At 45.1% G+C, this 71,835-nt stretch overlaps 2 protein-coding genes and 1 long non-coding RNA gene across 6 annotated transcripts; 1 reads left to right on the top strand and 2 right to left on the bottom strand.

The window, feature by feature from the left end:
- Positions 1-30,766: 30,766 nt before the first annotated feature.
- On the top strand, positions 30,767-44,131 carry LOC109737029 (uncharacterized). The gene is made up of 13 exons (XM_020296257.2): positions 30,767-31,061; positions 31,156-31,266; positions 33,405-33,502; positions 33,936-34,022; positions 34,208-34,338; positions 34,419-34,491; positions 34,593-34,638; positions 34,738-34,847; positions 34,964-35,071; positions 35,153-35,212; positions 42,346-42,407; positions 42,575-42,887; positions 43,456-44,131. Exons 1-13 carry the CDS (start codon positions 30,878-30,880, stop codon positions 43,678-43,680), a joined length of 1,608 nt encoding a protein of 535 aa, XP_020151846.1. The 5' UTR covers positions 30,767-30,877; the 3' UTR covers positions 43,681-44,131.
- Positions 44,132-45,318: 1,187 nt separating this feature from the next.
- On the bottom strand, positions 45,319-48,068 carry LOC109737028 (protein TIFY 9). Its single transcript, XM_020296256.4, has 5 exons — positions 47,704-48,068; positions 47,443-47,603; positions 46,565-46,655; positions 46,385-46,442; positions 45,319-45,738 (listed from the first exon to the last, which is right to left on the bottom strand). Exons 1-5 carry the CDS (start codon positions 47,816-47,818, stop codon positions 45,651-45,653), a joined length of 513 nt encoding a protein of 170 aa, XP_020151845.1. The 5' UTR covers positions 47,819-48,068; the 3' UTR covers positions 45,319-45,650.
- Positions 48,069-51,156: 3,088 nt separating this feature from the next.
- LOC109737027 (uncharacterized) lies at positions 51,157-55,737 on the bottom strand. 4 transcript variants are annotated; one of them, XR_012202744.1, is made up of 5 exons: positions 54,995-55,737; positions 53,833-54,067; positions 53,158-53,260; positions 52,325-52,417; positions 51,157-51,509 (listed from the first exon to the last, which is right to left on the bottom strand). It is a non-coding gene; the product is annotated as an uncharacterized lncRNA (long non-coding RNA). The 4 variants fall into 4 exon arrangements; XR_012202747.1 differs by having other exon boundaries at positions 52,330-52,417; positions 53,862-54,067; positions 54,995-55,698; XR_012202746.1 differs by having other exon boundaries at positions 52,330-52,417; positions 54,995-55,696.
- Positions 55,738-71,835: the final 16,098 nt, after the last annotated feature.

Genomic DNA, 71,835 nt, shown 5'->3' with positions numbered 1-71,835 from the left:
CATTGCTCAAGCTTGGGGGAGGCTTAAGTCAATGTTATATTCATGCCCCAATCATGAGCTCTCAAGAGAAATGATTATTCAAAAAATTTATGCTCGGCTTTCTGACAACAATCGCTCCATGCTCGATACTTCTTGTACTGGTTCCTTTATGATGAAGACTATTGAATTCAAATTGGATTTATTGGAAAGAATTAAACGCAACTCTGAAGATTGGGATCTCGACGAAGGTAAGGAGTCAGGTATAACACCTAAGTTTGATTGTGTTAAATCTTTTATGGATACCGATGTTTTCCATAAATTTAGCACTAAATATGGACTTGACTCTGAGATAGTAGCTTCTTTTTGTGAATCTTTTGATGCTCATGTTGATCTCCCTAAGGAGAAGTGGTTTAAATATCATCCTCCCATAGAAGTAAAAGTAGTTGAACCTATTAAAGTTGAAGAAAAGACTATCACTTATAATGATCCTATTGTTCCTACTGCTTATGTTGAGAAACCACATTTCCCTGTTAGAATAAAGGATCATGCTAAAGCTTCAACTGTAGTCAACAAAAGTAATATTAGGACACACAAACCCCTTGAGCAAGTTAAAGTTGAACCTAATATTGCTATGGTTAAAGATCTCTTGGTTGATAATATCGATGGGCATGTTATTTACTTCTGTGATGAGGCTGCTAGAATTGCTAAACCTAGTGCTAAAGATAAACATAGACCTGTGGTAGGCATGCCTGTTATTTCTGTTAAAATAGGAGATCATTGTTATCATGGCTTGTGTGATATGGGTGCTAGTGCTAGTGCAATAACTATTCCTTATACAAAGAAATTATGCATGACATTGCACCTGCTGAGTTAGAAGAAATTGATGTCACCATTAAGCTTGCCAATAGAGATACAATTTCACCGATTGGGATTGTTAGAGATGTTGAAGTCTTGTGTGGGAAGGTTAAATATCCTGCTAATTTCCTTGTTCTTGGTTCCCCTCAAGATAGCTTTTGTCCCATTATATTTGGTAGACCCTTCTTGAATACTGTTAATGCTAAGATAGATTGCAAGAAGGATGTTGTTACTATTGGTTTGGATGATATGTCTCATGATTTTAATTTTTCTAAATTTCATAGACAACCTCGTGATGAGGAATTGCCTAGTAAAGATGAAATTATTGGTCTTGCTTCTATTGCCATACCTCCTAGTGATCCTTTAGAACAATATTTGCTAGACCATGAAAATGATATGTTTATGAATGAAAGAAGGGAAATAGATGAAGTATTCTTTAAACAAGGACCTATTCTGAAACACAACTTGCCTGTTGAAATCCTAGGGGATCCTCCTCCACCCAAGGGTGATCCCGTGTTTGAGCTTAAACCGTTACCTGATACTCTTAAATATGTTTATCTAGATGAAAAGAAGATATATCCTGTTATTATTAGTGCTAACCTTTCAGAGCATGAAGAAGAGAAATTATTGAAAACTCTAAAGAAGCACCGTGCTGCTATTGGATATACTCTTGATGATCTTAAGGGCATTAGTCCCACTTTATGCCAACACAAAATAAATTTGGAGAAAGATGCCAAACCAGTTATTGATCATCAACGACGGCTGAATCCTAAGATGAAAGAAGTGGTAAGAAAGGAAATACTAAAGCTCCTTGAGGCAGGTATAATTTATCCCGTTGCTAATAGTTAGTGGGTAAGTCCTGTCCATTGTGTCCCTAAGAAGGGAGGTATTACCGTCGTTCCTAATGATAAAGATGAATTGATTCCGCAAAGAATTATTACAGGTTATAGAATGGTAATTGATTTCCGTAAATTAAATAAAGCTACTAAAAAGGATCATTACCCCTTGCCATTCATTTATCAAATGCTAGAAAGATTATCTAAACACACACATTTTTGCTTCTAGATGGTTATTCTGGTTTCTCTCAAATACCTGTGTCAGCTGATGATCAAGCAAAGACCACTTTTACTTGCCCTTTCGGTACTTTTGCTTATAGACGTATGCCTTTCGGTTTATGTAATGCACCTGCTACTTTTCAAAGATGCATGATGGCTATATTCTCTGATTTTTGTGAAAAGATATGTGAGGTTTTCATGGACGATTTCTCCGTTTATGGATCCTCTTTTGATGATTGCTTGAGCAACCTTGATCGAGTTTTGCAGAGATGTGAAGAAACTAATCTTGTCTTGAATTGGGAGAAGTGCCACTTTATGGTTAACGAAGGCATTGTCTTGGGGCATAAAATTTCTGAAAGAGGTATTGAAGTGGATAAAGCTAAAGTTGATGCAATTGAAAAGATGCCATGTCCCAAGGACATCAAAGGTATAAGAAGTTTCCTTGGTCATGCCGGTTTTTATAGGAGGTTCATTAAGGTCTTCTCAAAAATTTCTTGGCCTCTGACTAATCTCTTACAAAAAGATATATCATTTGTCTTTGATGATTATTGCGTAGAAGCATTTGAAATACTTAAGAAAGCATTAATCTCTGCACCTATTGCTCAACCACCTGATTGGAATTTACCTTTTGAAATTATGTGTGATGCTAGCGATTATGCTGTAGGTGCTGTTCTAGGGCAAAGAGTTGATAAGAAATTAATGTTATTCAATATGCTAGCAAAACTCTAGACAATGCCCAGAGAAATTATGCCACTACTGAAAAAGAATTCTTAGCAGTTGTATTTGCTTGTGATAAGTTCAGACCTTATATTGTTGATTCTAAAGTAACTATTCACACTGATCATGCTGCTATTAAATATCTTATGGAAAAGAAAGATGCCAAACCTAGACTTATTAGATGGGTTCTCTTGCTACAAGAATTTGATTTACATATTATTGGTAGAAAGGGAGCTAAGAACCCCGTTGCAGATAACTTGTCTAGGTTAGAAAATGTTCTTGATGACCCACTACCTATTGATGATAGCTTTCCTGATGAACAATTAAATGTCATAAATGCTTCTCGTACTGCTCCATGGTATGCTGATTATGCTAATTACATTGTTGCTAAATTTATACCACCTAGTTTCACATACCAGCAAAAGAAAAAGGTTTTCTATGATTTAAGACATTACTTCTGGGATGACCCACATCTTTATAAAGAAGGAGTAGATGGTTTTATTATACGTTGTGTACCTGAGCATGAACAGGAACAGATCCTACGCAAGTGTCACTCCGAGGCTTATGGAGGACACCACTCTGGAGATAGGACTGCACATAAGGTATTGCAATCCGGTTTTTATTGGCCTACTCTCTTCAAGGATGCCCGTAAGTTTGTCTTATCTTGTGATGAATGTCAAAGAATTGGTAATATTAGTAGACTTCAAGAAATGCCTATGAATTATTCACTTGTTATTGAACCATTTGATGTTTGGGGCTTTGATTATATGGGACCGTTTCCTGCCTCTAATGGATATACACATATTTTAGTTGTTGTTGATTACGTTACTAAGTGGGTAGAAGCTATTCCAACTAGTAGTGCTGATCATAACACCTCTATTAAGATGCTTAAAGAAGTTATTTACGAGGTTTGGAGTCCCTAGATATTTAATGACTGATGGTGGTTCGCATTTTATTCATGGTGCTTTTCGCAAAATGCTTGCTAAGTATGATGTTAATCATAGAATTGCATCTCCTTATCACCCACAGTCTAGCTAGTGGTCAAGTAGAATTGAGTAATAGAGAGCTCAAATTAATTTTGCAAAAGACTGTTAATAGATCTAGAAAGAATTGGTCCAAGAAACTTGATGATGAATTATGGGCCTATAGAACTGCATATAAAAATCCTATGGGTATGTCTCCGTATAAAATGGTTTACGGGAAAGCATGTCACTTACCTCTCGAATTAGAACATAAGGCATATTGGGCTATTAAAGAGCTCAACTATGATTTCAAACCTGCCGGTGAGAAGAGGCTATTTCACATTATCTCACTTGATGAATGGAGAACCCAAGCCTATGAGAATGCCAAGTTGTTTAAAGAAAAAGTTAAAAGATGGCATGACAAAAGGATACAAAAGCGTGAGTTTAATGTAGGTGATTATGTGTTGCTATTCAACTCTCGTTTAAGATTTTTGCAGGAAAACTTCTCTCTAAATGGGAAGGTCCTTACGTTATGGAGGAGGTCTATCGTTCCGGTGCCATAAAAATCAACAACTTCGAAGGCACAAATCCAAAGGTGGTGAATGGTCAAAGAATCAAACATTATATCTCAGGTAATCCTATAAATGTTGAAACTAATGTTATTGAAACCGTAACACCGGAGGAATACATAAGGGACACTTTCCAGAACGTTTCAGACTCCGAAAAGGAATAGGTATGTGGTATGGTAAGTAAACCGACTCCAAAACAGTTCTAATGGCAAATTTTCTCCGTTTTGGAATATTTAGAAAAATAGGAAAATAAGAAGCAGTCCGGGAAGGACACGAGGCTTCCACGAGGGTGGGAGGCGCGCCCTCCCCCCTGGGCGCGCCCCCTGCCTCGTGGGCACCTCGTGCGCTCTCCAGACTCTATTTTCTTACACGATACTTCTTTCGGTCGGTAAAAATTCATTATATAATCTCCCGAAGGTTTTGACCACCGTATCACGCAAATATCCTCTGTTTTTGTTTCGAGTTGTTTCTGTAGCAGATTTGGAGCAAGATGTCATCTCAGGATTCCGACGGAGAGAGCTATGTCTCACACCTCATTGCTGACCCAAAGACCTATGGGGATCTATATCCTTGTGGTCGAACTACGGATGAGGAGGATGATGCTCATTTGATGAGGATCAATGATTCAAGTTCGGAGGAGGAGGATGTCCCTCTACCTCAACCTGGGGATATGCACGTGAAGTTCAAGAAATCTAGTCTCCCTAAGAGGGCTAAACTATCTAACAACCGATCTATTCCTTCTCGTTTTCGGCAGAAAAGCAAAGGAGATTTATGTGACAAGATCTTGAAGCTGGAATCGGAGGTCGATGATTTAAAGCAGGAAATTGCTCTTCTCAACTACAGTATGAAGAAGCTAAAGGCACAACTGTCATCATCAACAACTCCACCATCTTCTCCATCAGCAAAGGAGATATAATCACATGGGTATGGGCACTCCCCTTGGCAACTACCAAGCTTGGGGGAGGTGCCCCGGTATCGTATCACCATCACATCTCTATCTTTACCGTTTTCTTAGTTCGATCCTTTTAGTAATATCTTGATCTAGTAGAATAAAGTTTTAATATGATCTAGTTTTGAGTTTTGCTTTATGATCCCTCTATGTAATCGAGTCCGTGAGCTATATATAATAAAGATTAGTGTTGAGTCAAGGGCTTGATTATTTTGCCATGATCTTGAGGGAATAAAAGAAAAAGAAAGAATAAAAAGAAACAAAGAGATCATATTGATCTTATGGAGAGTAATGACTTCACATAGAAAGAGTATGATGATTAAAAGTTGTTGAGAGTTGGCAAACATAGTTTTGGTCATCGTTGCAATTGATATGAAGTAATAAAGAAAGAGAGGTTTCACATATAAATATACTATCTTGGACATCTTTTACGATTGTGAGCACTCATTAAAATATGACATGCTAAAGAGTTGATGTTGGACAAGGAAGACAACGTAATGGGTTATGTTTTCTTATATCTGAGATAAAGTATATTGTCATGGATCATCCAACATGTTGAGTTTGCCTTTCTCCCTCATGCTAGCCAATTCTTTGCACCAAGTAGAAATACTACTTGTGCTTCCAAATACCCTTAAAACCAGTTTTGCCATGAGAGTCCACCATATCTACCTATGGATTGAGTAAGATCCTTGAAGTAAGTTGTCATCGGTGCAAGCAATAAAAATTGCTCTCTAAATATGTATGACTTATTAGTGTGGGAGAAAATAAGCTTTATACGATCTTGTGATGTGGAAGAAATAAAAGCGACGGACTGCATAATAAAGGTCCATATCACAAGTGGCAATATAAAGTGACGTGCTTTCACATTAAGATTGTGTGCATCCAACCCTGAAAGCGCATGACAACCTCTGCTTCCCTCTGCGACAGGCCTATCTTTTACTTTTATCTTCTACCTTATGCAAGAGTCATGGTGATCTTCACCTTTCCTTTTTACATTTTATCCTTTGGCAAGCACATTGTGTTGGAAAGATCCTGATATATATATATATATATATATATATAATTGGATGTAAGTTAGCATGAACTATTATTGTTGACATTACCCTTGAGGTAAAAGGTTGGGAGGCGAAACTATGAGCCCCTATCTTTCTCTGTGTCCGATTAAAACTCCATAACCACAAGTATTCCGTGAGTGTTAGCAATTGTGAAAGACTAAATGATAGTTGAGTATGTGGACTTGTTGAAAAGCTCTTATATTGACTCTTTCTAATGTTATGATAAATTGCAATTGCTTCAATGACTGAGATTATAGTTTGTTAGTTCTCAATGAAGTTTCTGATTCATACTTGACATTGTGAATAGATTGTTACTTTATCATAAGAAATAATATGAGAATATCCATATATGTTGCTGTTATAAGAATGATCATGATGCCCTCATGTCCGTATTTATTTTATCGACACCTCTATCTCTAAACATGTGGACATATTTATCGTTATCGGCCTCCGCTTGAGGACAAGCGAGGTCTAAGCTTGGGAGAGTTGATACGTCCATTTTGCATCATGCTTTTATATCGATATTTATTGCATTATGGGCTGTTATTACACATTATGTCACAATACTTATGCCTATTCTCTCTTATTTTATAAGGTTTACATAAAGAGGGAGAATGCCGGCAGCTGGAACTCTGGGCTGGAAAAGGAGCAAATATTAGAGACCTATTCTGCACAACTCCAAAAGTCCTGAAACTCCATGGAAGTTATTTTTGGAAATAATAAAAAATACTGAGCGAAGAAAATACCAGAGGGGGACCACACCCTGGCCACGAGGGTGGGGGCACGCCCTACCCCCCTGGGCGCGCCCCCTGCCTCATGGGCCCCCTGGTGGCCCTCCGGTGCCCATCTTCTGCTATATGAAGTCTTTCGTCCGAGAAAAATCATAAGCAAGCTTTCGGGATGAGACTCCGCCGCCACGAGGCGGAGCCTTGGCGGAACCAATCTAGGGCTCTGGCGGAGCTGTTCTGCCGGGGACACTTCCCTCCGGGAGGGGGAAATCATCGCCATCGTCATCACCAACGCTCCTCTCATCGGGAGGGGGCCAATCTCCATCAACCTCTTCACCAGCACCATCTCCTCTAAAACCCTAGTTCATCTCTTGTATCCAATCCTTGCCTCTAAGTCTGAGATTGGTACCTATAGGTTGCTAGTAGTGTTGATTACTCCTTGTAGTTGATGCTAGTTGGTTTACTTGGTGGAAGATCATATGTTCAGATCCATTATGCATATTAATACCCCTCTGATTATGAACATGAATATGCTTTGTGAGTAGTTACGTTTGTTCCTGAGGTCATGGAAGAAGTCTTGCTATTAGTAGTCATGTGAATTTGGTATTCGTTCGATATTTTGATGAGATGTATGTTGTCTCTCCTCTAGTGGTGTTATGTGAACGTCGACTACATGACACTTCACCATTGTTTGGGCCTAGAGGAAGGCATTGGGAAGTAATAAGTAGATGATGGGTTGCTAGAGTGAAAGAAGCTTAAACCCTAGTTTATGCGTTGCTTCGTAAGGGGCTGATTTGGATGCCTATGTTTCATGCTATGGTTAGGTTTACCTTAATACTTCTTTTGTAGTTGTGGATGCTTGCAATAGGAGTTAATCATAAGTGGGATGTTTATCCAAGTAAGGACAGCACCCAAGCACCGGTCCACCCACATATCAAATTATCAAACTACCGAACGTGAATCATATGAACGTGATGAAAACTAGCTTGACGATAATTCCCATGTGTCCTCGGGAGCGCTTTTCTCTATATAAGAGTTTGTCCAGGCTTGTCCTTTGCTACAAAAAGGATTGGGCCACCTTGCTGCACCTTATTTACTTTCATTACTTGTTACCCGTTACAAATTATCTTATCACAAAACTATCTGTTACCCATAATTTCAGTGCTTGCAGAGAATACCTAGCTGAAAACCGCTTATCATTTCCTTCTGCCCCTCGTTGGGTTCGACACTCTTACTTATCGAAAGGACTACGATAGATCCCCTACACTTGTGGGTCATCAAACGACAGTAATGCCTCCCTTCTTAGGGACACAATGGACAGGACTTACCCACTGACTATCAGCAACGGGATAAATTATACCTGCCTCCAGAAGCTTAACTATTTCTTTTCTTACCACTTCTTTCATCGTAGGATTTAACCTTCGTTGGTGATCCACAATCGGTTTAGCGTCTTTCTTCAATTTTATTTTGTGCTGGCATAGAGTGGGACTAATGCCCTTAATATCATAAAGAGTATACCCAATAGCAGCACAGTGCTTCTTCAGAGTTTTCAATAATTTCTCTTCTTCTTGCTCTGAAAGGTTAGCACTAATAATAACAGGATGTATCTTCTTTTCATCAAGATAAGCATATTTAAGAGTATCAGGTTATGGTTTAAGCTCAAATACGAGATCACCCTTGGGTGGATGAGGATCCCCTAGAATTTCAACAGGCAAGTTGTGTTTCAAAACAGGTCCCTGTTTAAAGAATACTTCATCTATTTCCCTTCTTTCGTTCATAAACATATCTTTTTCATGGTCTAGCAAATATTGCTCTAAAGGGTCGTTAGGAGTCATGGCAATAGAAGCAAGACCAATAATTTCATCTTTACTAGGCAATTCTTTATCATGGTGTTGTCTACGAAATTTAGCAAAATTAAAATCATGAGACATATCCCCTAAACCAACAGTAACAATATCTTTTTCGCAGTCTATCTTAGCATTAACAGTATTCAAGAAGGGTCTACCAAATATAATGGGACAAAAGTCATCTTGTGTGGAACCAAGAACAAGAAAATCAGTAGGATATTTAACCTTCCCACACAAGACTTCAACATCTCTAACAATCCCAACTGGTGAAATAGTATCTCTATTGGCAAGCTTAATTGTAACATCAATTTCTTCTATCTCAGTAGGTGCAATGTCATGCATAATTTCTTTGTATAAGGAATGAGGTATTGCACTTGCACTAGCACCCATGTCACATAAGCCATGATAACAATGATCTCCTATTTTAACAAAAATAACAGGCATGCCAACAACAGGTCTATGTCTAGCCTTAGTATCGGGTCTAGCAATTCTAGCAGCTTCATTACAGAAATAAATAACATGCCCATCAATATTATCGGCTAAGAGATCTTTAACCATAGCAATACTATGTTCAACTTTAATTTGCTCAGAGGGTGTAGGTGTTCTAGTATTACTCTTACGAACCATAGTTGAAGCTTTAGCATGATCCTTTATTCTAACAGGGAACGGTGGTTTCTCAATATAAGTTGTAGGAACAATAGGATCAACATTATAAGTGATAGTCTTTTCTTCAACTTTAATAAGTTCAACTACTTTTACTTCAATGGGAGGATTATATTTAAACCACTTCTCCTTAGGGAGATCAACATGAGTAGCAAAGGATTCACAGAAAGAAGCTACTATCTCAGAGTCAAGTCCATATTTAGTATTCACGGAAAACATCGGTATCCATAAATGATTTAACACAATCAAACTTGGGTGTTATACCTGACTCCTTACCTTCGTCGAGATCCCAATCTTCAGAGTTGCGTTTAATTCTTTCCAATAAATCCCATTTGAATTCAATAGTCTTCATCATAAAAGAACCAGTACAAGAAGTATCGAGCATGGAGCGATTATTGAGAGAAAGCCGAGCATAAATTTTTTGAATAATAATTTCTCTTGAGAGCTCATGATTGGGGCATGAATATAACATTGACTTAAGCCTCCCCCAAGCTTGAGCGATGCTTTCTCCTTCGCGAGGCCAAAAATTATATATATAATTGCGATCACGATGAACAAGATGCATAGGATAAAACTTCTGATGAAATTCCAATTTCAATCGGTTGTAGTTCCATGATCCCATACCATCACATCGCCTAAACCATGTCAATGCCTTTCCCTTCAAAGATAAAGGGAAGACCTTATTCTTGATAACATCCTCGGGCATACCTGCAAGCTTAAATAATCCACAAACTTCATCCACATAGATTAGGTGCAAATCGGGATGTACTGTTCCATCTCCTGTAAAAGGATTAGCTAGCAGTTTCTCTATCATACCCGAAGGAATTTCAAAGTACAAAATTTCAGTAGGTTCAGTAGGTTGAGGAGCAACTCTTTGCTCTACTGGTCGGGGTGAAGATACCCCGAACAAGCCCCTGAAAGGATTATGTTCCATAGTAACAAGTGACAGTAAATTTCAGCACACTATATAAATTTTTCCTTACCAAATTCCACCTACCAAAGGCGCTTCACTCCCCGGCAACGGCGCCAGAAAAGATTCTTGATGACCCACAAGTATAGGGGGTCTATCGTAGTCCTTTTGATAAGTAAGAGTGTCGAACCCAACGAGGAGCAGAAGGAAATGGCAAGCGGTTTTCAGTAAGGTATTCTCTGCAAGCACTGAAATTATCGGTAACAGATAGTTTTGTGATAAGGTAATTTGTAACGGGTAACAAGTAACAAAAGTAAACAAGGTGCAACAAGGTGGCCCAATCCTTTTTGTAGCAAAGGACAAGCCTGGACAAACTCCTATAAAGGAAAACGCTCCCGAGGACACATGGGAATTATCGTCAAGCTAGTTTTCATCACGCTCATATGATTCGCGTTCGTTACTTTGATAATTTGATATGTGGGTGGATCGGTGCTTGGGTGCTGCCCTTCCTTGGACAAGTATCCCACTTATGATTAACCCCTATTGCAAGCATCCGCAACTACAAAAGAAGTATTAAGGTAAACCTAACCATAGCATGAAACACGTGGATCCAAATCAGCCCCTTACGAAGCAACGCATAAACTAGGGTTTAAGCTTCTGTCACTCTAGCAACCCATCATCTACTTATTACTTCCCAATGCCTTTCCCTAGGCCTAAATAATGGTGAAGTGTCATGTAGTCGACGTTCACATAACACCACTAGAGGAAAGACAACATACATCTCATCAAAATATCGAACGAATACCAAATTCACATGACTACTGATAGCAAGACTTCTCCCGTGCCCTCAGGAACAAACGTAACTACTCACAAATCATATTCATGTTCATAATAAGAGGGGTATTAATATGCATAAAGGATCTGAACGTATGATCTTCCACCAAATAAACCAACTAGCGTCAACTACAAGGAGTAATGAACACTACTAGCAACCCACATGTACCAGTCTGAGGCTTTGGGACAAAGATTGGATACAAGAGATGAACTAGGGTTTTAGAGGAGATGGTGTTGGTGAAGATGTTGATGGAGATTGACCCCCTCCCGATGAGAGGATCGATGGTGCTGACGATGGTGATGATTTCCCCCTCCCGGAGGGATGTTTCCCTGGCAGAACAGCTCCGCCAGAGCCCAAGATTGGTTCCGCCAAGGTTCCGCCTCGTGGCGGCGGTGTTTCATCCCAAAAGCTTCCTTCTGATTTTTTCCAGGGCGAAAGACTTCATATAGCCAAAGATGGGCACCGGAGGCCTGCCAGGGGGCCCACGAGGCAGGGGGCGCGCCCAGGGGGGTAGGGCGCGCCCCCCACCCTCGTGGATGGTGGGTGGCCCCCCTCTGGTGCTTTCTTCGCCCAATATTTTTTATATATTCCAAAAATAACTTTCGTGGAGTTTCAGGACTTTTGGAGTTGTGCAGAATAGGTCTATAATATTTGCTCCTTTCCAGCCCGGAATTCCAGCTGCCGGCATTCTCCCTCTTCGCGTAAACCTTGTAAAATAAGAGAGAATAGGCATAAGTATTGTGACATAATGTGTAATAACCACCCATAATGCAATAAATATCGATATAAAAGCATGATGCAAAATGGACGTATCACCAGCAAGTGTGAGTCCCTAGAGAAGAAGAATAAATCCTAGGCGACCGACCTTGCCAAGGCCCTTCAAGCGGCGAAGGAGGTGCGGGCCGAATCCCGGGAGGCGAGCGAGGAGATCAAGCAGGCCGGACAGATAGCGGCTGGTAAGCCCTTTCTTTTACAAAGTAATTTCGGCAATCAGAAGTATGCCTTGCTCACTCGACTGTGGAGTGCTCCAGACGCCTTTGCGGATCTTTCGAAGACTGCCGCCGACGCCGCGTAGTTCTTCCGGACCCAGGAGGGGCACACGACGGAGAAGCTATTCTGGTCAGAGTTCGCGATGCAGGAGCGCCTAGTGTTGTTGAATGACCAGATGGCGCAGAGGGCCGAGCTGCATAGGATGTCCGGATTGGCCATGAGGGACGTCATAGTCCGGCTGTGCCCAACCGAACCCATTCCAAGCAGCTATTTTCGGCCTGGTGCAGCGACTCGTCGACGCACTGTCCCGAATTGACGCCTTCAAGCGGTCATCATGTATAGAAGGTGCGCGGATGGCCTTCGCTCGTGTCAAGATGCACTGGGCGAAAATGAAGGCCGCCATCGTGGCAGTCGAGGCCCGCCAGGAGGCAAGGACCACCGCAAGCCGGAGCACTATTTCGAAGACGTCCTAGAAGGTGCCCGTTTGATAGAGGGTCAATGCTCTAAGGATATCATGTTCGAGTGAATGTATCCGAACTGCCCGGACGTTGTATTATAAACCAAGGCTTTTGTAATATATGTGTGCCTTTTATCTTAAAGTGTTTTTCCTCCTGTGCGGCCGTTTTTATCCCTGAGAGTTTGCCAGTCGTTGGCTTCAGCCCCCACGTAGATACTACGGGGGTGTTCGGGATAGCACATAATCACACTTGACCCAACGTCTAGGTCCGTGAAGGAGGTGTCAGTGCGGCGAACCAGGCAATCGGACTATGCGGCTTTATCACTCTCACTTAGCCATAGGAGTTTGATAATGGGACTATAAGATAGCCCCTGGTGCGTATGTGGTCGTCCGAACTTGGATGCCTTAAACGCGCGACTGGGAAAACCTTCATGTAATACGGAAAAAATCACTAGAGATTTAGTAAGTCACCGAATTGCTGACCAGCTCTCGCCGCATCATGACAGTCAGTTTTCGGCTTTCTCTACTGAGGTGCTTGACCGGATGAACCGGAAACACAATTCCAGTAGTTCTCCCTTTACTACCTTAGCCGAACAAGCGGAATGTAAGGTAGCAATCACAGGAGCCGGGCAACCCAACTATTGACCAAAGACATGATTCGGAGGCGATGCATATAATGCCATATTCGGGACACCAAAGTATACTATAAAAGTGTTCAGACTTCTTTTGTTTGAAAAATATACGTGGCCGGATAGAGCCCCTGGCGATTTGAATCGTGCCAAGGTATATACGACAATCTGACGTAAAGAGGGAAGACAGATTAGGAAATAATCCAATACCGAACAGGGTTGGGCGAAACTGTTTCCATTATAGTCTGATTGGTACGTCAAAACGTATTTTTGCAGAGGATGCGATAAGCATCGAGGCTATCTTACATGCCGAGCACAAGGGAAAGCTGTATACAGGTCCTAAAAAGGAAAAGATGATCCTGAAGATCCTCTGGACACTCTGCCGCATGTCTGCGCTGCTTTTCGCCTTGGTGTATGATCCTTTGAGAGGATCATCAATTGAGTATACATGAGGAGCCTGGAAAAGGGCCCTTGGTATCATCAAAAAGTGATGTGGGTTGTGAGGAACATGAAAAATAAAAATAAGAAGAAGAAAGGGGAGAATATGAGGGTCCGGATAGGGTCGAGCCGTATTGTGGACCTTATTTTTAGTAGGCCTACGTCCTTGCCCATGGTATCTTTAGTGCGTAGTTATGTACGCGCGGTCTGTATGCCGCTATCAGGTTGGGGCTTTGACGGAGGCTGAATTGCTAATCTAGCTTTGGACGAGCCGGATTGCCATTCTGCAGGGTAGACCGGACTCATTTGACAGTGTCCGGGGGCTTGACTGCCGATGTAGTATTCGGCTTAATGAGGCCGCCCTGTACTTCGGCTGCGAGGGCCGCGGTATGCTCCTCAGTACGGAGGGAGCGCTCCATGTTTCCGTTAACTGTAATAAGGCCGCGTGGTCCAGGCATCTTGAGCTTTAGATAAGCATAGTGCGGGACCACATTGAAACGGGCAAACGCGGTCCGTCCGAGCAGTGCATGATAGCCACTGCGGAAAGGGACGATGTCGAAGATCAAGTCCTCGCTTCAGAAATTATCCAGTGAGCCAAAGACTACCTCCAGCGTTATGGATCCTGTGCAGCAGGCCTCTACGCCGGGTATCACTCCTTTGAAGGTGGTTTTTGTGGGTTTGATTCTTGTTGGATCAATGCCCATTTTGCGGACAATGTCCTGGTAAAGCAGGTTAAGACTGCTACCGCAGTCCATAAGGACGCCCGTGAGATGGAATCCGTCGATAATTGGATCGAGGACCAATGTTGCCGAACCTCTGTGACGGATACTGGTCAGATGATCTCTGCGATCAAAACTGATCGGACAGGCTGACCATGGGTTAAATTTTGGGGCGACTGGTTCTATGGCATAGACGTCCCTTAGTGCGCGCTTGCGCTCCCGTTTGGGGATATGAGTGACATAGATCATGTTCACTGTTTTTACTTCGGGGGGGGGGGGGGTTGCCCCCCTGTGCTTGGTGGGCGAGGCTCTTCATCATCGTCCTCGCTGGGCAGCCCTTTCCCTCTATGTTTGGTGTTTAGCTTACCGGCCTGTTAAAGGACCCAACAATATCTGTTGGTATGATTGGCAGGCTTGTCAGGGGTGCCATGAATCTGGCAAGGCCGATCGAGTATTCTATTCAAACTGGATGGACCGTCTTTGTTTCCTTTGAATGGCTTCTTCCGCTGTCCGGGTTTAGAGCCTCTGAATTCGACATTGACCGTCGTGTCTTCAGTATCTTCGTTGTTAATTTGACGCTTGTGTTTATTGCGTCGTGGCTTTTCGCTGCCATCTCTGGCTTCAGAGGTGCCAGGGTCGCTGGTGCTGTTTCTTCTACGAGCGAGCCAGCTATCTTCTCCCGCGCAAAAGCGGGTCATGAGTGCGGTAAGGGCTGCCATGGACTTCGGTTTTTCTTGGCCGAGGTGTCGGGCGAGCCACTCGTCCCGGACGCTGTGTTTAAAGGCCGCGAGGGCTACGGCGTCAGGACAATCCATAATTTGGTTCTTTTTAATTAAGAACCTGGTCCAGAGCTTCCGGGCTGACTCTCCGGGTTGCTGGACTATGTGACTAAGGTCATCAGCGTCTGGAGGCCGAACATAGGTACCTTGGAAGTTGTCTCTAAAGGCATCTTCCAAATCTTCCCAGCTACCAATAGAGTTTTCTGGGAGGCTGTTTAACCAGTGCCGAGCTGGCCCCTTTAATTTTAGCGGGAGGTACTTGATGGCATGGAGAACATCACCGCGGGCCATGTGGATATGGAGAAGAAAATCTTCAATCCATACCGCGGGATCTGTCGTTCCATCGTATGATTCAATGTTCATGGGTTTAAACCCTTCTGGGAACTGGTGCTCCATTACCTCATCGATGAAGCATAAGGGGTGTGCGGTGCCTCTGTATCGGGCGACGTCACGTCGCAGTTCGTATGAAGTCCATATGCGGTTTTTAGCCCGAGTGAGGTTGTGCCTGTCGCGCCAGGACTGATAGCCGTCCTCTCGCGTTGGAGCACGCCCCCTTGATCCATAGATTGATCTGGTCTGACCGGCTCTATTGTCCAGGTCCTTGCGCAGGTCGTAAGTGTAGCCCGGAGCTGCTACCTCCTTGCCTCGAAGGCGGGGTGGCGCGGGCTGCTGTTCGGCGTAAGTATCCGCTCTGTCCCATCCACGTGGTGGTCGGTCAGGTTCGTCAACAGGTTTATACTTTGGCGGTATTGGCTCAAGGGCCTCATCGTCAAATTATGGTAGTAGCTTGCGCTTTGGGTAGCTCTTGGTTGGGCGTTCGAGGCCGTATTCCTCGGCTTCCAGGACTTTAGTCCATCTGTCATTGAGCGTGTCCTGTTCGGCTTGAAGCTGCTGCTGCTTCTTTTTTAGGCTTCTCGCGGTGGCGATTCGCCGGCGCTTAAAGCGCTCCTGTTCGAGGGGTTCCTCTGGCACGATGAAGTCCTCGTCGCCGAGGCTCACATCATCCTCGGAGATCGGTAGATAGTTACTATCCTCCGAGTCCTCGTTCCCGACCGGATCGTCGGGGTTAACTTGCCCCTCCTCCTAATCATCTTGTTTGGATGTTAGTTCGAAGGGGGCTTCAGGGGCTTCGGCGTTATCCGGAGTGTCATTGTCTCCAGTGCCGGTATTGCTGTCTTTTCCGCGACGTGATTTTGAGCGGCGCCGCTGACATTGACACTTTGGAGGTGCCTCAGCAGGATTGTGCTCAACCGGATCCTTCCTATCGTCGCCGTCATCCTCTTAGGGTGTGTCCACCATATACACGTCATATGTGGAGGTGGCCGTCCAATGTCCGGTAAACGGCGGGTCTTGGCCTTGTTCGTCTCCGGCATCGTCGTCCATGTCGTCGATGTCTTCGGAGGCGTAGTCCAGCATGTTGGTTAAATCTTCGATAGTGGCTATGAAGTGGGTGGTGGGTGGGATGTAAAATTCCCCGTTTTCAGCCCCTATTCCGGGCTGGGCGTCATTCAGAAGTGATTCCTCTGTGATGGCGAGGGATCGCATTAAGTCCAGTGCCTCGTTTAAGAGCGAGGTTTGGACAGGGAAACGAGAGTCCGCAGGAATGGCCAGGGCGAAGGCCTCCTGGCCGTGCTTGCTTGGCGCGGACTTCAAGAGTTCGGATCTGGAGTCCGGGGGCGAGTCTGGCCTTTCAATGATAGGGGGGACCTGGACTGATTCCGAGTTTGCCGTGGACACGATCGCCTCCGGATCCTTGATAATGCGATTTGCAGCAGGGAGTCCGGTGGGCTCCAAACTCCCATCTTCGAACCTGATGGTTTGCTCCGGATCTAAGGCCAGAGCGGTGGTCGGGGCCGCGAACCCTTCGAAGATCAAGTCTCCTCGGATATCAGCGACATAGTTTAAGTTCCCGAAACTGATCTGATGACCAGGGGCGTAGTTGTCGATCTGTTCGAGGTGGCCGATTGAGTTGGCACGTAGAACGAAGCCGCCGAACACAAAAATCTGGCCAGGGAGGAAAACTTCCCTGGAAACGGCATCATCGTTGATGATTGAGCGAGCCATCGAACCTTCTGACGACGACACAGTGGAACTCTCAATGAAAGCACCAATGTCGGTGTCAAAACCGGCCGATCTTGGGTAGGGGGTCCTGAACTGTGCGTCTGAGGATCGAGGTAACAGGAGACAAGGGACACGATGTTTACCCAGGTTCGGGCCCTCTTAATGGAGGTAATACCCTACTTCCTGCTTGATTAACTTTGATGAGTATAGGGGTTACAAGAGTCGATCTACCTCGAGATCGTAATGACTAAACCCTAGATGTCTAGCCTGTATGATTGTGATTGCCTCTACGGACTAAACCCTCCGGTTTATATAAACACCGGAGGGGCCTAGGGTTGTATAGAGTCGGTTTACAGAGAAAGGAAACTTCATATCCGAATGCCAAGCTTGCCAGCCAAGCTTGCCATCCACGCAAAGGAGAGTCCCATCCGTACACGGGGGAAGGCCTTCCATCTTGTATCTTCACGGCCCATCAGTCCGGCCCATGTCACATAGCCCGGACGCCCGGGGACCCCCTAATCCAGGACTCCCTCAGTGAGAGGAACCTAGTGGATCTAGATCTTGGAGTTCTTTTGCATTCACCTTGTTTTTCCTCTCATACTCCTCCACAGCTTTCGTTGCATCTGTTTGAGTTCTCCATGGTGATACGTGGAAGTGAAAGTTAAGGAGCTTATTACTCTTGGGTGCTTGGGCACCCTAGAGCTTGTGCCTCTTGGGTGCTATGGCGCCCTAGACGGTTGGTGGTGTCGCAGAGCTCAATCATTATGGTGTAAAGATCCAAGCAAGCTCTGGGTCTCCAATTAGGTTGTGGAGATTGCCCCGAGCAATTTGTACGAGTTCGGTGACCGCCTCAAGGGTTGCCAATTGTACGGATTCGGTGACCACCCTCAAGGGTCGCTTAGTGGAATCACGGCATTTTGCATTGTGCGAGGGCGTAAGGAGATTGCGGTGGTCGTAGTGGCATTTTGGGGAGCATTGTGCCTCCACACCGCTCCAAAATGGAAATTAGTATCCGCAAGGGTGTGAACTTCGAAATACATCTCGTCTCCGCGTGATGTATCCCGAAGTTCACACCCTTGCGGATGCACAACCAATTCAGCGGTAGACTATGGTTTAGGGTTTAGCGTTTAGTGGTTTAGGGTTAGGGTTAGATTTATGCTTTAGGGTTAGGGCAGTTGCTAGCCGTCGTATCTGTCGCACTCGTAGGCAACCATTTTCCAGACCTGCTCCAATTTCCATCATTAGTTGCAGGTCCTTGATGTAGGGAACCAATTTCCAGATCACTTCGTTTGTTCAGATGTGTGTGTTATGTTAGCTTTATCTGTGCCTAGCATTGTGTGCATTTTTGCTTGTTTGTGTGCTTGTTGATGATTTCCCTACGTTTGTATGTGTCCCGCTCAACAAGAAATACTGTGAATTATGTTCCAATTTAATGTGAATGCTACTAAAATTTTCAATAATATGTTTCTAAAAAATATAAAGAGCAATATTTGTTTATATTGTGCATTTGCGTATGAGAGCAGAGATAACATCACCATTTTTATACAGGAGGCGAGGTGAATCAAATCCATTCCATTTTCTCTCTCAAACCAAACATTCTAGTAACGGAGCTGCTAAAAATCAGTCGACTGAGACTTCGCGAAGTCTCAGTCGACTGGGCGGCCGTTTGATCTCTGTGTTGCTTGTAGATTCGTTCCGGGGCGCTTTGTCTTTGTTTCGGCCTGTCTAGGCACGGACCGGCCCATTTCCTTCTTTTTTTTGTCGAACGGCGATCACGCGCGAGCGTTTTGCTTTTGTGGACTGGGCTGGTGTCCGGGGCGGGCTTTTTTGTTTTTCAGTTTTGTTTTAGGGCCGCATTAAAGAGAGTTAGGGGAAGCATGGTAAATAAGAAGAGGGGAACGGGCAGTCAGAGCTCATGCCACATCGTCTCTCTCTCCATTCCCCATTCTCAAATCGGAAGAAGTCCGCAGGGGAAGAAGAGACGCCGAGCTCCAAGTTTTTCTTCAACGAACAGATTGATGTGCTACTACCTTCTCTCCATCTGTTGTTTGTCTTGTTTGTTGTTGCTACACCGTAGATCTGGAGGGGATTGGTCGATTTTTGTTTGGATCAAGTGTAGATTAATAGCTTCAAGCGAAGAATCGGCTCCAGGATTTTTAACCATTTTTTCATGTCCTTATTCTTCAAGCAGTTAAAGAATCGAGGTGGTTATTTGTGATTCATGTGGATGTAAAGGTGGGGTAGTTGCACGTATGAGTTCAAGATGTTTTGTAGTGCCTCAAGACCAGCCAGAGTGAGCGGCTAGTAGGCCTTGTTAAGTGCTGCAGACCTCACGCCAAGTTAACTGCACTTTAGTCTTTAATTTCAGTTAGCTTCAGTTAGTTCAGTTCTTGCTTATTAGTTGAATAATTTAGTGCAGGGCTTGGTGTGAGTCAGTGACATGAGGTCCCGTCCTGGGATGGCACGATGCTAAGTACATGTCTGCTGCACTGTTGGAGTTTATCACTCTGCCCATGTATCCAGTAGAGTACATACGGGTTTTGTCTGGCCATACTTTCATACCCGCTTGTTTATTTTGTTTGTATCAAGTATTTGATCAGTAGTTTCAAGCAGAGAATCGCCCCTAGAGTTTAGTCCTTTTTTCATTTTTAGTTTTGATTTTTGTGCGTTCATGCATAATAGTGTCTCTTGTTCACGTGTGTCGATCGGCAATGTCGGCGTGGTGGATTTGAGGATGAAACTGGTTTCTTTGCTTGTAGCTAGATTCAATTACCTCGATAAATAAAGCTCTGTTTTATGTGGCACCTCTTTTGTCATCCAGATGTTGCTTTTTGCTCTATTTCTGAGGTTTTATCCAATAAAGATTTTTTACAATTAGTAGTATTAAAATTTTAGTATCCCTAAGAGACTGAGATGAAGTGTTTTCTCCTTTGGATTGTACTGGAAGTAGTATTATCAACACCACTTCTTTTTTTATGCTTGTAGGTACTATATAGAAGTTTTTCTTAGGGTTCTTAGTGTGAAGAATATGCTATAGTATTTGAGCCAGGGGTAAAGAGAGAGAGAGAGAGAGAGAGAGAGAGAGAGAGAGAGAGTAGAGTGCATTTTTACACCCTCTGTGCATCAGTAGGTGACAAGGGAGATGTGTTTTAGGCTTACTAAGTTGACATTTCTTTTTTGTTAGGATATAACTTGTGCTAGTCATTCTTTTTTTTGGACAACTTTTTTTGATCTGGTGAGTGCTAACGCTGATACTGTTCTTCTGGGATATTTGCTGTCTCTAGAAGTGGTTCTCTCATATCCCCTCCTGTCTATTACAGACCCATCACTAGGAGTGGTTCAGTCCCTTGTTTGTTTATTTAGTCCAGATTAGTAGCTTTAAGAATAAGATTTTGTCGAAACAATTTTTTGCGCAATTAGTTGCATGTTTTGAGGATTATTACTGAACTCAAATCCCCTCATATGTATTACTGAGCCATCACTACGAGTGGTCCAGTCCCTTGTTTGTTTATTTAGATTTTATTGAAACCATATTTAATCAGTAGCATATTTTTGAAATCTTTCTCTTGAAACAAGAGAGATTATCACTGAATGTATCAGTAGGAGTGGGTATGTCTATTTGTTTTTCAGAACCCCTATCTAATCAGTAGCACGTTTTTTGAAATCTTTCTCCGTAAACAGGAGAGATTACTACTGAAATCTATCACTAGGGGTGGGCATGTTTATTCGTTTTGTCAGTTTTTTTGCTGAGACCCTATTTAATCAGTAGCATGTTCAAATCTCTCTTTTTGTGGAATCAAAACAGAATGATTAATGAAACTAAGTTTCCAGCAGCATCATGTTTTTTCAGTTTTCTTTTTTGGTGAAACCATATGAATCAGAATCAGTACAATGTTCATTTTTTATATATGAATCAAGATAATATGGTCTTTTGATAGATTCATCTTTCTTTATCTCCACATCACAATGTAAATATATCTTTTTGGTCATCAGCGGCGACACCAATGATAACTCATCATTATCTCAAAATCCTTTTTCTTCGGAAGCACTAAAATCATTAGCTGAATATGTGTGCGCCTCACTACTCACTAGCACAGAGTTTGTCCGAGCCCTTGCAACTGCGGGAGCAGAGCAAGTGGCATCAACATGTATGTCGGGAAGGAGTTCAAAAACGCAGGGGTAACTCTGCAGCCTCTGTTTATTTTTTCATTTTCTGATCCTTATTTTTAGTTTATACTCATCATCACAAAATATATTTGTTGAAGGTTGATCCTTTTCCCTTTTTTTCTCCCTGAGTTTTTGAAGCAGAGGGGAGCCCCTATTTAACTAGTTGTTTACATTTAATCATTGATTTTATTTTTCATCTAGCATGTCATCCTCTTCCTGTGTGGTTAGAGAGTAGAAAGACACTTACTATCATAATAGGGATTTTATAAGTCTAAAATAATAGGGATTTTATAAGTCTAAAATAATAGGGATCATGTAACGCCCACGATGCGGCTATATCTCCCACATGTCGAGGCACGACTTAGAGGCATAACCGCATTGTGGTTTTGTCGCAAGAAGGGTCATCTTCACACAATCCCATGTAATGAACAAGAATGGGATAAAGAGTTGGCTTACAATCGCCACTTCACACAATACATAAATAAATCATACATCAAACAGAGTACACACATAGGTCCGACTACGAAACCAAAATAAAAGAAGACAACCCCAAATGCTAGATCCCCGATTGTCCCAACTGGGCTCCACTACTGATCATCAGGAAACGAAACATAGTAACAACCAAGGTCCTCGTCGAACTCCCACTTGAGCTCGATTGCATCACCTGCACTGGTATCGTCGGCACCTGCAACTGTTTTGGAAGTATCTGTGAGTCACGAGGACTCAGCAATCTCACACCCGTGAGATCAAGACTATTTAAGCTTATGGGTAGGAGAAGGTAGTGAGGTGGAGCTGCAGCAAGCACTAAGCATATATGGTGGCTAACATACGCAAATAAGAGCGAGAAGAGGAGCAACGGAACGGTCGTCAACTAGTAATGATCAAGAAGTGATCCTGAACTCCTACTTACGTCAAACATAACCCAAAAGCCGCGTTCTCTTCCCGGACTCCGCCGAAAAGAGACCATCACGGCTACACACGCGGTTGATGCGTTTTAATTACGTCGAGTGTCAAGTTCTCTACAACCGGATATTAACAAATTCCCATCTTCCACATAACCACGGGCACGGCTCTCGAAAGTTAATACCCTGCAGGGGTGTCCCAACTTAGCCCATTATAAGCTCTCACGGTCAACGAAGGATATTCCTTCTCCCGGGAAGACCCGATCAGTCTCGGAATCCCGGTTTACAAGACATTTCGACAATGGTAAAACAAGACCAGCAAAGCCGCCCGATGTGCCGACAAATCCCGATAGGAGCTGCACATATCTCGTTCTCAGGGCACACCGGATAAGTCAAGCTACGAGTAAAACCAGGCCTCGAGTTTCCCCGAGGTGGCCTCGCAGGCTGCTCGGTTCGGACCAACACTCGAAGGAGCACTGTCCCGGGGGGGTTAAAATAAAGATGGCCCTTGAGTCTGCAGAACCCAAGGGACAAAGGCTTAGGTGGCAAATGTTAAAACCAAGGTTGGGCCTTGCTGGAGGAGTTTTATTCAAGGCGAACTGTCAAGGGGGTCCCATAAATCACCCAACCGCGTAAGGAACGCAAAATCAAGGAACATAACACCGGTATGACGGAAACTAGGGCGGCAAGAGTGGAACAAAACACCAGGCATAAGGCCGAGCCTTCCACCCTTTACCAAGTATATAGATGCATTAATTAAATAAGAGATATTGTGATATCTCAACATAAACATGTTCCAACATGGAGCAATCTTCAACTTCACCTGCAACTAACAACGCTATAAGAGGGGCTGAGCAAAAGCGGTAACATAGCCAAACAACGGTTTGCTAGGAAAGGATGGTTAGAGGCTTGACATGGCAATATGGGAGGCATGATATAGCAAGTGGTAGGTAGCGCGGCATAGCAATAGAGCGAACAACTAGCAAGCAAAGATAGAAGTGATTTCGAGGGTAGGGTCATCTTGCCTGAAATCCCGCTAGGAAGAAGAACGAGTCCATGAAGAAGACAAACGGACGAAGTCGAACAAATCCTCACAAACGCGACGTTATCAGAACTAACCCGAAGAAGCAACACCGGAAAGAAGCAAACAACATGATAAACAACCATCACATAAAGATGGCATGGTGCGCAATCAAGTATGATGCATGTCCGGTTTAAAGAGGCATGGCATGGCAAAGTGCACAAACAAAACTACAAGTTAAGTGGAGCTCAATATGCAACGAGTTGCATATTGACGAAACACCACATCAATTGTTTAGTTCTCTCGGTTATGTACCCAATAATATTAAATGTTGATTAACATGGCAAGAGGTGAATCATAAGTAACTAACTATTTAGGCAAGTTTAAATGAGGCTGGAACAACAAACAACAATTCCGGAAAAAACCTCATGTACATATTTTAGATTTGGTACTGTTCTGCCCTAAACACAATTTTAATGTTGTTAAACAGCAAAGTAAAGTGCACCATGTTAAACTAGGCATTTTTCTACCCCATTTACATATAAAGTTTATTAAATTCGGATCTACGGTTAATTAGTTATGAAATAAATCATTTTAACATGGCATTTACGCAAAATTAAACAAACAGCAAGGTTAAACATTTTAAACATGGATGAAAGTGGCATATTATGAAACTAGACAAAATTCTAAGCACTTTTCATATTTAAATCATTTTAATCCGATGCACCATTTGTGAGTTATTAAATGCATGATCTAGAGGGACTTTTCTGCAAAACTGGCAGTCTCTGGATAACTAGCTAAAATCGTTCCGCGAAAAAAAAACATGAATCGGGCCGAATCTGGCTAGGCCAACAGTGCACAGGAGGCGGCTGCTCACATTGGGCCAACAGGCCGAAGGGGAAGCAGAGCGGTGGGCCGGCGGATCTGGGTGCGGCTGCTGGGCCTTGGCAATGCGGACGGGGAGCCGTTGGGCCGAAGCAGAGGTGGCCCAGGCGCGGGCGCTGGGGCGTCGTGCTCGTTCGTTCGACAGGGGAAACAGCGGCAGCAGCAGGGGACAGCAACGACGGCGTGGGACTTGAAGGGGAGCGACGGCGACTGCAGGGAAGGCCGGCGAGGTGGAGACGGGGCGGATCCGGCCGGCCGGCGCCGGATCTGGGCAACGACAGCGCGGGCGGAGCTCAGGGGCGGCGTCGGTTCCCTGTGGAAGAAAGACAGGGAGGGAGCATTCAGAGAGAGAGAGGGAGAGCAGAGAAGGAGAAAGAAGCAAGGTGAGGGCAGGCGCGGCTTCGGTCGACCTGTGGTCGGGTGCTGGTCGTGGCAGAGGGTCGGGGCAAGGAACCTCCAGCGGCGCCATGACCATGGAGAGGTGGCTGGAGGCGGTGGGTTCCTGGATCCGATCGAGATGGGGAAGGGCGGCTGGCGTGGTCGTCTCCTCATGGACCCAAGGCGGGGTGGAGCAGAGCTTGGGGAGGCCGTGGTGTGGGGTCGACGGCCAAGGCAGGGGAACGGTAAGGCGGTGGTTGCCCCTGGGATCGAGCCGAGGAGGGAGAGGAGGCACGGCCTCGGGCGTCTGGAAAACGGCAAGGACGACCGGAGCAGAGGAGGAGGAGACGCGCTGGCGTGGGGAGGCTCGGGGTTGGGCTGTTGCTACGGGCTCGAGGAGAAGCAGAGGAGGCCGCGAGACGAGGTGGCTCTGGTCGCCGGTGGAGCTTGCTCCGGCGACGCGGGCGATGGAGGTCAAGGGAGGTGAGGTGGTGGTGGCCTTGCGGGTGGCTACTGGTTGGATGGATGGATCGACGGAGAGCAGTGGCTGGGCGCGGAAGGAGATGGGCAAGTGGGTGGATCGGGGGGATCCCGAGGAAGATGCGGGAGAGAGTGGCGGCGGCGGCTAGGAGGATCCCTAGAAATTAGGGATTTGGTCTCGGTTTAGACTAGTATATATAGCGAGTGGTAGGTTAGGGGCTATCTTCTCCCTCCGATCGTAATCGGGCGGACGAAAAAAATAGGCTAGGGAGAGTCCAATAAAGAACCGAAGATACTTTCGGGATGTTAGGGGATGATCCGGACCCATCGGTAACAACAACCCGGGTCGGGTTCGGGACAATTTTTCGGACGCGCGCGAGGGGTGTTCTGAGAAGGGTTGACAAAGACAAAGTGTCTGACAAAAGGCCCCGGAGAAGACAAGAGAGAAAACGAGGAGCAACTTTGCAAGTGTGGTTGGTCTCAAAACGGTCAACGAAAGCAAGGGGGACGCGACAACTATGAGCGGATGCAAGTTTTATGAAAACATGCAGATGCAATGCGATGATGAATGCAACAAACAAATAAATACACACAACGATAACGAAAAAACATGGAAGCCGTCTGGAGCGTCGGTCTCGGGGCGTTACAGATCATTTATTAATGTTTGTAGCTTGGCTTTTACTTCGAGAAACCATGGCCATGATTTAACTAGCAGCAGTAAGTTTTTATTTTATTTTGTTAGTGTTTTACCAGCAGCAGTCTTCTCTTTGTAACTGTGTTTTTTTTTTGCATTGATATGGTTGGTTCATGTTTTTAAGAGTTTACTGTATCTCTTTTATTTCTAGCCCTTTTCTGACCCTTGTAGAGTGTAGCTTTTTGTAGAATGCATGGTTGGATGTTCATGTTCAAACCATGTAGGTTGCTTCATGTAGATTTTTGTTGCCTGTTCCTGTCGTTTGTCATTTTTCTGATACGTTGTTTCCTGTATGGTTTTTTCATCTTTTGTTGTTGTTTTGTTCAGTCGTGCCTAGTAATATATGCTAGTTTTAGACTGTAAAGTGTCAGAAGGGGTGCAGACATGGTGCAATGTATGAGAGTGGTTGGAGGAAGTTTGTTACAGACAATAAGTTGGGGAAGAGTCAGCTACTTTTCTTCTACTTGGACCAGCCTTCCCCAAGGGCAGTTGTTTGCGTGATTCAATTTGGGAATGCCACTGAAGATGAAGAATGTGAGGACGAGGATGACTACATGGAAGTTTTAGATGAAGATGAGGATGGAGAACCCGACAACAACGATGATGAGGACATCATTCACACTAGGGGGCTTGATCTGACTTAGGAAGAGAAGTCAGATCCAGAAGGCCTACTGCCGCTCAGTAATGTCCCACACTAGGCATGCAACTGCATGTCTTCAAACTTGGTTGCAACTGCGGCCTTTGTTTTGTCGGATGGGACGACGGCAAGAGGGGGGGGGGTAGCTGCATGTCCAACTATATAGTGACACAACTACATGTCTTCTAACTTGGTTGCAATTGCGCTTTTGCTTTGTCGAAGGGACCGACGAGGAGAGGGCCAGTTGCAAATCCCACACTAGCCACGCAACTGCATGTCTTCTAACTTGGTTGCAACTGCAAGTGGCTTTGTTTTGTCGGAGGGGGTGGTGGCAAGAGAGAAGGGACTAGTTTCATGCTCAACTGTAGTCATGCAACTTCATGTCTGCCAACCATGGTCGCAACTGCATGTCTTCTAACTTGGTTGCAACTAGGCTTTCGTTTTGTCATACAAGGAGAGGGGCTAGTTTCATGTCCCAAACTAGGCACGCAACTGCATGTCTTCTATCTGGGTTGCAGCTGGGGCCTTTGTTTTGTCGGTGGGGGCAGCAACAAAAGAGAGAGGGGGCCAGTTGCATGCTCAACTTTAGTCATGCAACTGCATGTCTTCCAACATGGTCGCAACTGCATGTCTTCTAACTTGGTTGCAACTCAACTTTTGTTTTTTTCGGAGGGACCGACGACTAGAGGGGCCAATTGCATGTCCCACACTAGGCACGCAACTGCATATCTACTAACTTGGTTGCAACTAGGGCCTTTGTTTAGTCGGAGGGGCGGCGGCAAGAGAGAGGGGGCCAATTGCATGCTCAACTATAGTCATGCAACTGCATGTCTTCTAACTTGGTTGCAACTCGGATTTTGTTTTGTCGGACAAGGAGAGGGCCAGTTGCATGTCCCACACTAGCCATGCAACTGCATGTCTTCTAACTTGGTTGCAACTGGGGCCTTTATTTTGTCGAAGGAGGGCGGCGTCAAGAGAGAGGGGGCCAGTTGCATGCTCAACTATAGTCATGCAATTTCAGGCCTTCCAACATGGTCGCAACTGCATGTCTTCTAACCTTCCTGCAACTGGCCTTTTGTTTTGTCAAAGGGACCAACGAGGAGAGGGGCCATTTGCATGTCCACACTAGTCACGCAATTGCATGTCTTCCAACATAGTTTCCAAATAGGCGACGAGAAGAGAGATGGGCCAGTTGCATGTTCAATTATAGTCACGCAACTGCATGTTTTCCAAAATGGTTGCAAGTGGGGTTCTGTTTTGTCCGGGGGGGGGGGGCAGGTGACATGTAGATGGGGTTAGTTGCATGTCCTTCTGTAGTCATGCAATTACATATCTTCTCCAACATGGGTTGCAACCAGGCCTCTGTTTTATCAGAGAGGGTGGAAGGAAGAGAGGGGGCCAGTTGCATGTCACACACTAATGACGCAACTGCATGCCTTCTAACTTGGTTGTAACTGGGGCCTTTGCTTTGTTGGAGGGGGCGGCGAGAAGAGAGAGGGTGCCAGTTGCATGCTCAGCTGTAGTCATGTAATTACATGTGTTCCAACATGGTGGCAACTGCTTGTCTTCTAACATGGTTGCAACTGCAAGTGGCTTTGTTTTGTCGGAGCGGGCGGCGAGGAGAGAGGGCTGGCCAGTTGCATACCCAACTGTAGTTATGCAACTGCATGTCTTCCAACACGGTTTGCAACTACGTGTCTTCTAACTTGGTTGCAGCTAGGCTTCTATTTTGTCGAAGGGACCGATGGGGAGAGGGGCCAGTTGCATGTCCCACACTAGGCACACAACTGCATGTCTTCATACTTGGTTGCAACTGGGGCCTTTGTTTTGTCGGATGGGGCGACCGCAAGAGAGAGGGGGGGGGGCAGTTGCATGTCCAAGTATAGTGATGCAACTGCATGTCTTCTAACTTGGTTGCAACTGCGCTTTTACTTTGTCGAAGGGATTGATGGGCCAGTTGCATGTCCCACACTAGGCACGCAACTGCATGTCTTCAAATTTGGTCGCAATTGGGCCTTTGTTTTGTTGGAGGGGGTGACGGCAAGAGGGGGGCAATTGCATGTCCAACTATGGTCACGCAACTGCATGTCTTCTAAGTTGGTTGCAACTGCACTTTTGCTTTGTCGAAGGGATCGACGAGGAGGGCTAGTTGCATGTCCAATTATAGTCACGCAACTGCATGTCTTCTAACTTGGTTGTAATTGGGGCCCTTTGTTTTGTCGGAGGGGCGACGGGAAGAGAGAGAGGGTCGGTCGCATGTCTAACTCCAGTCTTGCAACTACATGTTTCCAACATGGTTGCAATTGGGAGCTTCGTTTTGTCAGAGGGGCGGTGGGAAGAGAGAGGGCAACGGGGAGAGGGGGCAAAGTGCCAAAGTAGTCATGCAACTGTAAGTGTTGTCCCCAGACTACAACTGCATGTCTTTTTTACCAACATGGTTGCAACTAGGCTTTTTTGCTTTGTCGGAACGGCCAGCGGGGTGAGGGGGCCAGTTTTTGCAGAGCAGGTAAGATACCTCCCCTGTCAACTAGCCAAACACAATTCCCATTTTTTTGCCGTGTCCGCAAACACAAATCAAGCACCCGATCTCACAACTAGCTTTGTCTTTTTGGTCAGAGCGCGGCAGAGGGGCAGTTTTCTTTTTGTTACTTTTAAAAAAATCATATACAAAGTACAAACCTAATTATTTTTATTTTTCTTTTTGCATTAAAAAGGTTTGTTTTCCCAAGGAATCAAAACTAAAAATCAATTGTTTTGTATCTTGTTTAGGGAAGTACCTTCATTTTTCTACAAGTCTGTGGAATGTGGACCCAGGCTCAACATCTCTCTAGAGGCCACCCAACGGTACTATTTGAAATCACAAACGACAAGTTAATCATGTTCATGCTTGAGCTCGAGGTAATTTTGTTCCCCTTGAGGCATGTGCCATGTTGCAGCCCATAGGCTATCTTCAAGGACCCATTCAGGAAGGGAAATAAAATCCTTGTAAGTGACCACTCCTCAGTACTACCGTGCAAGTGATTTGCATCTCATATGTAGATTTTGAATGATTTTGGTGTAGTATTCTTAGATGCTACTACTCCTATTTCCGGGTGCAAATTGTATCGCAGTCAAGGACCACTCAGAGTTGTGATTTTTTTCTATAGATATTTTTGGTTATTATTAGGTGTGCTTGTCTGACCTACCTAACTGGTAGATTACAGTTGAGAGGGAATCCAATGGTCATCATCTTGTCAACATCCTTAATACCAATCAAGATCCCCTTTACTAAATTTGAACGACTTGCAGGTCATGCATGATTTTTGTTACACCCAATCTCAAATCATTTATTATGTGTTTTTTGTCCGAGCCATATTGTTTTTTCTCACAGGTGATTTTTGCTTATGTGAAAATGGGTTTGTTGAAATGCATGGACTATGGTCTGAAATTAGTGAGATCGATTGATGTGTTGTTTATTGATGTAACTGGGGCATCAGGATGATGAATGTTGGGTGTAGCCTGCTTCATGAATGCTTCCACTCCACTCCGCAGCTTCAGTTTTAGTAGTGCTAGTGCATAGTGGTGCATCTGTATTCAGTTTTTCTTCTTCTAAAACTACAGATGTACTACTATCTTTTATACTATTTTTTGGACAGAGGGAGTATCTCAGTAATAATTTTTCTTTTCTTTCAGTAGAGTTAGCACTAGCATCTCTTTTGCTTGTCCCCTGGACGGGAGTGTCCAGCTCACTTCTCCTAGTAGTTCACTGGAACTCTAGCTCACTCCAAGTTAATGGATGTCTCAGGTCAGCTGCGACGTCGACAGTTAGCAGTTCCATTTGAAAATGGGCCTGCTGAAATGCATGGAGCATGGCCTAATTTCTTTTGTTTGCTGCGTCCATGGACAAGGAGGGAGGTCAGCTGTGACGTCAACTGCATGTTTTCTGATGTTTGTTGCGTCCATGGACAGGAAGGGAGGTAAAACGGGCCAAACAAACAACAAAAACAGAAAAGACAAATAAACAAAGCCCACACCCCAAGCCCATAACGGGGGGAAATTAAGACCCAACAGGGAGGGAGATAAAACGGGCCTAATCTATTCAGGGTGATGTCAGCCGACTGAGACTTCTGAATCGACTGAGACCTAGACAGTCCCACTTCTAGTAATGTAACAATTCCATTATATCAAATGAGGCTAATATAATAAAAAATAAAATCAACTCAGTGAAATAAAACTATGACATTTCATTCCACTTCATTACCGAACCCAACACACCCTTCCTTGCCCACCAAGAATGCGCCCTAAACTCCTTCTCAAAAAAAGAAAAAGAAAAGAATGCGCCCTAAAGCTCGTCCAAGCTTGGCGAGCCCACTTATCCTGTGAAGATCCACGGGCTATTGGCTGCGGCCTGCCAGTGGGCTGGCTGTCTATCAGCTCCGGTACTCGATCGCATCGCATATTCGTCGTCTCGTCTGTTTGCTATCCCATCCCCCTCGTCGCGTGTCCGCTGGCGTGCGCCGCCGCCGCCTCTATCCGAATGGCGCTTCGCTCGCCGGAGCTGCGCTTCGCCGCCTCCACCGGGCTCGGCGCGCTCTCCCGGCCCAGCCGCCTCGCTCCTTCCCCCCTCGCCGCGCTCGCTTCGCCCCGCCGACGCCGCCGCGGCCCGTCCCCTTCCCCTTCTCCCTCGCCCTCCGACTCCAACCCCTCGACCGCCTCCGCCGGTAAGTCTGCGCCTCTTCTTGCGTATTCTCCGCTGGTCTGATGGTGATACACTATGATTTCGCTTAACCCCCGAACGGGCCGAGGTCTGTGTAGGCGACGCGGACGGGCCGGAATGGAAGAAGGTCAGCGCGAAGCGGTTCGGGTACAAGGATTCCATGATCCCCGATGAGGCATGGAACGTCCTCCACCGACTCCGTAGCAGAGGTGCGCCCCTTTTTCGTTTGCTTGATTGTTATCGTGGAAACACTGAATTGTCACTACTAATCTTGTCTTTCTTCCTTTCTTGAGGAGGGACCAATGTTATCTGTTGATCTTGAGTTTATGAGAAGCCTCTGATACACATATAGAAGGATTTCTTTTTAGCCCTAAAGTGAATCGTTAGCTGAAAGTTTGCTCCTTTACAGCTATTATGGTAATATCATGGTTCAGCGTTTGATTCTCGTGATATAAGAACATAACCACTAGTAAATTACGAGATGGGTTGGGCGCGCTTTGCTGCGTCGTTGAATTTGTTGGGGTTCTTAAATTTCTTTACTCACTCTATTTCAAAATATATGGTGTATTACTTTTTTGAAAAGTCAAACCTCTTTTAAGTTTGATCAAATTTGTAGAGAAATATATTAAATTTCATAATATCAAATCGGTGTTATTAGATTCATCATGAAATGAATTTTCATATTTTTTTAATATCGTGGATGTCTATATTTTTGGCCCTGAACTTGGTCAAAATTAAAAAAAAATTGACTTTCCAAAAAACTAATAACCCTTATATCGGTGGGGGAGACGATTGAGTGAGTTTTATGATTATTTGTACTGCGGTTATTTGGTGGGCCTTTCGCGCTATGATTCTGTGTTATCCGCTAATCAACCCATATTTATGCGGGGATATTTTTTCATCATGGTTGCATGTACTATATTCGTGCTATAGTATCACATGGTGGCGCTTTATTCTGGGTGATAGGAGTCTGCGAGGGGTTGATATGTTTTTATAGGCCGGTTGTTGCTGATCAATTTGAAAAATTGTTGGCCCGATCAAAATCGTAAACCAAATCTAAAATTGAAATTGAATACCTCAATCGAATGAAAGAGCTTTAAAATTAGGGAACATAAAGAATTAAAATAATTAAATGGGAGAGCTCCTTGAGAAATTGTTGAACCGGTCAAAATTGGGTGACCCAATTCTAAATTGAAGCCTCAATTAATTGTGAAGATTTAAAAATGAGGAAGCATAGTGTATTGTATAAAAAATTAAATGAGAGAGTTTTGTTGACCCGGTCAAAATTGGGAGACCAAATTCCAATTAGAGACCTCAATTGATTGTGAGGCCTCCAATCCTAGGGAGCTTAGTTATATAGTATATAGCATTCTTTTACTTTTCCATGAAATACTCGCATTACCATTAGAGGCCTCCTTTGGCTCATAGGATATGAATTTCATCGGAATAGGAAAACCATAGGAAGTGAGATGAGATGTATCTCAAATCCTATAGGGAAAGAGATGTCAATTGGTTCGTAGGATAGGATATTTTTATTTGGTCTAGGATAGGATAGGATCTTATGGGTTTCACCTCTAGCCAACTTGTTTGGGACCAAAGGCTTTGTTGTTGTTGTTGTTGTCTAGGATAATATTTTTTTTCCTTTGAATTACAAAGGATTTGTTCCTATCCTATACAGGAATAGGATTCTATTCCTACAAACCAAAGGGCCCCAAAGGAAAATTTCCTCCAAAATCCAATCCTTTAGAAGTCCTACAAAAATCCTGATGGTTGATGGTATTAAATGGGTAAGAAATGTATCTGGTTTTATTGTTCCACTATTCAGTAAGGAAGTTCAATTCCACTGTGTTACCCTTGTTAAGCTTCATGCACTAGCCAACGCAACCAAAAGTCTGAACTAATGGGAAGGGCTAGGCAATCCACATATGCACTTCAACACCCCCTCTCACGTGTGACGTGGAAAGTCAACATGTGGATAGACTCAGAGGCATGGCTCAAGAGGCATATACGTGGACAAAGGGGGGCAACAACAATGTTTCGATAAATTGCGAAAGCCAGGACTTGAACTCAAGACCTTGGACTCTGATACCATGTTAAGCTTCATGCACTAGCCAACGCAACGAAAAGTCCAGACTAGTGGAAAGGGCTAGGTAATCCACATATACACTTCAACAACCCTGCTGTTAGGTAGCTAAGAACTATAAAATTATTGTTTTTCCTTATTATTCTAAAACCACGATGATAACCGAAGGTTTTATGTCTTCAGGTGAAGTATCCATTTGGGTTTTACTTTTTTGTTATTGCACTCTCAGATTCAGTGATATGTGTATATGTTTTACTGCTGCAGGATATGATGTGTACTTGGTTGGTGGTTGTGTTCGAGATCTCATAATGAAGAAAATCCCAAAAGATTTTGACATAATAACAACAGCTGATCTTAGGCAGGTTATAACTCATATTAACGAGCATGCCATTGTTATGCAGTGATTATTACAAATTGGTTTGTTGTGTGTCATACCTTTCTCAAAGAGTCGAAGCTAACATTTCTACTGAAGTGTGGAGATAGTAAATTTTCTAGAATAATAATAGTTTTGTCAAAATCAACTGCAACAGACATAATTAGCATATTTGCTTGATATTAGATGCATGCAGTTTTTCCTTATCTGAAATAAGAGATACCTTCAGTCTATCCGTGATAAGTGAAAGGTATAAATAAAAAACTACTATGTATAATTTCACTTCTAATTGTATATTTGCATGTGTCATATTTTGCAGTTATGTTGCATTGCAAGTCGTCAACAAATTCTTATTCTATTTGAGATGCAAAAGCAATTTTGTTGACCTTACCAACAAAGGATGCTATTTTGAACTCTTGCAGGTGAAAGACACCTTTGTAGGATCAGCTGTTATAGTAGGAAGGCGGTTTCCCATAGTTCATGTACATGACAATAATTCCATTGTTGAGGTTCGTATACATTTGTGCTTACTTGGCTGGATCGTCAGAATTTGCACACTTTAAGAGGGGGGTTGTTGAATTAGATTTCCTTTCACACCGCATATGCTGCCAACTCAATACTGAGTGTTATTGAATTAGATTTCCTTTCACACCACATGTGCTGCCTACTGAACATTTCTTATCCTTCCTGGCAGGTGTCAAGTTTTAATACTTACGTTCGAGGGTCAAGTGGCAATCAAATGCCCACTTCAAAGAGCCCACATTGTAGCAAGAACGATTATTTACGCTGGAAAAACTGCCAAGGGAGGGACTTCACTATAAATGGGTTGGTGTTCCTTTACATGATAACTGGTTTCCATACTGCAAGCTGTGGTATGCATATTTGCTGATGTTAAATGTGTGCAGATTAATGTTCAATCCGTATTCAGAAAAGATCTACGACTACCTGGGAGGCATTGAAGATATTAAGAAAGCTAAGGTCTGCTGTATTAATAATTGTTGTAGTTGCATCGTCTTTGCTTGTGTTGACCATCAATCATTTAATTTATTTGTTATGACCTCCTTTTTCCCTTTCAACAGGTTCGTACTGTCATTCCTGCCGCCACTTCGTTCCATGAGGATTGTGGTCAGTATCATTTCAAATTTGTCTTTTTTTGGATTTCCTTTCTGTTTTATTTTTGCCTTCTTGTGAATTTGGCATTAATATGCAATCTGCAATTGACAGCTCGTATTCTACGTGCAATCAGAATTGCTGCTCGATTAGGATTCAGCTTTCCCAAAGAAACAGCTTATTATGTGAGAAATCTTGCCTGTTCTGTGGCAAGACTTGACAAGGTTTGATCCTGTACGCACAATGTGCTTATATTTTGTGAATGTTTGTCTTCTCATATGCATTGGATAAGCAAGAACGGAGCTCAGGTGCCTGTCTCTTACTGATTTCCTTCTTGTAGGGAAGATTACTCATGGAGGTTAACTATATGCTTGCTTATGGTTCAGCTGAAGCTTCTTTAAGGTTGCTTTGGAGATTTGGTCTTCTTGAACATTTATTGCCCTTTCAGGTATAGCTGTGGTTGATATCTCAAAATATAGTGGTGTTTGTTGTGGTGATTTTAGCTGAACTATTTGGTTGAACTATACAGGCTGCATATTTTTCTTCAACTCTTTTTAAGAGGAAGGATAATGGGACTAACATGTTGCTGGTAAGTTCCATTTTTTTTAAATGGACTCCCTCTGTAAACTAATATAAGAGCGTTTAGATCACTAAAGTAGTGATCTAAACGCTCTTATATTAGTTTACGGAGGGAGTACATCTCACTGATAAAAGTTTGGGCCCTTGAGAATATACTCAAATAACATTGTTTTTTTTTTCATTTTTACTTAAGTAATAGAGGACTCATAAAGTTTGGGCCCTTGAGATTGTACTCAAATAACATTTTAATTTTCATCTACTTAATTGATAGAGAAATTTACTCTGTACCCACTACGATTTTTGCAATTCTCCAAAACAGCACTCACATCTCACTTCTTCCCAAAACACCACTATGAACTAAGGCTGATAGGTTAAGAAAAGTCATATTTGCCGTCACCTATTTGTGCCATATTCCTCTCCCTCCCATATTCATCCTACCAACATGTATGCAGGCGCATTCTGGACGCCAACCTTAGCCACATAAGCCTCGCTCCTCAGCTCCTAGGCCTTATCCAATGGGATTGAAATACATTATAGACCCTCAAGCTGTCAAGGCTGTGAGCCCTTGACTATCAGGCACATGCAGACAAGCACAGGTGCTTAAGGCACTGACGCCTATGCCAAGGGAGCATGATTAGTGTGTATCGGAGAGATGACTCAGGGTTCCTTTGGGTATATCAAAGGGGAAACCCGGTGCATATAGCTCCCGCTTGTGCAGGGTCCCGGGAAGGGTCGACCGCTTTGGGTCTATTGTACGCAGCCTTTCCTTACATTTCTGTAAGAGGCTGTTTCCAAGACTTGAACCCGTGACCTCATGGTCACAAGGCAGCAGCTTTACCACTGCGCCAAGGCTCCCCTTTGGGTATATCCAGAAAAAAGAACAAATTTTGCCAGTGCATTCACTAACAAAAGTGGGCCATCACTCGTACTTGGATAGAGGCGATGTGTGAGTTGTACTCAGGAGCGAACAGACTTTGTAGCACTGAGGAAATTTACTCAGATTACTAATAAGTTACTAAATGTTTGCCAATGTTTTAAGTTCTACTAGCAATTGTGTACGTGCAATGCATGTTTTACACAATATGTATGTCGTGACGTATATGCAACTCAAAAAAGGGTATTGGGGGTGCCCCACGCGCGAGAATGCAGGCTGTAATGAAGGGGTTGATTCAGCAAGGAGATGTAAAGGAAACTATTTGATAAAAATTAAGTGAATGATTGTGCAATTAAGAGCAATTAATGCAATTCTAGGTTCGAACTTATTTTCCCAGTCATTTGAGTCCTTTTTTTTGGATGGTCTAGTTCAATTGAACCAAACATAACTCGCACTCCCTCCATTCCCTTATACAAGGCCACAAATTCAGATTACAGGTACCAAGGTAAAATTTAATGACTGCTTTGCAAGACAACTTTTTTTACGTTAATTGGGATCATTAATACATCTGCATGCATGCAAAGAAGGAATGGGAAGGAAGTAGCACACTGTCATTGTGACTACATGCATGCAAGTATTAAATAAGTTGCTAGTACGAGAAAACTGTTAGATGTGTATAGTCCCTTTGTGTATATTCCCATTGTATAAGGGGCTTTCCTGCACTTTACCAAACATGTATATGTTTTGGCCTTTGGCCCTCAGTAAAGTCAGCTGCTCATTTATCCAACATGGTATCAGATGCTAGGTTAGCCTCGTTCTCCCGCACGACGCAACTCCGTGCGCCCTGCTCCTAGCTCACCTCGATTCCGGTCGCCCCAGCCCATCTTCGGCTGTCCCCGTCCGTTGCTGGCCGTCTCCCCCTTGGCCTAGCCCGGATTCTGCAGCCCGGCCGGACCTGACGCCCGATCCTGCAGCCCAGCCAGACCCGGCGCCCTCCTCCTGTTGCGCCCGGACCCGGCGCCCTCCTCCTGCTGCCCGGGGCTGTGCTCCTCCGGCCGGCCGCCCCCGCCTCTGGATCCGGCCGCCGTCCATGCCCCTGGCCCGTTTGGCTGCCGGCGCCCCCGTCTGACCGGCGCCGCCGCCCTCGACTGCTTCCGTTCGCCGCCGCTGCCCTCCCCCACTGGCCCGGCTGGCTGGTCTCTACCCTGGCTCGTGCAAGCCTCCTACGAAGCCAGACACCGCGCCCCTGGTCGCTCCCGACCAGATCGAGCGGGCCCCTGCCTCGCTTGCGCTCTGGCCCGATCCAGATCGGGTAATTTGTGTGCATTGACTTCCAAAATAAATAAATAAAAAATCTCATGTCTTCTTCGGCTATGTCGCTGTTCCTCGGTGCTCGGTGATCTTCGATGGCACCAACTATGCTGAGTTTGTGGGCTTCATGCGTATCCATATGCGTGGTCTTCTGTGGGGTTTTCTCTCTGGCGAGGTTTCCTGTCCGCCATGTCCTGTTGCTCCCATGGCTGCTACCCCGTCAGTACCGCCGGTTCTTGCTGCTGATGCTTCCCAGGCTGATCGGGATGCAGCCAAGGCTCTTGATGATACCGCAGTTGATGCTTATGATCAGCAGATGTCAACTTATTCAGATACTCTTTCTGCCTACCGAGATGCTTTGTCTGCTTACACTCAGTGGTGCAATGATGATGCTCGTGCTGCTGCTGTTCTTACTGTCAGTATTCTCCCTCAGTTTGCTTCGGAGTTCATGGGCCTCAGCACCGTTGCAGCAATGTGGTCTTATCTCTGTCAGCGCTATCAGCCCTCTGGAGATGCTCTCTACTTATCTGTGGTGCGTCAGGAGCACGCTCTTCAGCAGAGTGACTCTTCTGTTGATGAGTTCTATAGACAGACGTCTGCTATTTGGCGCCAGTTTGACTCTCTTCGGTCAGTTGTTTGTGGAGCTTGCCGCTGCTGCCAGACTATGCGGTCCGACTTGGAGTTTCAGCGTGTCCATGAGTTCTTATCTCGTCTTCGCTCTGAGTTTGAGCCTCGACGCGCTCACTTGCTTGCTCGTGGCCGTGTTCCTATCTCGGAGGTCTTTGCTGAGCTTCGTGCTGAGGAGACCCGCCTTCGTTTTGCTGGGTTGCTTGCAGTTCCTTTAGTGTTGGCTGTCCGAGCTCCTGTGTCGTCTGCTCGTCTCACTGCTCCATCGCTCCTGCCCACACCTTTAGGGGGGGTGGGTCGCCCTCCTTATGCTGAGAAGGGCCGGTCGCGCCGTGACACCTTCTGTGACTACTGCTCCAGGCCAAGTCACCCAGAGTCTGATTGTCGCCAGAAGCAGCGAAACCAGAGGCGCTCCTCCTCCAGTGGGACTCCTGCGTCGTCATCGACTCCGTCACTCATAAAACAGGATATTGTGCGGCTCGAGCGCCTTCTGGCTTCCTCCGGTTCTTCATCGACGGGTTCTGCTGCTGCTGTGGCTGCTTTCACCTCTTCATCACCACCGGCATCTACACCGTCAGGTACATCTTCGTGGGTTCTCGACTCTGGAGCTTCCTTTCATATGTCTTCTGATTCTTCAGCGTTGTCTTCTCTTCGACCTCTTGATTCTCCTATTAATGTTCTTACTGCCGATGGCACATCTCTTCCTGTTGCTAGTCGTGGGATTCTTTCTACTCCGTCCTTTTCTGTTTCTAGCGTTTCACATGTTCCCCGCCTTACCATGAATCTTTTTTCCGCTGCCCAACTTACTGATTTTGGTTGTCATGTTATTCTTGATACCGACTCTTGCTCTATTTAGGATCGTCGCACCAAGGCTTTGGTTGGTGCTGGCCCCCGGCACCGTGAGTCAGAGGGCCTTTGGGAGGTTGACTGGCCGTGTGTTCCTTCCGCTGCCGCCACTTTTGCCAGCTCTCATGCTCTTGCTGCCTCGTCTGCGTCCTTCCAGCAGTGGCATCATCGCCTTGGCCACATCTGTGGCTCTCGCTTGTCATCATTAGTGCGTCGGAGCCTTTTAGGGTCTGTCTCTGGAGATGTTTCTTTACATTGTAATGGTTGTAGACTTGGCAAACAGACCCAGTTACCTTATCCTACCAGTGAGTTTGTATCTCAGCGTCCTTTTGACTTAGTTCATTCTGATGTCTGGGGTCCCGCTCCCTTTGATTCGAAAGGTGGTCATCGCTACTATGTTTTGTTTATTGATGATTTCTCTTGCTATACTTGGCTCTACTTCATGAAATCTCGTAGTGAGGTTCTCTCTATATACAAACGATTTGCTGCCATGGTTCACATCTAGTTTTCCATGCCTATTCGTACTTTTCGTGCTGACTCCGCTGGAGAGTATATCTCCCAGATGTTGCGTGGTTTTCTTGCGGAACAGGGTACTCTTGCCCGGTTCTCATGTCCTGGTGCCCATGCTCAGAATGGCGTTGCAGAGCACAAGCATCGTCATCTGCTTGAGACGGCTCGTGCGCTGATGATTGCCGCTTCCCTTCCACCCCACTTTTGGGCGGAGGCCGTTTCTGCGTCCTTCTATCTCATCAACATTCAGCCATCGACTGCTCTGCAGGGTGGTATTCCTATGGAGTGTCTCACTGGTCGTTCTCCTGACTACTCAGCTCTTCGTATGTTTGGATGTGTGCTATGTCCTTGCCCCGCAAGAACGCACCAAACTGACTGCTCAGTCGGTTGAGTGTGTTTTCCTTGGCTACAGTAATGAGCACAAAGGCTATTGCTGTTGGGATCTTGTTGGTCGCCGCCTGCGCATTTCGCGTGATGTGACCTTTGACGAGTCTCGTTCTTACTACCCATGTCCTTCCTCGAGCTTCTCTGTGGACGATATTTCTTTTCTTCTCCTTCCCGATACACCCTGCTATGTGCCTCATGTTCCACCTCTCCCTCCGGCACCTCTCATTCCTTCTCAGTCACCCCCTACACCATCTTCCTCATCAGCCTCCCCATCCTCCTCCACCTCTCCACCATCATCTCCAGCCCGTCGCCCTCTCTCACCGTTTCCTCTCCACTATACTCGGCGCCCTCGTCCTGAGGATGATTTCCCTGACACGCCTTCCACCTCCGGCGCGCCTCCCTTCACGCCTACCCTGGTTCATGACCTCTGTGCTCGGCCTCGCCCCTCGTTTGATCGCTATTCTCCTGATCGGTACGGTCTCTCTGTTATTGCTGAGCTCACTTCCTATCGGACTGCCATGACTCAGCCTGAATGGCAGCTTGCGATGGCCGAAGAGCTTGCTGCTCTTGAGCGCTCTGGCACATGGGATCTAGTTTTCCTTACTTCCGGTGTTCGTCCCATCACTTGCAAGTGGGTCTACAAGATCAAGACTCGCTCTGATGGTTCTCTTGAGCGCTACAAAGCTCGGCTTGTGGCCCGTGGTTTTCAGCAGGAGCAGGGACACGATTATGATGAGACATTCGCTCCTGTGGCCCATATGACCACTGTCCGCACTCTCCTTGCTGTGGCTTCTGTTCTTCATTGGTCTATCTCTCAACTTGATGTCCAAAACGCTTTTCTCAATGGCGAGTTGCGTGAGGAGGTTTATATGCAGCCACCACCGGGGTACTATGCTCCTGATGGTATGGTCTGTAGACTTCGCCGCTCCCTCTATGGCCTTAAACAGGCCCCTCGCGCCTGGTTCGAGCGTTTCGCCTCTGTGGTGACTGCCGTTGGCTTCTTACCTAGTGATCATGATCCCGCGTTGTTTGTCCACACGTCTCCTCGTGGTCGGATTCTCCTCCTTCTCTATGTTGATGACATGATCATCACTGGTGACGGTTCTAACTACATTGCCTTTATTAAGGCTCGCCTTCACGACCAGTTCCTCATGTCTAATCTTGGTCCACTTCGCTATTTTCTTGGGATCGAGATCTCCTCGACCTCTGATGGCTTCTACATCTCCTAGGAAAAATATATTCAGGATCTTCTTGCTCGCGCCGCTCTCGGTGATGAGCGCACTGTTGTGACTATTATGGAGCTCAACATTCAGCTTCGTGCCTCTGATGGTGATCCTCTTCCTAATCCCACTCGCTATCATCACCTCGTTGGCAGCCTTGTCTATCTTGCTGTTGCGCGTCCTGACATCTCCTATCCTGTTCACATCCCGAGTCAGTTTGTTTCAGCCCCCACCTCTATCCACTATAGTCATCTCCTCCGTGTTCTACGATATCTTCGTGGCACGATCTCTCATCGTCTTTTCTTTCCCCGCTCCAGTTCTCTCGAGCTCCAGGCCTACTCCGATGCTACCTAGGCCAGTGATCCTCAGATCGACGCTCGTTGTCTGCATACTGTGTCTTTCTTGGTAGCTCTCTTATTGCCTGAAAGACAAAGAAACAGACTGTTGTTTCTCGCTCGAGCACAGAGGCTGAGTTGCGAGCAATGGCTATGTTGACGACTGAGGTGATTTGGTTACGATGGTTACTTGAGGATTTTGGTGTGGCTGCTACTACCTCGACCTCCTTACTATCAGACAGTACAGGTGCTATCAGTATTGCGCGTGACCCGGTAAAGCATGAGCTCACCAAGCACATCGGTGTGGATGCCCACTTTGTGCGTGCTGCTGTGCAGGATGAGACTCTCGCTCTTCACTATGTGCCCTCTGAGTTACAGTTGGCGGACTTATTCACGAAGGCACAAACTCGAGCGCAGCATGGCTTTCTTCTCTCCAAACTCAGTGTTGTTGATCCACCATGAGTTTGAGGGGGGGGGGGGGGGGGGGGGTTAGATGTGTATAGTCCCTTTCTGTATATCCCCATTGTATAAGGGGCTTTCCTGCACTTTACCACACATGTATATGTTTTGGCCTTTGGCCCTCAGTAAAGCCAGTTGCTCATTATCCAACAGAAACATCATAAATTTTTGCCTCGATTACTGTTAGTGGCCTTATATAGATGCAAAATGTATTTTTCATAGTGGCCTTGTATAAGGGAATGGGGGGAGTACCTATTATATTGGAGCCCAGTTGTTCTGGTCGATTCTCCTAGAATATTGAGAATCAGACCTTCCCCCAGATTTTCCCAGAATCTTGAACCCATATGTTTTTGACAATCCTATCTAGTTAGGGTCTAAATATGTTTTTCACAATCGGCCAAAAGAGCTGGGCCCCAATATAATAGATTGGTTGCAAAATATTTCTAAGTTGGGATTGTGGCGTTCTTTCTGTTTGGGAGGTAATTCCATGTTGTGGTGGCATGCTATGGATATTTTTTTAATTTGGCTTTAGTTGCTAGATTTGTCTATTAAGTTTACCATCTTGTGCGCGCAGGTCCTATTTTCTAAGCTGGATAGTTTTCTTGCACCTAACAGGCCATGCCATAATAGTTTATGGTAAGAGTTGAATGATTCAACTTGTTATTTCTGTACAACTCATCAGTTTATACAGATTCCAAACCTCTAATTCTAAGAAGTATACATCCTTCCAGACTCTTAATATTATCCGTGGGATTCAGTACTACTTGCTAAGATGACATTCTATTTGATTATTGTTTCTACAGGATAAGCATTTTAGCGTTCCATGAGGCATTGGTACGCAAACCACGGGATCCTTTGGTGGTGGCTACTTTTGCACTCGCTGTATACCTTGGAGGTGATCTGCCACTGGCAGTGGATATTGGACAATCAATCAACCGTCAACATGATGCTGGGTTTGCAGAGCTCTTGGAACCACGGATGCGGGGCAAAAAAGGGTTATTAGCTGAGGTAAAAGACCTTGCTATCTCAATGAGGCAGGCATTAACTGAAATGACTGACGAGTATTATGTTGCAAATGCTATGGCGAAAATCCCTCAAGCACCGTCCTCAGATCTTGTAAGTGCAAATTCTTCTACCCTCCATATTTAGTTTAGTTATTTGCTGCTTGCAAGTAGACCTGTTTAAATATTGTGCTTTGGGACAGGCCTGAAAAGCGAGGCCCCAGTCTGTCCAACTCTGTAAGGGTAAGCCTGAGGCTGGCCCAAAGCCTTTTTCAAATAACTTCAACTAATGCTGATATCTTTCTGGGTAGTGGTGTATCTAAGTACTCACACCGTCCCTAAAGTTGTCCTAAATCAAAAACACTTATTTTGGGACGGAGGGAGTATCTCTCAAGCACGGGAGAACTCTCATATCACCAGTAACAATATTAACTATGGCCTATAAAGCATGATATTTTAACAGGTAGGAGTAGTCACTTAGCCAGGAATAGCTGCTCCTGAACTAACGCATGCATCCTAAGATTTCCTAGTTCGTTACCTCTTTACACGCACAACATTGCCAGCACTGGTAGAGATGAACTTCAGCCATGCTACTAGTATTTTATCTATTCTAGATAGTGACAATTGCAATGCTCCATGTACTGATGCTGATTTATGCCATCTTGGTACATATTCCGGTTTAGGTATTTATCCCACTACAAGCATACCTGAAGGTTCTCAAATTAATTGAGCGAGTTCAACATGGAAAAAAGGAGATTGGTTACGAACCAAAAAGCAATGGAAATATCGATTATCACAATTTAGCAAATGGTACACCTGCTGAAGTAAGAAATCTCTTCACGCTGGTTGTCTTTGACACGATATACCCCCCGAACCTGGAGAAAGAAGATGACAGCTCTAGAAGATGAACAATCAATTCTGGGATTCCTAAAGAGACCTGCGCTGCCTAGAGCTTATGCTCCGATGGCCTGCTACAGAAGCTTGCGGAGCTTTCCAAGCTTGAGCTGCCGTGTCGAATCAAGGAGAGCAGCAGATGTTATTTGCTGGGTCGGATGGGGATAAACTCAGCTTCCATGACCATGATGTGTTGTTAATCATCGTGGCCTATGGTGTACACTTATGTTGGACCCGGTTTAGCAACTGCTCGGTTTTTCTGGGTGCAACTGTTTCTTCCCAGATTATCCCGAGTCAATGTTTCTTTCTGATCTGTTGGAAATGCTATTAAGCTGTGGATCTCATTTCAAATGACTTTCTGGTACGCTGTTATTCAATTATGGGTATCCCCTGCACACTAACGCCCAGACTGCATGGAATAGTTGCAAAAAATTGCTAGTGCAATAATAGTTTCTGTTTCTATGATGTCGGACGGTGTTCTATGCCATGCAATTCCATTTTTTTTTCATAACGCGTCGATTTTTGCTTCTGGGTGTGATTTTTGCCCGAGTATTTTACCATGGGATATTTTCACCTGCAGCTGCGTGTCAAAAGCTAGACTGGTACTCCCTTCGTAAAGAAATATAAAATTGTTTAGATCACTATTTCTTTACAGAGAGGAGTACTACAGTATTGAGAGGAGTACTACAGTATTGATCGGTCATCGTCTGACTTATGTACTCCATTCGTTCTGAAATAAGTGTCTCAACTTGTACTAGAGCTAGTACAAAGTTGTTGTACTAGCTTGAGACATTTATTTTGAGAAAAAGGAGTATGAAAGACCATCAATCAGGCACGTTTTAGATCACTATTTACGTTGGGAGTAGGCAAGTACGTTTTGCTCAGAACGCGATGGTCAAGTCCACCGTACCGTACCCCACCCACCCACTTCTGTCTTCCGCGTGGAATTATTCACGTGATCAATGAACAAAACCACCTCGTGTGGCGCGCTTATTTGCTTGTTCCGCGAAACAGCATGGTAGCTTTGCAGGCCAGCCGCGTTTGCTTGTTTAGGCACCTCAGACTCTAGGACTCTAGTTAAAGCACAGACCAGCACACCGTGTCACCGGGCAATATATGATAGAGTACATACCCCTCGTTCGTTCGTTCTTTATACTCCCTCCGTTCCTAAGAACTACGTACGAATCTATATAAGCTATTTGAAAGTGTAGATTCATTTATTTTGTTTCGTATGTAGTTTATATTGAAATTTTTAAAATGACTTGTATTTAGGTACGGAGGGAATAGTTAACAAAAGACAAGTAGAGGTCTGGTTGCTGTGGGGTCGATTCGGGCACCGGTGGAGGATAGGTCGCTGCATGTGATGATGGTAGATGAAGTGAAGTCGCTTCTTGGTGACAAGCAAGATTGTTCTATTGCTCATATTAGTAGATGCAAAATGCTATCAGTCACAAGTTGGCAACTTTTAGTTGTGTGGAAGCTAGGACAGTAGTTTGGCTAAAACCTGGCCTTGCTAATATACCCCAACTTTTTTTGAAGGAGCTTCCTTTAGTTTGAGCAATGAAATTCCTTTAACCTCGCAAATAAAAAAGGACAAGTAGAGGATATCGCTCAACGGCTGTAGAGGGATTGCAACCCCTGAAGAAATGGTATATGGCAGAACAGTTATATTGATACAAATGATCTACCCCTTATAAAAAACAGTGTTACATACATACATACATTTGCATGAGTGCATGCAAAATTAATCATCTGTAGAAAAGCGCATTGACCAAACTTAAGCCACCGCTACCAAATTCTGTTGCACGTATCTATACTAGTGCTTTCCCGCAAAAAAGAAAAAGTATCTATACTAGTGCAACCACTAGTGGTTCCATTTCCACACACATGAATATACACTGATAATCACCAGAACAATTAGCTATAATCAATAATCAAGAGTACCAAATGAACATCAAGCTAATCAGTTAAGCCCAGAAGCTAGCTAGGCTGCTTCCGCTTCCTTCTTCACACCAAGAGAGTTGCTGCTGACGGTGGCGGCGCCGGGATGGTATGGACCCATGCGGGTCAACCTGCACGTTTAAACAACCGCACGCATGATGAGTTAGGTGGCGAATTAGCTAGGTCAACACGTATACGTACAGCCCAAAAGATTTGGAGTAGTATGTAACACAGCTTTTGACTTGTTCTGAGCAGAAGAAGGCAAAGATGATACTACGTGCATGCACACGTACACACACACGATCGAACCAAATCCTGCTTTCCTCGGTTTGGGTGAGCAGATCAATCGTGGTGTTTGATTTGGTAGGCGTCGGTCCATCAAATCGGTCGTTGATGTCCATCGAGATGTCACCGTCAGTCAACTATGTATGCGCATGCTGCTAGCTTCATTACGACCGCTGTCGATCGCACCAAAAACGTGGTCTCCGATCCATCAAGATCGTTCAAGGACCCACACGGTTTCAACATCTTCCCCTCTCTCCATGTGGAATGTTCAAAGAGAGCAACTAGTCCTGATATCCTACCTAACCTCAATTTCATTTTCTCTCTAATATCAGCGTCCATTGCACGTACGAAAAGATATATGCCATAGCCTGCACGTACTGCTACCTTAACTTGGTTTCAAAACAAGAAACCACTACTACTTTAACTTATGGTTTTGTTCCATCGACAAATTGATAAAACATAATTCCAATATACACAATTGTATGTATTTACCTCTCTTTACGCTTCACGAGGAACTGCTGTAACGATTTTGTTCTTGCCAATGGTATGTCTGCAAGCATGAATATTAGATTTGTAAGCAACGATTTTATCAAGTGTCCAACGAACTGTTTTTCTTTTTTTTACTTATTACAATTTTTTGTTTGCTCATGATGAGTTATTATTTAAACAAACCTTTGCTTGAATTTCCAACAGGTGTATTGTTGCCGAGGTCGCGCCTTTCTGCCATCGTTACATCCCTTGCCATCTGCATTATAGCTTCTGCCTGTCAAAATATTTGGTAAGATGTCGAAGGCAACATTAGTATATGAATTTGATAATATACATCTCCTACATCTGCGTACTTTTATATGCATACCTTAATTCTCTCTAATCAAAAGAAATATGTAAGTTCATTTTTGGAAATCTGACATCGGATTAAGTGCTTTAAGGTACATCAGACAACAACAATTATTGTTTTGAACAGTTTACATGCGTAAAATATACTACGTTTTTGCAGTCAAATGTAAGTGGTTTTCAAGACAACCATCTGATTCCCACTTCAACTAACTAAAATCTGCAGTGAAGTGTTTTAAAGTTACCCATTTTTGACACTGCAATTATAAGTGACCTAAATAGTTGATCCCTACTGTCTCAGTTCTCTTAACATGCATATATGTCACCTTATCATCTCACTAATTATTATTTTTAACATGTGTGAGAAATGATATTTATATCCTCACTCAACATGCACACATCCTAACTCACCACACATATCACCTCACCAATCACGCTACTTATATCTCTCTTAACATGCATGAGAAATGCTACTTATGTTCTATATATATTTACAACTATATAACAAGCACATACAAGTTATTATACCTATATTAATTTTCATTCAAATTTCAAAATATTACAACCAATCCCCGCAGCAATGCACGGAGTATCGTCTAGTTAAAAAAAAGTTATAGCATCACCTTGTGGTCGAAGTTAATTAGTGAGGGTCGAGAGTCTAACGAAGAGGAGAGTAATAAGCAAATGAAACTGCAGGCGCGGAGACTGATAATCACCTTGTGGTGGGAGACATCGAAGACGGCAACGGAGCCGTTGTAGAAGACCGTCATGGGACTGGGAGCCGCCGGCGCCTCTTCCGTGGTCGCCGGCGAGCGGGCGACGACGACGCGGCGCAGCAGCTGGGGGTCTATCCTCGCTATAGCGCTCGTCTCCATCCCTGCCCGCACGCATCCATGCAGTTCCAGTCAGCATTCACGCGCGCATACACACAGACACACAAGAGGTAGGGATAAACTAGAATAATTTGACATTCGGACCTCGGATGGACGACAAGGAGGAGGAGGAGCCGGTGCTCTTGCCGTGTTGTTCGCTGGGGGCAGCGGCGCGGAGGCCGAGGAAGTCGAGCTCCACCGGCGGCGCTCTCGACGACATGCTCGATCCCAAGCTCGAGGACGTAGAGTAGAGGGGGTATGGAGGCGCTCGTGTGGCGTGGCTATGGGCAATGAGCGGAGTTGTTACGTTCGATCGGGAGCGCGAGGCCTAATATATATGAAACGAGAGCTGCTGGCTACTGGTCGCCGGTGTCGATCGAGCTACCGCTGCATGAGCTCACGACCCATGTCGTCGTCGCCGTCTCTCAAATGAAGTCTCATTGCTCTGCAGCGCAGGTCGGAACGCGCGAAAAGATGGCGATCGGCGAGAAAGCGACCGACCCACCCCTCCGTCTCCGTCGGCACCACTAACCAATTTGATTTACTAGGTGGTTGGAGGAAATAATGAGATGGATCCTCCACTAATCAGTCGCCGCGTGTGGTGCCAACCACTCCAACAGCTCGTGACGAGTGGGAATGGGCACACGCGGTCTCAACGGCCTGCGTCGGAAGAGGCGTGTGAAGTGAGTGGGGCACGCGGCTGATGGGACGCAAAGGAAATAAAAATTAAGCCACGAGCGGAAATTCATTCGGTTGCTTCCCCGCGGAGCAACTTCCCACGCCGGTGCCCGGTTTGAGCCGACAGCGTGCGCCGCGGGCTGCTCTGGTCCACGGGCATGGATGGATGGATGGACGAGTCCTTTTCTTTACCTTTTTAGGCCAACTCCACCACGTGATCCCAAACGGATGTCCGGTTAGCCGGATTTTGTCCCTTTGGGTAGGATGATGGGATCGTGTCCGGACCTGTCCTGGGATGCGCTGGCCGTGCGTCCAGCGCGCGGCCGCATCCGTTTGCCCCATCCTGTCCGCCAGGTAAAAAATGCCCATATTTTTATATCAAAACTAGTTTGCACGTCCAAATATTAATTGTCTGAAAATAAAAAGTTTTACAACCCAATCGAAATTGTTTCTAATAAAATAGCTTTACAACCAAATCAAAATTGTCTTGAATGAACATAGAATGAACCAATACATCTATTGATTGCCAATGTGATCCCACACGTGCTCAACCAAGTCATTTTGAAGATCCAAATGAGTGTGCCAATCACGCAGCTCACGATAAAATTGGACAAACTGTTCAAATGTGGCCGGTTCTTGGTGCAGGGGCCCAACATTTTCACCTTCATAATCAAATCCTTGGTCGAAGATATTCTCATCACGCTCGTCCTCGACGATCATGTTGTGCATGATCACACAAGCAGTCATCACCTCCCAAAGCTTTCTTTCATACCATGACAGTGCAGGGTTTCGAACGATACCCCACCGGGATTGAAGCACACCAAAAGCACGTTCCACATCCTTTCTAGCACTCTCTTGCATTTGGCAAATCGCTTTCTCTTCTCACCTTGGGGGTTCGAGATTGTCTTCACAAAAGTTGACCACTGAGGATATATGCCATCAACTAGATAGTATCCCTTGTTGTACTGGTGGCCGTTGATCTCAAAGTTGACAGGTGGGGAGTGGCCTTCTGCAAGCCTTGCAAAGACTGGAGAACGCTGTAGCACGTTGATATCATTGTGAGAACCTGCCATGCCGAAGAAAAAATGCCATATCCAAAGATCCAGCGAAGCCACCGCTTCTAATATGACAGTGCACGCTTTGACATGCCCCTCGTACTGGCCCTGCCAAGCAAATAGACAGTTCTTCCACTCCCAGTGCACACAATCTATGCTGCCAAGCATGCCTGGAAAGCCTCTAGCTGCGTTAGTCGCCAACAATCTCTCTGTATCAGCGGCAGTTGGCTGCCTCAAGTACTCCGGGCCAAACACCTCGATCGCAGCCTGACAGAACTTGTACATTGACATCAGACATGTTGTCTCACTCATACGCACATACTCATCGAGCAGATCGCTTGGAATTCTATATGCAAGCATGCGGATGGCCGCGGTGCGTTTCTGGTAAGAGGAGAATCCAAGCTTGCCAAGGGCATCCGTCTTGCACTCGAAGTATGGGTCATGAGCAACCACTCCCTCTCGGATACGATTAAACACATGCCTTGCCATTCGAAAACGGCGACGGAATTTATCCGGCTTGAAGAGCGGGGTGTTCACAAAGTAATCGGCATAGAATAGGGCGTGGCATCTCTCCCTATTGCGGTTCAGGTTGGGAGCACGGCCAGGGAGTGACCCCTGTACCGAGGAAGCTGCCGTTGAATGTGGTCGTGAACGACCAGTGCAGCCACCATAAGATCTTCATCATCCGACGACGAATCGTCCGATAAACAAATGAAGTGGTGAAAGAAAAACTCATCTCCACTGTCCATACCTTTGTGGGCAAAGTGTCGAACACCTTGCGGTCGTGGTGGCAAGAGGCCACGATGATCACCTCGATGCAGCAGGGGTGGTTGGCGGCCGGCTACTGGCTGGGGCACTCGTCGGAAGCTGCCGCGGCCGCCGTGGTACGTCGCCGGCGGTCGTATCCCCTCTGCCTCCGGCTGCAACGGCGACGGCCAAACCTCCTCCGATCGACGGCCAAAACTACGGCGAAAGCGCGTGTGTGGTGGCGGCCATGTCGAGGCGTGGTTTGGTATGGATGGCCGGGGACTGCGCGATGAGGAGGCGGCCGGAGAATAGCGGCGGCGCCGGCGGCGGGGCAGGGCGGGGAGAGGGGATGGAAGCGTTGGAAGCGAAGGGACTACTAATGTCCCCGACAGACGGGCTACGGGGACAAGGGCGTGCGGCGAGCCCGTCCGCGCGATGTCCGTTTCACCCCAAACTCGGCGCAAGTTTGGACCGGAGATGGGTAAAAAACGAATGAAATCCGAACATTTATCCGTTTGAGGCCGCACTATTCATTTGTTTTACCTCAAACAAATGCACCCGGATAAGATGGGATGGCGCGGTGGAGTTAGCCTTACCAGGTCCGGGAGTAGCGTGGCCGATTCAGTGTTTCTTCCGCACCGCTGCTGTTGTGCCTTTGGGCTTGTTTCGGTGCATTTAACATGTGGATTTGCGCACGGGATCCTCGCATCCTGCTGTTCGCAGGAAATGAAAGGGAGGCACGAAATTGAGCGGCAAAGGAAAAACGCATTCCATGTGGAGGTGGGTGTAACCTTCGTGATTCTGTAGATCCAGCTTGATGCGTGCATCCAGTATATGGCTGCTATATTTAGGTCGTGTGGGTTCACAAGTTTGGTTTTGGTTTGTGCTATGTTTATTTATTTTTTATTAGATGACTCGTTGCGCCAATGGCGCAAAGGTCGAGAGGGAGCCCAGTATTGTGAGAATATTTAGACACTCAAGTCAAAAACCAAATGTGGCCAATACTCCCGCATCCTCTGCTTGGAAGCCGTCTTTTCTTACCGGATCTAACATAGATACATGATTCTTCGAGAGCAAATTTCAGACAAAATATAAAGCATGAAAGGCTTTAAGTTGTATTATTAAGACCATACCATCATATCTTCATTTAGTTTCTTTGAAAATCTAAAGGTCTAAGAGGACGGTACATGTGAGAAGCTGTGAATCCACAACAAAAAACTAAACTAACTTCCAAACAAACATTTTAAGTTTGGAAGCCACAAAGAAGCAGCCCAGATCTCTCGTTGTAGTGCAGGTTCAAGAAAATGGGCTGAATGACCATCATAGCAACATGTAGAAGCAGCAAAAATATAGGCTTGATGTGTAACTGATCATGAAACATAGCTTGGTCAGTTTCTCCATTGTTGGCTTATACTGAGCAAGAACATCAGCCTGCAGAGAAGAAAAATGGAAGACTACTTTATTCTACGGTACATCCACAATAATACAGCAAATAAAGTAGTTAAATGTGCGCTAAGATGTAAGACCTTTTAGATCACTATTTTAGTGATCTAAAAGGTAAGTAGTGACCTAAAAGGTCTTGTATTAGTTTGAAGAGGGAGTACTTAATAAGACTGTAAGCCAGTACATGAAAGTAATGCCGGCTTCCCATTGATTTGATCAAACCAATATGACAAAGGGAAGGTGAAACTTCAGAAGACCATATAAATTGACCGCGTGTCTTAATTTAAAACTCTGAAATGAAGTAATAAACATTAAGTCTGAATGTTGTCACTAAAAAAGCATAAAAAAGGCAGACCGGCCAGCAGTGCATCATAATTAGTGGTTCATCATGCGCAAACCAGGCAGCAGTAGCCTAATAACTTAGACGAAAAAAATGCAAGAAGTCAAAGCACAAGGTGGGAAATAGGACTGAGCATTGACAGGTAACCAAATAATGAAGGAATATCCCCATGAAAATCAAGAACAATAAATTAGCATCCAGAAGTACATAGAAACAAACATTCCGCTTGGCAAAGTGTGATCTCAGTATGATGTTAATAGTTGGGACTAAGAAGGTAACCACGTAGAGTGTCACACCTAAGGGCGTTTTCTTACGTCTCTACTCTCTAGTAATACAACTCACTATTGATTGATTTAACTAAGGTATTCTTCAGCTGGGTATTTATAAAGGAAATTCACTATGCTTTTTTACCAGCGAGTAGAGAGCAACTGAAAGACTTATGTTTTTAAATGCAAGAACAAACCTCACCAGGCTGCTGTGCAGACTTATTGTCAGTGGAAGATGCTACAGCTGAGCAAAATTGACTTGGGATTTCTTCTATGCCTGCTGCTCCCTCCTGCAGCAATTATTTAGAACAACAAAACAATTTACTGTGAGATGAGAGAAGGCACACTAAAGAAGCACATCCGTAAGTGCTACAGCGATGGCAAGTGCCTCAGGTGGGCGGGTAGTCTACCGGGATTTATATGATCGATAATCCCTTCACCTGGAGTGATAAATCTAAAGGTAAAGAACACATAACATTTGAGCATATATTGTCAAATTGTACAGCTACAATAGTCAGAAAGACATGACACCAAAAGGCTAAAGGAACTACAGCTTCAAAAAAAGCTATAGGACCTAAAGCAGAACCATCCATTGTTGCAACGCAGAAATTAGAGATATATCAATATTATTCTTTGGGTGTAATATTACTCACAATAGCAATATGCAAAAAAAAATAGGGACCATTTACAATAACAACGTTACTGATTAGAGAGATTATTTATACTGCAAGTGGATAACTAATATCAATTATCTGAGGAAGCAGATGCCAACATAGGGAAAACACACATGTTAAACTGCTTCCCTCACCAGCAAATAAATGTCCACACGAGACTAACCGGCTAATTTGAGGAAGTTCATAGTACATGATTACATAATTACTAATATAAATTAGCAATTTTCCTGAATCTCAACACGATACTGCTTTGTACACTTGAAGTACACAACTTCACACAAGAAGGCAAATGAAGTCAAATCAGAGGGGAAAGGAAGTAATTGCCAAAAAAGAGGGGAAAGGAAGGAAGCATGCACCTTGAGCAGGAAGCCTCCAAGCTAGGAGAATAAATTCACGAACTAGGCATGATCACCTGTTGTTGCTCCTGCATGGCCACTGATGATCCTCGTCCCTAACAATCTGAACACCAATTGTATCCGGAACAAATACAAATCAAATGTATAAAGAAATAAGACGGAAGACCAAACCCTGCAGCTACTGTTCCGCATCGCATCAAACTAAGATTATTATTTTTGCCAGGATTTGGTAGACTATTAAGTCTTAAATACAACAAGCGTGTTTGGAAAGTATACATCAAAGTGTATCACAAAAAATCACTGGCTATCTTTGATTTGGTGACATAAATTCACACAATTCTTTTGAAGCAAGCACATCATAACATGGAAGCTGGGACTACAACGAATGCACATAGGCTAAATAAAAATGGCAAGATAAATGCACTATAATCCATAGGCTAAATACAAATTCAGAAGATAGGTATCTTTATAACTGTAAGCCGCTACTCCAAAGGGCAAAGTGTCTCAAGAATTTCAAGCAACTGGCATATCAAATTTGGATTGGAACAGATAAAAACATCGAGAATAGCTAGAATGATCTATGCAGTGAATTTCTTTCAGAGAAAAAATATGTACAATTCAAGGACAGACACTCCACCACCTAACTGCCATGCTCAGTTCCTTGCTTGAACATACCTATGCTTTTGTTTCGGATAAGTGAATACCTTCCTAAACCATTGCCAGACATATCATATCCCTTTCTCCAATTGTATCACCAGGTACCAATCATATCTCCTGTTTGATCTGATTTTCCAAAATTAATAATGTCCTAGTAGCATTCTGATTTCAAATAAGAAAATAGCATCATGATTGTCCGACGGCCTTGCTATCGCCTAACGCACACACTGTTCCATGGATTGAAAGGAATTCCCTGCAGCACATAAAATTTATATTTGTTCAGAAACAAAAAAAGTTATATCTCGAAGCTATAAAATACAAAAGTTTAGCGCTCCACTAACCCACAATTAATACTGGCAAGAGTAATGCAGTAAAAAGAAAATAATTGCACTTTTATAGTATTTTGCTTAGAAGCACAATCAGATATTCAGATTAAATAATGAAGTTATTACCATGAGTAAGTTAATTATTTAGGTAAATCATTGTCTAACTAATCATTGTCTAACTAAGATTACTTTAACAAGCAGTGTTTTCTATCACTTAGATTAAAAGTGAGACACTAAATTCTCCTCTTAACAATTTTTCAGAAATGAACACTAAACATGTAAGGAGGATATCAAATCTACTTTCAGGAAATTCTTGGAAATCAGATAACGTACATTCTAAAGAGAGCATATGTGGGCACACGGCCATTTACTAATCTACATCAAACTCCATGGAAGCCATGGTATATTAGCCCAGGTATAGGTTTTGGCATATCATACTTCAAATAATGCATCATATGTCACTTAATATCTATGTTACAGATATGCGCAGTCTAAACCCAATCAGGGACTTAATCATTTTGGCGCCTGCTTCGGTTTGCAAATTCTGTATCATTCTTTGCACTGGATATATGCAATGAACATCTGACAGAGCTCTTTGACTCACTGCCTGTTGGGCATTCATAGCTGTATGTAACATAACTAATCAAATGGTCGTTGCCTGCCCATTCGTTTGGTAATTGGAGCATGTATCGAATAGTTCAAAAACATCATTTGTCTCGAGCCGCTATACACTAACTATGGGGCAAAATTTCTACAAAAGCAAGGGTTGGTCCGTTCTAAACTTGGTCTGATGCCTGCTCCACCGTGTCACCTCTGCATGGACTGGTGTGCAAAGAGGAAGAAAATAAACTGACCTGATCTGGTCGAGGTTAGAGGATGCGCGGGTCTCCGCGAGCCGCAGACCATCGAGGTCTCCTCTTCCTACTCGAGCTCCTGGGCGCCAGAAGCGAGGGGAGGCGAGCACGGGTTGAGAAGGACGACATCCAGCGCGCCAATAGCGCCCCTGGCCGGCGGCGCCGTCTCCATGAGGGCTGACCTACTCATTCACCCCGTCGTCGTCCTCCTTCCTCTTCCCTGCAGCCTCACACCATCGCGACGGGTCGGCTGCTTCTTATCCTCTTCGCCCGCCTCCCCTGCCCCTTGACCCCACCACCTGCCTTGCTTGAACAACCTCGACCAGCTTATGGAGTCAAGTCGCCGCCGCCGTCCCGATGCTGGCTGCTGCTCCCCTCCTTTCCCCTCCTCCGTCGCCGCCCCAGATGCCGAGTCCCGATCGAGGCCGCGCTCCTCGGCTCGAGGTCTTCCTGCTGAGGCCGGATCGAGGCCGTGCTTGTCGAAGCCAACCACGGGGCGGCCGCATCTGGGCCACTCTGCGTCGCCGCGACAGCCGGCAACACGAAGAGGAGGGAGGGGCTGGCGGCGCGGGGGGGGGGGGGGGGGGGGGGGAGGGGTGGCGGCACCGGGAGGCTAGGGTTCGTGGGAGGGGATCGGGGAAGAGAGCAGAGTGGGTGGGTGGGGCGCGAGTGCGGGCTCGAGTGCGGCCGGATGCAGCGGCTAGGGTTTCTCCACGAGCGGGCTGCGTTTTATACGCCCGTATGCAAAATGACGAAAATGCCCTGGCGGGGCACGGAATTTACAGGCGGTGGCACGAGTATTGTTCATGGCGATTTAAAGGCGACGTGGCCACCTTCATCCTGCCTGGCACTTCTTGTGGGTTTATATGTTCAATACCCGCAAACCGATGTAGAGTAATTGTTCACGGTAATTTTTCAGATGTCAATAGTATGTACAAAGCGGAGAAGTAAAAGAAGAAAAATAAAAATAAAAGGTAGATGTTAGAAGGTATAGTTGGGGATTGGTGGAATCAAGTACTCCCTCCGTTCCAAAATATAGTGCTTACTTTATTCCCGTGCTTCAACTTTGACCATAAATTTAACCAACGAGACCGACTGCGGCGGAAGCAAAAGTTATACCAGTGAATTCGTATTCAAAAGAAGTTTTCAATTATATAATTTTTCTCTCCCACCGCAGTCGGTCTCGTTGGTTAAATTTATGGTCAAAGTTGGACCTCGAGAAGCGCGGGCGCACTATATTCTGGAATGGAGGGAGTATAAGAGTACAACGACCAACTTGCAGTACAAGGCAAGGTATGATAAGATCCTACGCTATCCTATCTTTCCTAATAGTCATGATAAACTACGTCCCCGTAGTCACAACGGTAAAAACGCAGATGGTGAGACTGGAGAAAAATCTGAATGTAAGCCGACGGACACCCCCCACAGTCGTAACGGTCGATGCATCGCGGAAGTTATGGCTGAAGTGGAAACCGACGAGGTTGCTCAAGCAAGGCGGTAGCCCTTTCTACCGATGTCGATGTAGCCGAGAGTGTAGGATGGTGTAGCCGTTGTCGAGGTAGCCATGCGAGGGATGCCGTGGTCTATGTAGAGTCGGGGTGGCCGGTGTCGAGGTAGTCGCTGTGGAGCTACGAGCGCAAGGAGGCACCGTGTTAGTCATGGGCGCAGTGATGTCGAGGTAGTGGTGCACCAGGAAGAAGACAATGTTAATGAGGCGTCGTGCCGGGTTTGCCAAGCCTAGGGACACGTCATGAACGAAGGCACGCATAGGTGTTGTCAGAACTGGGCATGCCTAGACGGACGAAGTCGATGTTGACGATGCGTCGCACCAGGCTTGCCAGGCCCGAGGACACGTCGTGGACGAAGGCACGCGTCGGTGTTGTCGGCAGGGAGCACCACGGGACGGCGGCGCTGCGGCCCGATAAGGCGAGACAGCGGCAGCCCGTTGCTCAATCGATGGAGGGGCGCTCATACTTGATGATGATCTTCACAGGACCCGCAGAGGCAAGCGCAAACGAATTATCAGGTCAGTCGCGCGGCTATCACGTTGGATTGGTGGAATTGATGTTTATTGGTTGAGCCTTATGAGCATATATATATTACTATTTGCCAGCTTAGGTACAAGATAAGGTATGATAAAATCCTATGCTATCCGGAAATTGGCTATGATAAAATCCTAGGTGCATATGCATTCATTGTCTAAATACACATTTTGAAAAGTTGAAAAATTCCGAACAAAAATCCCGCGTGTATATCCGAACATTCTATGTGCGCGCACAAAGTTTTCGGTGAAAAACGAGGTTTTTTGTGTCTTGTGTAAAAAAACAATTTCTGATGCTTCATTATAACTATTCACGAGGCATTTCTTTATTTTTTTACACAAGCCACAAAAAACGTCGTTTTTCACCAAAACTTTATGCACACACATAGAATGTCCGGATATTCCCGCCGGATTTTTATTCCGAATTTTTCAACTTTTAAAAATGTGTATTTAAACAATAGGTGCATATGCACCTAGGAGCCAAAACACCGTGTTCTATCTCGGAAATTGGCTATGGTTCTATCTTACCTTTTCTAGTAATCATAATACCCAACAATAGGCCTAGGTTTTAACCAATGCCAGCTCTGCTCTGAGAACAGGGAACTCATCATTATATATTACTATTTGCTACCAAATGCTCTACACGCGCTTTGGAACTCACTACCCAGATTATGGATGAGCTTAGAGATTGGAGGCTTGCCCTTAACAAAGCGGGAGGTTTACATCGTTTTGTGAGAGAGTAGCTTATTAGAGTGTGGGTGTGGATGTACTGACGAGGATGTTCGCATCTTCGTGCAGGTTCTTATAAAACTGTTTTTCCCTTTCTATAAAAATACGGTACACAATTGCTCTCGAAAAAAAACACACAGAGCTCAAAAAGATGTTGGGATAAGCCACGGCATGTGGTGTGGTCGGGCTCGTCGGGTACGCACGGGATATGCGGGACACACTGATATGATCGGGCTCGTCAGGCGCGCCGGATGCGCGCGGGACGTGCTGGACACAACGGAAGCCGTGGCAAAGTGTGTAGCGTGTGTGTGCACTCAGTCTGGCGCGTAGAGGAGAGCCATTGGCAAATGTGCTGGCCAAGTTTGCTAGATGCATGCAAGTGCTAGTTAGTTGGGGCGCATCAGCTAGTTAGTTGGGGCGCATCACATGCTCGGCTGGGTCGTTGCCGTTGAGAGGATGATGCGTGGGTGCTATACTTGCATGCATGTAGGAGTTAGTTGTTGGTACTTAGCTAGTTAGTGGCCGGCTGGCGTGCGTGCGTGGTGGCCGCGATGTGGTAGCTAGCTAGGTGGGTGTGCAACCGGGTATAAAAGGCCCCTTGATGTATTGATCGAGGTGCCAAGTAGTGAGCTTCAAGAGCAGCGATAGCGCGGACGGGCTCGCGCGCTCCCGTTTTGAGGACCAATGGTCGGTTTGCATGTGTTGGCAGCATTTATTGGTGCATGATATGCAGACAATACGCATTGTGGGGAAACGCCGTCATCGAATGGGGTGGGTTAAAAAAATGTGATCCTAAAAAATAAACCTAAATGCTAGGCGGCATCATGAGATCGAGACACGTGTGGGGAGCGAAAACCGACTAGGTGGGATAGGCGATGGTGGGTTCCGTCCCATTTATTGTCCTCTGCCTTCCCCTCTCAATTCTCTCTCCGCATGCCGACACGCAGAGAAATCCTTAGGGATTCGGCGCGAGCATCGCCGGCGAGAACCCGATGACGACGACGAACGGCGGCGACGCGGACCGGTGAAGCGAGAACCACATCTGAGGGAGGCGGGCACCAGCAAGTTGACCGGGGTAGGATGACTTGCGTGTGTGATGGGAGAAGAGGATAAGGAGGAGGGCGGAGCCGTTGGTTGCGCGCGACGGCGAGGTTCTCTGCTACATCTATGACCAGAGGTAAGTCCCTGCGCACCGGCCTCCATAATTTCACCATCTCTAACAGCGACGAAGGGGGGAAGGGGCTGGATGTAGATCATGAAAACTGGAGCAAATCGGGTGATGTAAAATCATGAGCTGCTCATGCAAAACAGAGAGAGGGACAACTGCCTTGTGCACCAAAATTTTGTTGTCCTGACTCGCATTTGTTTCACGAGTTTTTTGGTGCGGACAACACGAGGGAGGACTAGCTAGTACTCCCTTCGTCCTAACTTGAAAAACGTTCCTATATTATGGGACGGAGAGAGTAGTATCCATGACAAATCCAACTCTCCTTTGCGATGGGTTTCAGAGATGCAGCATAGTCAAGGCCTCAAGGGCAAGCGGGCTAGTGTTTCACGAAGGGAATAGTCAGATGTGCATCCATGTTTGCATCAGCTTTTAGAAAAAAACAATCCCAGATGTTCAGGGAGGCAACAAAATTATAGTGGTAGGTAACACAAAGAATTATAAGTTGGCAAAAATACTGCATATAATTTCAGCATCTGTGCTGCTTCAGTAGGCAATATTGTAACATCTGTGTTCATCTAGCTATTTATCAGCAACTGTTTTCTTCAGTAGGCAAGAGATGTTTTTTTTAAGTGGGCAATACTGTAATATCTGTGCTCAAAAATTGGCCTTCTCATTTTCAGCATCTATTTTTCTTCAGTAGGCAACATAATTAGGGGTAGGGGGCAGGTGATATATGTGTCCGAGCAAGCAACACTGTAATAATCTGCGTTCATATTGGTAGTTATATTTTCAGCACCTGTTGTTTCAGTAGGCAATATATGTTTTTCCCTTAGGTACTATTTGTGTTGGAAGTTGTGTTTAGTAGGCAATATATGTTCAGCTGGCAATATACTGTATATTACAGCAGGCAATACTGTAATAATCCGTGTTTCAGATTTGGTAGCTATTTTCAGCATATGTTTTTAGGCAATCCAACACACTAAGTCGCCAACACCTAATCCTGCAACGAAGTCGCCTAAATCCCAATACATAGTTCTCGGCGTTTGGGGGCAGAGAGAGCACGCCGGCAACGTTTGAGGGCAGCCAGACCATGCCGCCGGCCCAGCCGCTCACGGATATGCTGGACACAATGGTCGAGTCCAATGTTGGCGAGGTAGGGCCGGACGCAGTGGCACTTGTCGGCGCCAGATTCGGGGTAGTCAATGGGCAGGGATGACCCTCTGGCACCAGCATGGCCAAAGAGGTGATTTTGTATTCAAAATTTGTAATTATGTTCGCAACGATTGCTCCTTAGCAAGTTAGCATATGAAAAGTCTGAAAATTGTGTAGACGCTAACTGAACATGTCATCCTGTGCATTGCCTTTGCTAAATGTAATGAATTGCATATCTAACAAGCAGGGTTCGTGGTGGCAGACACCTACAGAGCGACCCGCCTATGCTGGTAGAGTGTGCGCGTTGGAGAAGACAATCAGGGGATATGCAGAGAAAAAGACTGAAACCGTCGTAGTGCCTGAGGTTGGGAGCAGCTTCAATACGCTGGGATAGGCATATAACTTCTACACCAGTATTCGTGGGAAATCGGTTTTGGGACCAGGTATGGCAAGAGCAGGCTCAACGTCGAAAGGACCAAATGCAATGGATGTGAGGGATACCTGGGAAGCACATTCTGAAAAGGTGGACAAAAGATGTAAGGGATGTGCTGCCAGACCACTTAGCGCACCTTCAGAAAGACAAAAATTTACTTAACTTTGACATTTCGCCATTTGAACGTGTACACACATGCAATGGAAGTGGTGTGGCTTGGTGATGCAAATACAACAACTTATGAAGTAGCATTGGAGCAACTCAAGGCAAAAATAGACGAGCTCAGTCCTATAGCAGTTGTGCGTAACGAAATGGGTCTGGAAAACAAGTATTGTGGATGGCGAACTGCGGGTTGATATGAGGGATGGCGAGGGTCGTGGGGTGGGCAATCTGGTAGGGCTTGTGGCCCTAGAGCGTAAGTGGAAAACTGGACGCCCAAAGAGCAGCAGGGATAAGCCCCCATATGATTACCGCTGCGTGCGAAGCAAGAAAGCCAAAAGGACTGCAAAAGTAAGTATTCTTGGTGATTGCGGCGCAAGCAAATGCACACATTTCTGCAGTATTTTTCGTCAACCGGCATACAAAAATGCAACATGTTCTGACGGAGGTGATCTCCCTCTGAAGCCAAGGAAGGAGGCAAAGTGCACAAACTGCGGAGTGGGTGGCCATCGGAAAAACACCTCCAACAAGCGCAAGGTGATCCTGCATACTGTGCAAATGGTAACCTTGATGGTATATGCCTGGGCAGTTAAGCATCTGCATTAGCATGGTATGTGCTTTGTGGCCATGGTCCTGGGAGGTATATATGTATCTTAGTGTTGAGGGCTCGGTAGCCGGTCATGCATAAACGGTTGTATACATAGAGAAGTCACCACCTGATGTTCATCTCTAGTTGGTGATTTAGGATGATTGCCATGGCTTTGCTGTGCAGCTGTCATTCCCTTCGAAGATTAACATGTTGGTTAGAGGAGTATGTTAACAACCACATTGTCGGACAAATTGAGTGTTTTCTGTTAGCAGTGACCTGATTTACCTCCCTTGTGTGTGTTTATTTGTGTTTCAGTTTAGTTGGACGACTTTTTTCGCATGCAAATGACTTTTTTCTTTCCAGATGGCCACTCATGTAAGAGTCTGCACGATTTTACCAGGAAAACTCTCCAACTAGACTTGTTGGTATGGCTTGCTATATGGCACGAATGTGATCGGTTTCCCATGTAGGTTTTTTTTCTTACACACTCGGTTCCGATGAATAAGGTGTATTTCGTTTTGTTAAGACAAGGCTTTGACCAACAGTTGCTTTTTTAATATTTGAATCATGTAATGCAATGTACTTTTGGATATGAATCTAGTGACACAAATTTCATGTCATATAACTTTCTAATTACTCCGAAATGCATGTCTTAATGAAACAAAATATGCCTTTTAGGAATGGAGGGAGTAAAACAAGATATGAACGGCGTGCTAAAATTCCACTGAAATTCAAACGAATGATTCTCCACTGGTATGCGTCGGTGCTATACAAATGGTTTTTAACCCTTTCCGCGACGGCATTTGGAACCAGCGCCTAGTGAGTGACGGCGATAGGGGGGTCCTTCCCACACGACCCAGAAACCGTCGGGGATAGGGACCCTACAGTACTCCTACTCATTTCTGCTCGCATTGCCATCACAGTCGGTATTCTGTGGTGCTACGTTTACGATGCGCGGCCAATCACAAATGGTTCACTATTATAGAACGTGTATGATGCGCGGCCCATCACAAACGGTTCACTATTAAGAAGATTAGCTAATCGTCGTACGAGTGTCGGACAGGATTATGAAACGTCGGACCGTCGTAACATCGTCGTACACGACAACTATCGCACACGCTATTCTGTGGTGCAATGTTTACAATGCATACTTCATCAGAAATAGTTCATGGTTACGAATCGTGTACGATAAGGCAACTAACACAAATGTTTAGTTTGCCCGCACCGTTTGTGATATTGTCTGACATCGCACACGCTTTGCAAACAGCAACTGTGTGCATGCTTGCACACGTTTCCTCTCTGTGAACCGTCTCGGATTACGGTGTATATCACAAACGTTTGTGCTTTACCAACCGTGTGTGCTGAAACAACCTGGAGAGCGTAATTTCACTGTAATTTAATTGCTACTATTTCAAATTATACCGGATTTGAATTTGAATTTGAATGTAGGGTTTTTCACATCTGTGCCCCTGGTTCCTTAGCCATACTCATTCATCCCCACACTCTTAACTTTTGCTCACTTTTCCCCACTCCCTTGCCCGAAACCCTCAGAACTGGTCACAAATGGTAGATGCCATCTGGTCAGTGCTTTAACCGTTAACTCTGACGAGTGGGGCCGCGCTGACTGTGTCGCCCGTTGGACCTGATGAGTGGGGTCGCGGCGGACGGTGCCGCGGTTAGCCCGTTGAGTCGTGGTTAGACCTGGGCCGTGCGTGCGCTGCAACGACAGAAGCCCGTTATGCATGCACGACATGTCCCAGCTAGCTTGCATTCATGCACGTAGCTAGCCTACCTGCATGCGCCGCCGCCCGCTGCCACGATGCGCTGACCGGCCTCTTTTTCACGCGAGCCGCCACGGACGCTGACCGGCCTCATTTTCACGCGAGCCGCCACGGACGCAGGGACGGTTGCTGCCGCTGGTTCGTATCATCTCCCACGTGTGTCTCCTCGATGTAGAGCATTGTTTCACACTTTTTGATCCACTCGCATCTATTCAACATGGCAATTAAAACCTGTTGGCAATTAAAGTGGCATATCGATCGACGCGGCTCGTTTGAACATAGCAAATCCAAAGCGCGGCCGGTGCCACTCCCCTTCCCTTCCCCTTTCCCTATTTAAACCACCACCCCTCCACCTATTCTCCACACATCCATTTGCGCTGCCCCCTTCTCTTCTTCACCAAAACCCAGAGCACTCTCAAAGCGAGGCGAGGATGCAGTACAACGGCACCACCTTTGAGCTCCCACCGACCGTGCCGGAGAGACGGTATCCGGCCGGCATCGTCGTGGAGAGGACGCTCCGCGTGTGGGCGTTCTCACGCTGGAGGGGTGCAAGGGGGTTTGCCGAGTGGTTCCTCCGTGCGGGCTTCGCCCACCTCTCGGCGGGCTCGCCGGTGATGTTCCGACTGGATGAAGTGCGTCCAAACTCCAGGACTCCGCCAATAGGGCTCACCGTCACCTTCACCAACAGATTTGATGCGTAACACCTCCTCGGCAAGGTGTTTTGGTGTGGATGCGAATTCATCACATTCACAACCCACAACATCTTCACAAACTTCGACTGCATCTTCCCCACCCGCGATGGTATGCACAGCCTCCCCTACTACATCGGCCAGGACGGCATGGAGAGGGAGCAGTGAAGGGAAGGCGCAGTGAAGATGGTGGTGAAGTCCCGGTCTCGATCGTGAGCTTGTCTTGCCCTAGGGTGTTAGGGCTTTTATCCTTTATATATTTCTATCTTAATTATGTCGTTGATTGTACCGTGAACTTTTAATCTCTGTCGTGTTATCCCCTCCCTAAGAACTTTGTTATGCTTGCTATTTCTATCAGTGTTTTTGCTTGCTATTTCTATATTATTTGACGTGAGATAAATCGCTAGATGGATATGGTGCCATACACGAGCCCTTCGGCTAAATCAATCAATGATTGAGTATTCCTCAATGAAAACCAGCAAGTTTTCGCCCATTTAGAGTAGGGACAAGTTTTCGCCCATTTAGAGTAGGGTCAAGTTTTCGCACGCGCGGATAATGGAGTAGTTGAAGTGTCAAAAAGGAAACTAAAGCTAGAAAAATGAGCCATGTTGATGTTGAAAAGAAGAAGAAGAAAAGCTAATTTTTTTGAATTGTTGGTGGCCCTATTCCGTATATTGTATGAACAAAAACAAGCTAATTTTTGAATAATTTGTGGACTATGCTATGGTTTAGGGTACATTATGTTTTATGTAAGAAGTATGCTATGGTTGCTACTTTTTATGTTATGGATGTATGCTTGCTACGTGAGATATCGGTCGATGGATATGGTGCCGTAGCCGAGCTACTTCTTAATAAAAAACAAAAAAAATTGTGTATACAATATTTTTCTTGCAACAAAAACTTGTTTATAATACCCGCATGTCAAAAAATGAATCCAAAAATGAAAGTGTTGTGCCGTAGGCTATATACAGAAGGAAATTGCCATGATATGTACAAATAATTTGACATGTGCAAGTCCAACAATAAATCGATTTACCATCATGCACTATTTTTGTTCGGCATGGCAAACCATGGATTTACCATGGTAATAATCAAGGTTAAAAATAGAGCCAGCGCGTGGGCCTTCGACACTCAACGCGATGAGACGGCCCAACCAGAGCTTAGTTTCAATTTGGGCCCTAGAACTACGCTTTTTTTTCTTCTGCGGTCGGTGTTGTCTGACGAAACTGACGGGTACCCGAAACTGACATGATCCACAAATTAAGCAACACAGAGCATAGAGCACATAATCTACAAATTAAGCAACACAGAGCATAGAGCACATGATCCACAAATTTAAGCAAATCATAGAGCACATGATCCACAAATTAATCAAATCCTAGAGCACATGACACCACACTAATAACATCTCTAACGAGTGATGACCAGCAAGTAAGCAAATCCTAGAGCAACTACACAAAAATAAAAGGGATAAAATCCTAAAGCTATCAGATTCGCCTGCTTGTTCAATTGAATCATCTGCTTCAAGTTCTTATTCATCTTCTTTATTCCCCCCTTCAGATCTGCATCCTCAACTGTCATAGCAGCACTTTCAGAGACCAAATTCGTTGTTGCTGACGGCAGATTGAGCTCCCGGGTTGGGGCCCCATTGAATTGAATTTGCTTAACGTAGTCATCCAGCCATTCAAAATGTGTGCATTTCATCACAATCTGAATCGAAAAAATGAACCCTAAATCCCAGATCGAAAAAGAATTAAAAGCAAATAGAAAAAGAAATGAGAGAAAAATCATGAGATCTAACCTGCCCCTTTGGCTTGCTCTCGCATTTCACGAACTCGCGCCCATAGTTGCCATTCTTGACCTCCTTCGAAGTCAACAGTATCAGTGGCGCGCTGCGTGGGCAGTCAGGACATCGCTCCATGGGAAGTGGAGCATACTGGGTCCACGAGGGGCGGGAGGCTGAAGTGGAGCTCAACATATCGCCCAAAGTCGCCGGAGAAGAAGAAGCAGAGGAGTGGCTCCTCTCGTCGCCGGAGAAGAAGTAGCAGAGGAGGAGTGGCTCCTCTCGTCGTTGCAGAATAAGCACCAGAATAAAGGGGTACCCAAAGAAAGGGGAGGCACAACCAACAAGTCTCGCGGATCGCCTCTCGCGGATCGCCCCACAATCCAACGATGCGGAGCTGTCCATGTGATCCAACGGCGCGGAGCCTGGTCGTAGCCTGCCCTCGGAATTACTTCTAGAAGACCACATCTGAGGGCTCTCGCTTGGCGCTAGGGTATGATCGGACGGCTGACGTTCGGAGCTAGGGTTAGGCGAAACCCCGCGGGGTTTAGAGGGGTTTTGAGCTGGTCAACGGGGTTTCAAAGGCTTTGACTGAGCATAATTTTTTTTTAAATCAAAAAAAATATGAAACCTTCGCCGTTCGTCGTTTTATAGGACACACTAATGTGGAAAAATACTAAACTTGGTATACGTACATTTAGAGAAAAAAACCTAGCTAGCACGATCGAGGTAAAATGAGCATCATTAATTAAAAAAATCAAAAAAATATAAAACCTGCGCACAATGTTGTCTTGTGTGACATGTTACCAACCAAAAATCATAAACTTTGTCTATGGACATTTTCATGAAAAAACCTTCACACATATGAGCTATCATGTACAACGTTTCATAGAGACCAAGGAGAGGAGGAGGGTTTCCCTTCGGTTTTTGAATTTTTTAAAAAAATCAAAAAAAAATCACCAAAGTTTGATTTCAAAGTGAATAAGAAGGATCTGAACTTAGTTTTCCATGTTCATATGGTAAACATGGTTTTTACCCTAGCTTGGGGCTGTTTACCCTAGCTTGGGAGCTCATTTGGAGCAAATTTCTCATGACTACAAGTTTTGTAGACGCAAAAGAGATCAGATTGATCACCCTAACATTTATAATAGTTCAGCAAACTGTGCAACTCACACCACAGGGGAATGGACTGAAGTGTTGGTTTAAATTCAAAGTTTGCCTAAAATTCAAAGTTTGCCTCAGTAGTTCAAATTCAACGTTTACATATAGAATTATTACACCTTACAAGTTTTCACAGTACTTCAAATTGATGATAGAATCCTTATTACAAATCTTTAAAGTTCAAAGTTTATGACTTGCATTCAAGTTCAAATTCAAATCTTTGCCTTGCTCCTTGTGTTCCGGGATGGGTTAACCGTCTTGCTTCTGGTTTCCCTGGCTGGGATATTTTGTGCTTTTGAAAGCTTTGTCTTGTTGCTTCTGATCTTCACTTCTGGTGGTGGCGGTTTTGTTGAGCTTTGACTGATCGAGCAAGTGATGACCAGTTGACGGTCATCTGTGGGCTCACTAATCTTTAAAGGAACTTCAGACAAAATAACTTCCTCCTCTCTTATAGCTTCAAAACCTTCGTAAGCCATGGTTTCAAATTCCGCATCAGATGATGGTTCAACCGAAGTTTCTTCCTCTCTAGGTCTTTTCTGTCTTGTGCCTCTAATTATCCTAGAGATGGGTCAAACAGAAATAAGCTTAGCCATCGATAAAAAAGAGAACAAATGCAAAAAAATGGAAAGATTGCACACATACCAAGCTGCTACTTCAGTTGCTTCATTCTCTAAACTTGTTGCATTATCCTCTGCTGCTGCATTATCCTCTAAACTTGCTGCATTCTCCATTGCTGATGCATTCTCCTCTGCATTTGCTGCTGCCCATTGTTCCTCTTCTCCAAATGATGCATCAACTGGATTGGTACAACGCCTAGCAATATGCCCTAAGATACCACATCTTTTGCACTTACGCTGTTTTTTTACATGACCCTCTTCACCAGCTCTTATCCTGTTTTTCCTTGGTCTTCCTAGTGCTCTAGTCAGTACAGGAGAATGGAGTTTGAACCCTGGGTCTACTATGTTCCATTGGTCTTTTCCCAAGAGTGCAGGCACATTTTCAGCATAAGCAGCCCTAAATTTGGCAACAGAGAAATATTCAGAGCAATACTGATCAACTTCACCATCTTCACCTCCAATAACAGTCATGAGATGTAGGGCATGTATGCACGGCTTCCCGCGGATCTGCCATTGCCTATAGCTGCATTCATTGGTTACAAAGTTCACTAGATATCTCCATTCCCTATTTTTACTGTTAGTGTATGTCACCTCAGCCTCGTATGTCGACGGTCGAATGCATTTCATTCTTAGTCCTCTTGCCTTGGCATGCAATGCCTTAATCAGAGATGGGAGCATAAGATCGCCAACATATTGTGTTTCTGCAATTCTTTTACGAAGAGCCATCTTTACCATGATCATCTACCTGATCTTATCAAATGCTTGCCACAACAAAAGCCCTTTCACTGACTTGAACTTTGCATTGAAACACTCGGCGAGGTTATTGGTCACATAGTCTACTTTGCAGATTTCATTGAATTTGCTTCTTGACCACAACTTTCCATGATGTTCATCCATGTACTCCTTCACCAAAGGATTATGAGCATACAACACACTCAAATGGTGCTCATGCTTCCTCAAGCTGCATGTGTATGATGCTGGCCATAGATTCTCATCATAAACTTTGCCTTTGAATTTCTTTTTAAAATTCTGTGATAGGTGTCTTATACATTCCCTATGTTCCACTCCAGGGAATACAATTTCTACTGCAGTTTCTAAACCCTTGCAAGCATCTGTGTGTATAACTAAACCTGAGGGTGTACCTATTGTTGGAAATATGCCCTAGAGGCAATAATAAAATGGTTATTATTGCATTTCCTTGTTCATAATAATTGTCTATTGTTCATGCTATAATTGTATTAACTGGAAACCGTAATACATGTGTGAATACATAGACCACGACATGTCCCTAGTGAGCCTCTAGTTGACTAGCTCGTTGATCAATAGATGGTTATGGTTTCCTGACCATGGACATTAGATGTCATTGATAACGGGATCACATCATTACGAGAATGATGTGATGGACAAGACCCAATCCTAAGCATAGCACAAGATCGTGTAGTTCGTTTGCTAGAAGCTTCTCTAATGTCAAGTATCATTTCCTTAGACCATGAGATTGTGCAACTCACGGATACCGTAGGAATGCTTTGGGTGTACCAAACGTCACAACGTAACTGGGTGGCTATAAAGGTGCACTACAGGTATCTCCGAAAGTGTCTGTTGGGTTGGCACGAATCGAGACTGGGATTTGTCACTCCGTATGACGGAGAGGTATCTCTGGGCCCACTCGGTAATGCATCATCATAATGAGCTCAATGTGACTAAGTAGTTAGTCGCGGGATCATGCATTACGAAATGAGTAAAGTGACTTGCCGGTAATGAGATTGAACGAGGTATTGGGATACCGACGATCGAATCTCGGGCAAGTAATGTACCGATTGACAAAGGGAATTGCATACAGGATTGATTGAATCCCCGACATCGTGGTTCATCCGATGAGATCATCATGGAACATGTGGGAGCCAACATGGGTATCCAGATCCCGCTGTTGGTTATTGGCCAGAGAGCTGTCTCGGTCATGTCTGCATGATTCTCGAACCCGTAGGGTCTACACACTTAAGGTTCAGTGACGCTAGAGTTGTTATGGGAATTAGTGTGCAATTACTGAATGTTGTTCGGAGTTCCGGATGAGATCCCAGATGTTACGAGGAGTTCCGGAATGGTCCGGAGGTAAAGATTTATATATGGGAAGTCCTATTTTGGCCACCGAAAAATGTTCGGGATTTTTCGGTATTGTACCGGGAAGGTTCTAGAAGGTTCCGGAGTGGGGCCACCTGCATGGGGGGACCCACATGAACGTGGGTAGTGGGGGCAAGGCCCCACACCCCTGGTCAAGGCGCACCAAGATCCCCCCTTACAAGGAATAAGATCATATCCCGAAGGGATAAGATCAAGATCCCTAAAAAAGGGGGATAACAATCGGTGGGGAAGGGAAATGATGAGATTTCTTTCCCCCACCTTTGCCAACGCCCCAATGGACTTGGAGGGCAAGAAACCAGCCCCCTCCACCCCTATATATAGTGGGGAGGTGCATGGGAGCCGCAGCCCTTCCGCTGGCGCAGCCCTCTCCCTCCCCAACACCTCCTCCTCCGTAGTGCTTGGCGAAGCCCTGCCGGAGAACTGCAAGCTCCACCACCACGCCGTCGTGCTGCCGGAGCTCTCCCTCAACTTCTCCTCTCCCCTTGCTGGATCAAGAAGGAGGAGACGTCCCCGGGCTGTACGTGTGTTGAACGCGGAGGCGCCGTTGTTCGGCGCTTAGATCGGAATCAACCGCGATCTGAATCGCTGTGAGTACGACTCCTTCATCCGCGTTCTTGTAACGCTTCCGCATCGCGATCTTCAAGGGTATGAAGATGCACTCCCCTCTCTCTCGTTGGGAGTCTCTCCATAGATTGATCTTGGTGACACGTAGGAAATTTTTTAATTTCTGCAACGATCCCCAACAGTGGCATCATGAGCTAGGTCTATGCGTTGATTCTATGCACGAGTAGAACACAAAGTAGTTGTGGGTGATGATTTGTTCAATTTGCTTACCGTTACTAGTCTTATCTTGATTCGGCGGCATCGTGGGATGAAGCGGCCCGGACCGACCTTACACGTACGCTTACGTGAGACAAGTTCCACCGACTGACATGCACTTGTTGCATAAGGTGGCTAGCGGGTGCCAGTATCTCCCACTTTAGTCGGATCGGATTCGATGAAAAGGGTCCTTATGAAGGGTAAATAGCAATTGGCATATTACCGTTGTGGCTTTTGCGTAGGTAAGAAACATTCTTGCTAGAAACCCATAGCAGCCACGTAAAACACGCAATAACAATTAGAGGACGTCTAACTTCTTTTGCAGGGTATGCTATGTGATGTGATATGGCCAAAAGGATGTGATGAATTATATATATGTGATATATGAGATTGATCATGTTCTTGTAATAGGAATCATGACTTGCATGTCGATGAGTATGACAACCGGCAGGAGCCATAGGAGTTGTCTTAATTTATTGTATGACCTGCGTGTCATTGAAAACACCATGTAATTACTTTACTTTATTGCTAACCGTTAGCCATAGTAGTAGAAGTAATAGTTGGCGAGACAACTTCATGAAGACACGATGATGGAGATCATGGTGTCATGTCGGTGACGAAGGTGATCATGTCGCGCCTCAAAGATGAAGATCAAAGGCGCGAGATGATATTGGCCATATCATGCCACTCTATGATTTGCATGTGATGTTTGTCTTGTTTACATCTTATTTGCTTAGAACGACGGTAGCATAAATAATATGATCCCTCATAAAATTTCAAGAAAGTGTTCCCCCTGACTGTGCACCGGTGCGAAAGTTCGTTGTTTCGAAGCACCACGTGATGATCGGGTGTGATAGATTCTAACGTTCGCATACAACGGGTGTAAGCCAGATTTACACATGCAAAACACTTAGGTTGACTTGACGAGCCTAGCATGTACAGACATGGCCTCGGAACACAAGAGACCGAAAGGTCGAACATGAGTCGTATAGTGGATACGATCAACATGAAGATGTTCACCGATGATGACTAGTTCATCTCACGTGATGATCGGACACGGCCTAGTTGACTCGGATCATGTATCACTTAGATGACTAGAGGGATGTCTATCTGAGTGGGAGTTCATTAAATAATTTGATCAGATGAACTTAATTATCATGAACATAGTCAAAAGGTCTTTGCAAATTATGTCGTAGCTCATGCTTTGGTTCTACTGTTTTAGATATGTTCCTAGAGAAAATTTAGTTGAGAGTTGACAGTAGCAATTATGCGGACTGGGTCCGTAAACTGAGGATTGTCCTCATTGCTGCGCAGAAAGATTATGTCCTTAATGCACCACTCAGTGTGCTGAACCTCGAGCGTCGGTTGTGGATGTTGCGAACATCTGACATACACGTTTTGATGACTACATGATAGTTCAGTGCGTAATGCTAAATGGTTTAGAATTGAGGCACCAAAGACGTTTTTGAAACATCGCAGAACATATGAGATGTTCCAAGGACTGAAATTGGGATTTCAGGCTAGTGCCCACGTCAAGAGGTATGAGACCTCTGACAAGTTTCTTAAGCCTGCAAACTAAGG

This window comes from Aegilops tauschii, chromosome 2 (genome assembly GCF_002575655.3).
Source record: "Aegilops tauschii subsp. strangulata cultivar AL8/78 chromosome 2, Aet v6.0, whole genome shotgun sequence".
NCBI classification, from domain to species: Eukaryota; Viridiplantae; Streptophyta; class Magnoliopsida; order Poales; family Poaceae; genus Aegilops; species Aegilops tauschii.
The sequence above is the reverse complement of the archived record's forward strand: the minus strand, read 5'-3'. Positions and strand labels throughout refer to the sequence as shown.

Bases quoted from the DNA above. Each gene is read 5' to 3' on its own strand.
- LOC109737029 (XM_020296257.2), top strand. From the start codon at position 30,878: ATGGCGCTTCGCTCGCCGGAGCTGCGCTTCGCCGCCTCCACCGGGCTC. The intron at 31,062-31,155 runs GTAAGTCTGCGC...AGGTCTGTGTAG, and splicing joins CCCCTCGACCGCCTCCGCCG to GCGACGCGGACGGGCCGGAA. The intron at 31,267-33,404 runs GTGCGCCCCTTT...TTACTGCTGCAG, and splicing joins CCACCGACTCCGTAGCAGAG to GATATGATGTGTACTTGGTT.
- LOC109737028 (XM_020296256.4), bottom strand. From the start codon at position 47,818: ATGTCGTCGAGAGCGCCGCCGGTGGAGCTCGACTTCCTCGGCCTCCGC. The intron at 47,604-47,703 runs GTCCGAATGTCA...GCGTGCGGGCAG, and splicing joins CTCCTTGTCGTCCATCCGAG to GGATGGAGACGAGCGCTATA. The intron at 46,443-46,564 runs GTTTGTTTAAAT...TCATGCTTGCAG, and splicing joins TGTTGGAAATTCAAGCAAAG to ACATACCATTGGCAAGAACA.